This window comes from Calypte anna, chromosome 21 (assembly GCF_003957555.1).
Source record: "Calypte anna isolate BGI_N300 chromosome 21, bCalAnn1_v1.p, whole genome shotgun sequence".
Taxonomy (NCBI): Eukaryota; Metazoa; Chordata; class Aves; order Apodiformes; family Trochilidae; genus Calypte; species Calypte anna.
This window is the reverse complement of record NC_044266.1, coordinates 6,423,744-6,490,368: the sequence shown is the minus strand read 5'-3', so window position 1 is coordinate 6,490,368 and position 66,625 is coordinate 6,423,744. Positions and strand designations below refer to the sequence as shown.

The window sequence follows — 66,625 nt, the reverse complement described above, 5'->3', positions numbered from 1 at the left end:
ATCTGTCCTGTCCCATGTCATCACCCCAGACAAGAGTTCAGTGCAAGGCCTGGAGTCTCCATGCCAGGGTACAACTCTCTGTGAGCTCAGGACACAAGTCCTTGCCCAGTGGGTCCTCACTCCTGCACACAACATGAGCAGGGTTGCAAATCCCACCATGTGGGCACTGCAGAGCTCTGTGTGCCAAAACATTTCTTGTGAAATCACACAGCTCCATGACCTCCCTTCTGCTTGCTGACCCCACAGCAGGTCTGGCTGAGCCCTGGGTTGTTGTCCAGGCTGAGCTAAAGGGGCCAGAGACCCAGAGAAGCCCTGGATCTGCACTGCCAAGGGGGAAATTCAGTCCTGCCACTGCAGGTCAGCTTCTCAAAAACAGGTAAGACGGAAAACTCAGCTGTGAACTTAAAAAGTGCCCCCAGGCCATGGCATCTTACCTGGATGTTCAGCCAAAATGGAGTCATACTGGTCACAGGTCCTGACCCCATCTTGCATGTTGGTCACACACTCCCTCCAAAGCCCCCGGCACTTGTGACTTACCTGGAAAATGAGGAAGAAAGAAGCAAAAAGCTCCACGAAGCTCCCCAGGGATATCCCAGCAGGGCAGAGCTCCAGGCTCTCACCAGGACAGCTGGACACATCCTGCTGGCTCTCTACCCAAGCCTTCCTCTCTGTTCCCTCCCATATTTCCATCTCTCTCTAACCCTGCTCCAGCTCAGGCAGAAAGCCATGGATTTGTCCCCCCATGTCCCCTTTCCCGGCCATGGGAGCCTCAGTGCAGCCCCCACCTTCAACCCTGCCCGTGGTGACTCTGCTCACCTCCAGGCTGTCATCAACATTCACCATCCAGCAGTCAGTGCTCGTGGCAAGGAGCAAGAAGAGGGTTGCAAGGAGGGCAAGACCAAATGCTGTCATCTGCAAGGCTGCACCCATGGGGTCACCTGTGAGGGCACAGAGACATCTGACACCTCTGTCTGCTGCTTGAACCACCAAGGACAAAGTGCCACCCATGCCTCTGTGTCCCCATGAGAGATCTAGGTTGGACATTTAGGTTGGAGATGAGAAAGAATTTCTTTCTGGAGAGGGTGATCAGGCATTGGAATGGGCTGCCCAGGGAAGTAGTGGATTCTCCGTGTCTGGAGAGATTTCCAAAGAGCCTGGATGTGGCACTGAGTGCCATGGGCTGGGAACCACGGGGGGAGTGGAGCAAGGGTTGGACTTGATGAGCTCTGAGCTCCCTTCCAACCCAGCCCATTCTGTGATTCTATGATCTGGGCCCCATCTCGTGCTTCTCAGTGCTGCCCAAATGCTCTGATGTTTCAGCAGAGGTTGGGGACCCAGGTTTGCACGTTGATGGGGCTCTCAGGGATACACCACGTTTGCAGAGCAAACTGTCATGGTGAACAACAGCCATGGAGGATGCCACAGAGGAATGAACCTCACCAACCAGTGCTGTGCAGCCAACTTCTACCCCCTGGGACCAGGCCTGGGGATGTCTGGTGAGGCACCACCTGCCCCACATCCCTGGTCACCCCACAGCCAGATTTCCCCTGGTAGGACTTGCAGAGCAGTCCTACCCAGGTCAGGTTCCTCTCCAGGTGTCCTTCCTTCCAAACAGACATCTCTGGAGCTGATAACCACCAGGGCTTGCCCATTGCTAACCAAGAACTGTGGCAGTGCTGCCAAACCTCTGCTGCTGGCGCTGCTTGGGAGCTGGACCTGTGTCCCCTCATGAGCTGAAGGGTTCCAGGTGCCTCTGGAGCCGTGTGATGTGGTGGGAATATAAACTGACTTCTCTTGCCTTTTCTCTCCCTCAAGGAAAGCAATGAATTGCTGAGAGATCCAGGCTGGAGCACAAGGAAATGTTCCATGAAGGTTTCCTCATTTCAAACAGCGAGCCCAAAGAAAGCAGCTCCCAGCCTGGAGGTGGATGGAGGATGCTCTGGGCTTGGGGTGAGTGCTCCTGAGTCCTGCCAAGGCTTTCCAAGGACCAGAGAGGATGAGAGCATTATTTTTTCAGAGATGTGGGGTTTTTGCAGAGGGAGGAGCTGTGGCCAAGCTGTCACACAGAGGACAAGGCATCTCCACAGCCTGGCTACAAATTCTGCTTTGCTCTTTTGCAACCCAAGCACCTGGGGCTGCAACCATCAGGACAGCCCTGAGAGCAAAAAGGTGTCCATGAGGAGGCCAATTAATGAGTCCTGAGCTAAGTGGGTTAATTATGGTGGGGTGATGCCTGCAGAAGTGCCCTTCATGCCCACACTGGCATGCCAGAGGTTTCCCTGTGTCACAGAAGTGGGAAGGACTCTCCCAGTGTTCCAGAGCTACCACCACAGCCCCTGGGATGTTACTGGGAGCAGTGGGACCAACTTACCCCCCCTCTTCCAGCATTCCCATCTGAGAATGCCCATTGTTAGCAGGCAGCCTCTCAGCCCCCACTTTAAAGTGGTTTATAAGTTTCCAGACTCCCTTCTGACCTCATTCTTATAGAACCTTGGGTTTTGGTTTTTTCCATGGGACCCTGGCTGGTGTGGAGCCTTTGAAGAAAATCTGCTCAGCCATTGGAGTTGTATGAGAAAAAGAAAAGAAAAGAAAAGAAAAGAAAAGAAAAGAAGTTAGGAAGGGAGGAAAGAGAAGGGAGGAAAGAGAAGGGAGGAAAGAGAAGGGAGGAAAGAGAAGGGAGGAAAGAGAAGGGAGGAAAGAGAAGGGAGGAAAGAGAAGGGAGGAAAGAGAAGGGAGGAAAGAGAAGGGAGGAAAGAGAAGGGAGGAAAGAGAAGGGAGGAAAGAGAAGGGAGGAAAGAGAAGGGAGGAAAGAGAAGGGAGGAAAGAGAAGGGAGGAAAGAGAAGGGAGGAAAGAAGGGAGAAGGGAGGAAAGAGAAGGAAGGAAGGAAGGAAGGAAGGAAGGAAGGAAGGAAGGAAGGAAGGAAGGAAGGAAGGAGGAAGGAAGGAAGGAAGGAAGGAAGGAAGGAAGGAAGGAAGGAAGGAAGGAAGGAAGGAAGGAAGGAAGGAAGGAAGGAAGGAAGGAAGGAAGGAAGGAAGGAAGGAAGGAAGGAAAGGAGAAAGGGAGAAAGGGAGAAAGGGAGAAAGAGAGAAAGAGAGAAAGAGAGAAAAGGGAAAGGAGAGGAAAAAGGAAAGGAGAGGAAAAAGGAAAGGAGAGGGAAGGGAAGGAAGGGAAGGGAAGGAAGGAAAGGGAAGGGAAGGGAAGGGAAGGGAAGGGAAAGGAAAGGGAAGGGAAGGGAAGGGAAGGGAAGGGAAGGGAAGGGAAGGAGGAATCCTTAACTCTGGCAAACCCCAAATATGAACCCTGCTCCAAAATAAAAAGGGTTTTGGGGGTGGGATTTTACCTTCAGTGCAGGCTCATCCTGGCTTGGGTGGGAAGATGCCAGAAGTTCTGTGTCAGGAAGGGCTGTGGGGTCTTGAGGTTTTCCAGGTGCTGCTGGGCTGTGGTTCTGACCCAGCTGGTGAAACAGGGACAATGTGGTGCCTCTGCTGGGCTATTTAAGGGTTTTTTCAAGGCTTGTCAGCTGGGCTTTGTGCTCCACAGTGTGCTGGGCATCCCTGCAGTTCCAGCTGTAATAGGTTGGAAACTGAGCCTCCCAAAAAGAAATATCACGTGGGGAAACCTGTGGGAACCCACTGTGAACATTCCTCAGGTGGCAGACTCTGTGTCCCGGGTGAGTATTCCACATTTTTTTTAATTAAACCTTTTAATTACTGCCAAAGGGTGAGTGGCCTAAGATATGTTGGGTCCCCAGGACTGGTACGAGAGAACCAGAGGTGTGGAGGGGGCTGGAGAAATGTGAGGAGGAGAATGAAAACCCTTTGGCCAGGCAGGAGATGTTTAAACCCTTTTGATTTTTCCCAATAAGTGGAAAATAAATCATAGAATCATAGAATCATAGAATTAGCCGGGTTGGAAGGGACCTCAGAGATCATCTAGTCCAACCCTTGACCCACCGGAGCAGTTGCTAGACCATGGCACTGAGTGCCACATCCAGTCTGTTTTTTAAATGTCTCCAGGGACGGAGAATCTCCCACCTCACCGGGCAGTCCATTCCATAGCCTGATCACCCTCTCCGTGAAGAAATTCTTTCTAATATCTAACCTAAACCTCCCCTGGCACAACTTAAGACTGTGTCCTCTTGTCTTGTTGAAGGTCGTCTGTGAAAAGAGTCCAGTTCCCACCTCGCTACAGCCTCCTTTCAGGGAGTTGTAGACAGCAATGAGGTCTCCCCTGAGCCTCCTCTTCTTCAGGCTGAACACCCCCAGCTCTCTCAGCCTCTCCTCATAGGGTCTGTGCTCGAGTCCCTTCACCAGCCTGGTTGCCCTCCTTTGGACCTGTTCCAGGACCTCTACATCCTTCTTAAACTGAGGGGCCCAGAACTGGACACAGGACTCAAGCTGTGGCCTCCCCAGAGCTGAGCACAGGGGCAGAATCCCTTCCCTGGACCTGCTGGCCACGCTGTTCCTGAGCCAGCCCAGGATGCCATTGGCCTTCTTGGCCACCTGGGCACACTGCTGGCTCATGGTCACCTTCCTGGCAATCCAGACTCCCAGCTCCCTTTCTCCAACCACTCTGTGCCCAGCCTGGAGCTCCCCATGGGGTTGTTGTGGCCAAAGTGCAGGACCCGGCACTTGGAATGTTGAACCTCATCCCCTTGGGATCATCCCAACTCTCCAGTCTCTCCAGGTCCCTCTGCAGAGCCCTCCTGCCTTCGAGTTGGTCCACACTTCCTCCCAGCTTGGTGTCATCTGTGAATTTGCTGATGATGGACTCAATCCCTTCGTCTAAGTCGTTGATAAAGATATTAAACAGAACTGGGCCCAACACTGATCTGCAGTGGTGATGGGGCCAGCCTGTAAGGAAGTTTCTGTGACCTTGGGAAGTTGTACCCCAGCTGCCTGTAGCTTTGTTCCCTGATTTCTTACTATTTGGGAAAAAAAAAATAGATTGTTTTTGCTGTTGCTTTCTGGCTCAGCATCCTTGGAGCATCCCTGGGCCCTCTCTGCACCCTCCTCCCCTGCACCCCCAGCAAACCCCTCTCTATTTCCATCTCAGGTTGTGTTGACAAGATGGATTTGGGGCTTTTTAGGCTTGGTTTGGGTTTGTTTTTTTTTTTTCTTTCCCTGAGGATAATCCTCTGCAGCTCAGGGCACTGAGGGTTTGGCAGAGCCCCAGGGGCTTGGCAGCTCCTCCAGCTTCACCCCCACAGAGCAGAGGCCTCGAGTGCTCTGGGATTTCAGGGGCTTTGTTTTGGGTTCTCCTCTTTTCCCAGAATTTCAGCACATTAGGACTGAAAATCTCCAGGAGGATTATTCTGTTATTTCCCATCATTTAAATCTCAATAATTCGTGGTACCTGGGCATCCAGGACATGAAATTCTGGTGGTGTGGCCCCAAGAAATACAAACCTGCAGCCCTGATAATGCCCATTAAATGGTTTTTAAATTATTATTATTATTATTTATTTCTTCTCTAAACAGTCAGTTTACATCCAACTAATCTTTCTTGTCAGTTTTCAGTTGAAACCTCTGAAAGGGATTTGAAAAATGCAGGCAGAGGGGCAGATCTACCTCTTGTTCAATAATTAAGATAATTTCCATGGTTAATGAAGGTGCAAATCCAATCTTGTGTCCCTCTGGAATTAGGCTGACAAGAGACCAAAATCTTTCTGTTTGAAGGAAAAAAAAAGAAAAAGAAATTAAGATGTTTCCATTGATGGGACAGAGCTGGAGAGGGCTCTGGAGGTGCTGGTGGGGCATGCCAACAGATCAAAATGAATCAAAATGAATAAAAAATCAAATAAATAAAAGAATGGAAGCACCACAGAGTAAAACCACAGCTCAGAGGCATGAGAAAAGCCTCTCCCTGTGGGTTGCTCTGCTTCAGAAACATCTTCAAGCTAAATATAACAATGGGTGTTGAAATGGATTCTTAAATTATTTTTATTTATGATATTTTTACAGAAAAAAAAAATAGCCACTTTATTCCTCTACTCTGTTATTCACCTGGAATTGCTGTGGCAGTTTGGGGAGATTTGCTTTAATTGTGGCATCTCTGGGGTTATTTTCCTTTTTCCCTCATTTCTGCCCATTCAATAATGAGCATTATTTCACAGGGGTTTCTATCCAAGCAAGAGGTATGACCAGAAAACGAAATACTCTTCCTGGCACTGATGTTATTAAATAAAAGAAGTGTTCTGGGGGTCAGGGCAAGCCATGCTTTAGGCTGGATGGGAGGCAGATCCCATATTTCCCAGGGAGCTCAGCATCCCGGGTCCAGACTGGGAGTCTGGATTGCCAGGAAGGTGACCATGAGCCAGCAGTGTGCCCAGGTGGCCAAGAAGGCCAATGGCATCCTGGGCTGGCTCAGGAACAGCGTGGCCAGCAGGTCCAGGGAAGGGATTCTGCCCCTGTGCTCAGCTCTGGGGAGGCCACAGCTTGAGTCCTGTGTCCAGTTCTGGGCCCCTCAGCCCCTCAGGAAGGAGCTTGAGGTGCTGGAGCAGGTCCAGAGAAGAGCAAGGAGGCTGTGAAGGGATCCAGCAGAATTGCTGTGAGGAAGGGCTGAGGGAGCTGGGGGTGTTGAGGCTGGAGAAGAGGAGGCTCAGGGGAGACCTCATCACTCTCTGCAACTCCCTGAAAGGAGGTTGGAGCCAGGGGGGGGTTGGGCTCTTTTCCCAGGCAACTCTCAGCAAGACAAGAGGGCAGGGTCTCAAGTTGTGCCAGGGGAGGTTTAGGTTGGAGATGAGAAAGAATTTCTTTCTGGAGAGGGTGATCAGGCATTGGAATGGGCTGCCCAGGGAAGTAGTGGATTCTCCGTGTCTGGAGAGATTTCCAAAGAGCCTGGATGTGGCACTGAGTGCCATGGGCTGGGAACCACGGGGGGAGTGGAGCAAGGGTTGGACTTGATGAGCTCTGAGCTCCCTTCCAACCCAGCCCATTCTAGGATTCTATATTCCATCCCAGTTTGCCCAGTTTGTGCAAAACACACCAGGGATTGTCCAGAGGACACTGGGGACCTTTATGAACATTTTATTGCCACTCAGCTACTTTTCCCACCCCCCCTTTTCTTTGTTGTGCTTCCAGCCCATGTGTCCATCCACAGATGCCCTTGGGTCACCCATAGAGATCCCATGGGCATCCCAGAGGCCCCCAAATCCCTGTTTCTGGGGGTGGGATGGGGATGGGGTGTATCTGTGGGCCAGGTGCCATGGGCAGGATGAGGATGTGAAGGTATCAGAACCTCCAGGAAAACCCAAGCACAGCACGGGGTGGTTGTGGGGTGGGTCCTGCCACTCTGCAGAGCAAGCAAAAAGGATTTTATGCAAGCAAAGTGCCTAATTAGGCACAAACCAGGTCTGGATTAATAGAAAATGGGAGATAAAAAGGTCTTTTTTTATCCATAAGATCAGCAATAAGAGGAGGATGCTGCTGGGAAGAGCCTGGCTGATGATCCTGCTGCAAGCACCAGCTGCTGGGTGCTGCCCTGCTGCATTGCACAGCTGGGCTTTGCCTTAAACCAAGCAATTTTTAAGGCCACATCCCCTCTTTTCAGAACAAACACATAGCAGAAGACTCAAGATATCCAGGAGGGCAAAACCCAGGCAGCATGGGGGAGAATCTCCTGCCTGGAGCACGATGCAGAAGTTGCTTTGGCCACTTGCAAGAGACTGGCCCAGAATTGGGAGGGGGGAGGAAAAAAAAGAGAATTTCATAAAGATTCCCATGGTCAGAAATATTTTAATACCACCAAGTCACAGTTTTTAGTACAAACAATCAGCAAGAAAATGCATTTAAAAATCCCAACCAGCCCCTGCAGAGAAGTTAAGGCAAACTTGATATTAAAACCATAAAAACTTTCTTCTACACAACACTGTGCTCTTGGCAGAAAAAATACCTTTTGGATGGATTGATTGATTCTTTTTTTTTTTTTTAAAGCATGAGTTTTCCTTTTCAATCCTCACTGCAGTAGCTTTTGGTGTGTGTTTTTTGGGAGGGGAAGCCCAGCCGTTGGGTTCAGCCACCCAAGCACCAGTTGGGGGAAGCCAGACTAAAAGCACTGCTCTCCCCTGATGGGTGAAGAGATTTTTACAGGGGGTCTGCAATTTAAAAGAGAGAGAGAGGGTTGTTAGTCCCACATCAGAGAGAGAGAAATCACACCCTCTGGCCCAAAATAGCATTGCTTCTCCTGCAGCGTGGAGCAGGACCCAAAACATGGGAATAAAATAAAATATAAAATAATAAAGTTAAGCTAAAGTTTAAAATCAGCTACTGCAGCTAGTTGGGATTATAATATAATATAATACAATAATACAGTTTTGGTAATCAAACTCGCTGGATCATTTCCAGTTGGTTCTTTGGTTTTTTTCTGCATGTTATCTGACACAGCACATGGATAGACAGATACGGGGAGGTTTAGGGGGGGATAGAGATGAAATAGGTTTGCTGGTGTTGGAGGAGCAGTTAGTAGTGGTCAAAATGAGTTACAAAAGGAGACAATTAGCAGGTTGGTGTTTGAAGCTTTCCCTGCCTGCTCTAAGGGATCCCATGGGGGGAAGGAGGGGAGCAGGCAGGGAAGAGGAATTTGCACACAGCAGGAGGCACCAAAATTCAGAAGTCTGTCCATCTGCTACCTGAAACAGCAGAAATGAAAACAAACCACTGCTTTGAGTTCCAAGACCCCTTTTTGCCTGCTTTCATTTACCCAATGTTCTCTCATGCCCAATGTGTTCCCCTGCTTGACAAGGCTGCATTCTTTCTGACTGTACCTGGTGAGAAATAAGCCCAGGGCAGACTGGAGCTGGCAGAGCTCAGCTGGAGCTCAAGCAACCAGGTGGTTTCTAATTCCTCATCTGCTCTAATCAAGACTTTAATAATAATAATAATAAAAATTCTTTTGGGTAGCAGTGAGGTGGTGGTGGTGGTGGGGGACATTTGCACATCAAAAGCAGGGCACAGGCTGGGTCTGGTGGCCATCAGGGGAACACCAAGTGTAGGCTTCACCTCCCTCTTCCTCCCAAAAATAAGGCTGCAGGATGCAAAGGTGAGGGGGTGCAGCACCCCCCAGGAACTGGCACCTCCCTGCTGCTGCCTGCACTCTCCAGCACCTGGGGGACAGGCAGAGGTGGCACTGCCACCCCCAGCCCAGCCACCCCAGGGGGACAATCCCTCTGGCTAGAAGGAGCCTGGCAATGATGGATATGGGAGCTGTGACCCCCTCCAACCCCCCTGCTTTTAGAGGATGGTGCTGCAAATGGCACTGGAGCTTGGAAGATGATGAGGAGAGGGAAGATCTCCTGGGGCATCCAGGGACCACGCAGTGTGGGGGTGCCAGGGTGTTGCCTGGTTTTAGGAGAAGAGAGAGGTGTTGGGATGCAGGAGGGGTGGGATCAAACGTACTCCCGAGCCGTGGGGGGCTGTGACTGCTGGTAGTACTGGTGGCCTTGTCGGTCCTTGGTGGGGCAGGAGCAGCACAGGAGGGCCCCCCCCAGCATGGTGAGGCTGGCAGCCCCCCAGCCAATAAAGAGAGCTGAGCCAAATTCATACCTGCAGAGAGAGAGAGGAGGCAGCATCAGGGAGGGCAGGAAAGGCAGAGGTGCAAAGTGAGATGGGCACAGGGATGCTCCAAGCCCTGATGGGTGACATCAAGGTGGGTGTTGGGTGTCTTCTCTCTTGCCATACCCATCTTTCATGCTGTCCAGATCTTCCCTAAGCTTTCACCATCCCTTGGGCTGAAAACCCATGCAAGTGCTCTTACTGTCTCCCAGAACAAGGCTGTGGTACCAGCTCAAGCTTTTACATTGGGAAGACCTCCTGCAATGTGGCAGCTGGCAGGAGGTGTAGGTACATCTGCCCACAACCCCATGAGCTGCCAAAATGGGCAAGAGAAGGTCCTGCAGGAGGCACAGGGAGAAGCTGGGATTCAGATAAAGAGCATCCCCTGAGCTGGGCTCTTACCTGGCGTTGATGGGGACAGTGCTCTCTCTGAAGAACTCGTAAGTCACCTGTGTTGCATACAAGGACACGGCAGCCAATGTGCACAGACCTGGACATCAAACATTAAACATCAACAATACCCAGTCCACCACTAAATCAGCTCCTCACCTATTTTTTTTTTTTTTTTAGGAGGTGTTTGAGGTGCAAGGGCTGGAGCTGCCTTACCACAGAGGACGAAGAGGATCCCACCAGCAACAGCGATGCGGCTCTTGGTAACAGGATCCTCCTCACCAACTTTGGTGCATTTCATGCCCACCACGCTGACAATGATACCAAAGAAGCCCAGGAGCAGAGAAATCACCATGAGAGCCCGGGAGGTCTGGATGTGAACTGTAAGGGGTGGGAAGAAAAGCTGCTAGCCAGCAGAGCCAGCCTCTCCCAAAGCAAGGTCACCTTGTCCTGCCCTGGGGATGAACTTGTCCTTAACCCTGTCCTGGCTGCCTGGCTCCTGTGTCACTGGTGGGATCCCCACACTGCTGGGGAGACCTCAGCTCAGGGAACAGGTCCCCAAACCTCAGCTCATCCTCAAACCACACTCATCCTCACCAGGGATACAGGATGGTAACTGCCTTGCCTGCAGCCACACCACAGACCCCAAATGCCACCTGGGTGATGCACAGCCCGGGGTTTTAAGATGTCCCCGTGGGGCACTGCAGATCCACAAAGGTGGTGGCCACCCTGGAGATAAAAACTGTGGGGGCCAGCGTGGGTCTCAGGCACACAAAGGGACTCAAAGCAACGGAGACAAGAGGGATCCAGACCCGGCAGGGGTTGGTCAGGGAGGGCTCAGACACAGGAGAAGAGGGGAGAGGCTTGGATTCCTATTGCATCTCAGATCAGTGGGGTGAGAAAGGGGAGAGGGGGGGGATCCAGACCCTTTCGAGGGGGCTCAGGTGCATTAGGGGCTCTCAGACCCCTGGCTCGGGGAGTGCAAGAAGGGCTCAGACCCTCAGAGGGTTCTGGACCAGCGGAGGGACGAGGGGAGCTAAGACCCCAAGGGGACACCGGGACCTGGAGGAGCTGTTGGGGGGTGTCAGATCGCTGGAGGGGCTCAGCCCCACAAGAGGCTGGCTCAGACCCACGGAGGACTCAGCCCCAAGGGGCTAGGGCGGTGGAATCAACCTCATCGCGGGCTCAGACCCATCCGGAGGGGCTCAGACCCAGAGGGGCTCAGACCCGCAGGGGGCAAGGGGCGGTTCGGAACCTCCGGGGAGCTGAGACGGGATCTCTGCCCTAAGGAAAGATGCGGGGCTCGTCCCCACTGATCCCTTTCCCCCCCCCCCATTCCCCTCCCCGTACCCACCGTCGAGGGAGAGGAGCGAGTCGTGCAGGCGACACTGGACCTGCCCGGTACTCTGTGCAGCGCAGCTCATCCACAGTCCCTCGTGGAGTCCCACGGCCGTGATGATGGCATCCCCCGCGTACGAGCTTTGCCTCCACTGCGGCAGCACGGCCGCGGCCAGCGCCGACACCCACCCGCCCAGCCCCGCCACGTACCCCGCCAGCTCCCGCACCCCGCCGCCCATCGCCGCCTCACGCCGGCAACCGCTGCCCCGCACCCGGCCCGGTTCGGCCCGGCCCCGCCCCAGGGGAGGTGCAGGGGGGTCCCGGGAGGGGGAATTGGCCCCCAAAGGGGGGGTGGGTGGGAGCACGGAGGGGTGGAAAGAGCGTGCGGGAGTTGGGTGCTGTGACCGTCGTGGGGTGCGTGTAGATTTGGGTCCCGCGTGGGAGATGTGGGGGGGTGGAATTTAGGGCTTGGGGGTGGGGGGTGGAATTTGTGTTGTGAGGGGGGAGTTTGGGTTCTGAGGGAGGGATTTGTGTTGTGAGGGGGGGAATTCATGTTCTGAGGGAGGAATCTGTGTTCCGAGGGGGGAACTTGGGATCCAGGCGTGGGTGGGTTTGTGTGGCCTGGGGAGGAGATGTGGGGCCTGGGTGGGGTGTTTGGGGGCTGAGGGATTGGGTTGTGTGTGTGTGTGTAATTGGATTACACAAGGAGGGGGGATTTGGGTCCTGGGTATGGAGATTTGGGTCCAAGGTGGGAGATTTGGGGCCTGAGAGGGGGAAGATCTAGGGTGGTGTTGGGGGAAAAGGAGCAGGGTGCTGGGGGGAAGGGTGTGGGATTTGGGGCCTGAAGAGGCAAAGATTTGGGTTTATGGGGAAATATTTGGGGATGGGAGGGGGGTGGTAAGAGAGTTTTGGATCTGGGGCAGAGTGATTTGGGGCCAGGATGGGAGATTTGAATCCTAGAGGAAGAATTGGGTCTTGAAGGGACTATTGGAAGCGTGGGGGGTGTTTGGGTCTTGAGGGAGATGGGGACACCCTAAGTGACAGTGGAGGAAAATGGGGATGCCCAGGGGAGGCAGGGAGGAGGTGAGCCCCTACCCCACCTCTAACCCATTGCACTGCTGATGGGGGGCACAAGGACAGCTCTTCCAGCTGCAGAGACTCTGGGATTAGCTCCAGGAATTCAGCCCAGGAGCAGGGAAGAGGATTTTGCCCCCCTTCCCAGCCTGACCTTTTTTCCCTGCAGGGGAGGGGGATCCTGGCACACCCCAATGGCCCCAACAAGAGCTGGCATTGAAGGCAGCATCACCCCACAAGTGGGGGGCGTGGGGGGTGACACGTGCCACTGCTTGGGTGACAAAATGCAGGTGGCAGCCCCAGGACCTGGCAATGGTTAACTGCCCCAGCTCATCAGCAGTCTGCTCACGTTTGGGGCCAGCCAGCAGGATGGGGGGTGACCACCAGAATGGGACCATCCACACATCCATCCTGGAGAAACCACCTCCCAGGACCCCCCTCTCCCACCCCCATGCTGGGCAGGACCTGCCCTCTGCCCTCTCCAAACATTATGGGGGTGCCTGGCCCCCCAGCACGGGGCAGGATTTATGTCCTCACATTCCCTGGATGGTTATGGTAATGGCTGGGGCTGGACAAGCACAGGAACAATTCAGTGCCCTGTTCCAGGGGTGCCACTCTGCTCAATGTGCTTCTTGTTCAAGGACAGTTTTCCCCTCCTCCCCACAACAGTGGGTCCCTTCCCACGCTGCAAAAGTGGGGTCCAAGGGATGCTGTGGGTCTTAGCAGGGATTGCATTGTCCCTGCCAGAAATCCCCTGGCTCCCATGGGACCTGTTGGCACCTTTGAAAAGTTCCCCTCATCCCCAGCAAACACCTTCCTGAGGTTGCAGGGCTCCAACATGTTGGGGTAAATGTTTAGAAGGCAGGAAGGATGCATCTCAGCGCTGGATGACAGCCAAGGTTTGGCAGGGACAGAAGGCTCCAGGCCATGAGTGAGCAAGGGAGAGCTCAGGAGGGAAAAAAAAAGAGGGGAAAAAAAAAAAAAAAAAGCCTTTATTCACCCATTTTCTGCAGAAGGCACTTAAATAGCAGCAGTTTCAGCCGAGTGGAAAGGCACGTGTCTGCTACCATAGCACTGGGTCCTCACCCCTGAAAAAGCATCCAAAAGTCCCCCCTGGCAGCCCCCCTGAGCCACTGTGACAGCCCCAAGTCAGGTCCACAGCAGGATGCTGGGTGGTGTGGGACATCCCCCACCTCCCCATCCTACTCAGGGGTGGAGGGGGGGGGTTCAGTCCAACAGCCAAAGGGCTGAGCAGCCTGACACCACCACACTGGTGTCACTGGTCCTGGCAGGGACATCACAACCCCTGTGGGAAGTCACAGCTCATCCTTCCCCACCGCAGTGGCAGCTGGTGGCTCTTGCTCTGGCTCTTGCAGCAAATCCCTCTCCTCCGGGCCAAAAAGCATCTTCACCAGGTCATCTGCCTGCACACGCTCCTGGGGGGCAGACCCGGGGGGATAAGTGTGGGGATTGTCCCCCAAAAAACCACCCCCCAGCACCCAGGGAGGAGGGAGCTTACCCGCTCCCTGTGCCGGGGATCCAGGGTGAACCAGAGGGCGATGGCACAGCGCTGGCCTTTGGTCACAGCTTTCACCCCGTGGGGGTTCTCTGAGCCCGAGGAGAAGCCCACAGCACGGCCACACTGGGGATGAACCTCAGCCTGTGATGGAGGGGAGACCCTGCTCAGGGTAAATGGGTTCCCCTCCACCCAATTTGTCCCCTGCAGTGGCACCAAGGGCTTTCACACAGTCACACAGAATTATCCTGGTTGGAAAAGACCTTTATGATGGTCAAGTCCAACCATTAACCCAATTCTGCTGAGTCTGCTACTAAACAATGTCCCCCAGCACATCTACATGGCTTTGAAACAGCTCCAGGAATGGTGAGTTAATCACCTCCCTGGGCACTTACTGCAGTGCTTAATAACCCTTTCAGTGAAGAAGTTTCTTCTAATATGCAATCTAAACTCCCCTGGCACAACCTGAGGCTAGCTGCTCCTGTCACCAGGGAAAAGAGACCAACTTGTGCTCCCTCCAACCTCCTCTCAAGCACTTGCAGACAGCCAGGTGTCCCCTCAGCCTCCTTTGCCCCAGGTCCCTCAACCTTTCCTTGTAGGATTTCTGCTCCAGCCCCTTCCCCAGCTCCATTCCCTTCTCTGGACACTCTCCATACCCTCAATCTCCTTCTGCTCCTGAGAAGCCCAGAACTGACCCCCCCAGTGACAAGGGGACCATCCCTGCCCTGGCTCCTGCTGGCCACCCCAGTGCTGACACAAGCCAGGATGCTGGTGGCCTTTTTGGCCACCTGGGCACACGCTGGCTCATCTTCAGACACTCAATACTCCCAGGTCCTTTTCTGCTGGGTACCTTCTAGCCACTCCTCCCCAAGCCTGGGGTTGTTGTGGCCCAAGTCCAGGACCCAACACTTGTTGGATGAGCTTCATACAACGTTGCCTTAGCCCATGGCTCACAAGAACAGGGCCAGCAGGCAGGAGCTGGGCTCTGTGCTGAAGATAAATCCTAAATCCTCAAGGAGCTGAGCTACTTACAGTCTCAGTCTTGGCATCCAGCTCGGTGAAGTAGAAAGCTCCTCCTTCAAAGTCCCCGTTGAGGTAGAGGATGGCACTAAAGGAAGCCATGAACAAGCAGAGGTGACAACCACCCCCCCTAGGGCAGAGCTCCAGAGAGCTGGGAGCTCCATGGGAAGAGCCAGATGCAGGAGGTCCAGTTTTGGTTGTCCTCCCACCCTGCTCCTCCCAAGCCAGGTGCCACCAAACCCTCTGACAGACACCACCAGTACCTGTAATCCCGGAAAGTGTAGGCTGGAGGTTCCTTCACACACACCAGGGCCTCTGCATTGAGGATGCAGTTGTCCACATGCACCTCATGACTGTTGTCACTCCGTCCTTCTTGCTTCTCTAGGGTGCAACAAGACCTGGCACATCAGAACCCTTTTGCCCCAGCAGGACCAGGGACTGTCCCCAAGCACCATGGGTTTGGTGGTGACAAGAAAGTCCCTGTAACATAAAGCCTTTCCACTCCCATGGACCATGAGAGGCCATTTTGGGGGGCACAAGCCTGTTGTCCTGTGCCATGGCATCTCCATGGCTCTCCAGTTACAGACTCCCACAGCACCCAATTCCAACTGCTTCTGGGTGCTGGAACCTGGTACAGCACCAAGCCACCCTACTCCATTGGAGGCAACCAACAAACTGGGCTTTGGAACGAGCTCCCCAACACCTTCCCTCTGGGAAAAGGAGCAGGTCAGGGAGCAGCAAGGAGGTCGCCAGCTGCAGGAGAGGACCCAGAGAGGACAAGAGGCTGCAGGAGCTTTGGTCCTCCTGGGGTTGTGTTCCTCTGAGCCATGCTCACCATCAATAGCTGTGCGGCACACCAGGTGGGAGTAGGAGAAGTGGAGTGGGACCTCCAGACGGAAGTAGGACTCCATCATGTGCCTCACTTTCTCTGTCACGTTGTAGTAGAGGTAGGCACTTTGCAGGGGCACCTTGCCCTCCTGGCCCAGCTGTGGCAGACAGATGTGGAGCAGGCTCAGCCCTGGGCTTGGCCAAGCAGCTGCCTGCCTTCAAACCACCCCACCTTCTCCTCCACAGCTTCTTGTATCCCCCCTTCCTACAGCCCCCCTAACCTTGAGGGCCTTGAGGACAGTCACACCATGAAAGGTTTCGCTGGGGGTGTGAGGAGATGTCTTCCCACGATAGCCATCCCCAGCTGAGGCAGCTGCCTGCAAAACCCAGACAGCATCACTGCTCTGACTTCTGAGCCTCAGCATGGGACCCTCCAGCATCCCCCACCCCATCTCTGCCCCCATGCTCACATTGGAGAGTTTCTGCAGCTCTTGGCACTCCTCACTGGAAAGGACCCCGTCCACCACGACGCGCTGGGAGCCGTTCAGGGCCTTGGAATTCATGGTGACACTTGCTCCTTCGTACACCAAGGGGCCACCTGTGGCACAAAGAGGAGCAGAAGGACAGAGGGATGGGTGCTGCCAGCCTTGGGGCACAGGGCTGGAGGAAGCTGTGTGCTCCTGCCACCACCCGTGTCCGCGAGTCGGCAGCAGGGACTTGGAGGTCCCCATCCCACTTTCCCCACTGGCCCTCTCTACCTTCTCGGATGAGTTTGCTGAGATCAGCAGACTCCTTGGCTTTCTCCTCCACCAGTGTCTCAATCTCCTTCATCAGGTTGCCAATCTCCTCCGAGATGCGCGCCGCCGTCTCCCGCTCCGCCCTGGGCACGTGTCAGCCATCAGCTCCACCACCCCCCTGCCTCCACATTGGGAATGAGAGACACCAGCACGAGGGCAGGACGAGCTGTCCCCAGAGGCTGGTGACAAAGCCCAAGGCTGGAGAGTCACCTCAATGCAGCCCTCATCCTGCCCTGCTCAGGATGACCTACCCGTTCCCGTTACCCCAAGGGCTGATGGGGAGCACGTTTCTGCTCTCCAGCAACATCTCCCAGCCCCAACACCAAAAACTCTCCCTGGCAGCGTGGAGGAGGAGTATCCCCCATCAATCCCCCCCCCCCACGGGGTAGGCTTGGGAGAGGACTCACTTCTGTTTCTCTTGCAGTCTCTTTGGTATCACCTCTTTGGGTGTCCAGGTGTCCTGCAGCCAGAAGAACAACATCATCAGGAGCTGGATCAGGGTCTGGCTGGGACACAGACCCCCTCATATCCTTTCTACATGGCCACTGTGTTCAGCTGTTCCAGCACCACTCACTGGGTCCACAAAGGGGATGCCAAAGACGTCGTAGCTGAAGAAGAGCAGCTCCTTCTCCATCAGGCTTCGTTGGAGGTACACCTGGATCTCCTGGGGTGGGGGGCAGAGGGACAGGGTGAAGGCTTGGCACAGGGGCTCTAGAAAGACCCTGAGCAAGAACAGGAGGCAGCAGGGTTTACATCACTCCTGCAGTCCTTGCTCCAGACCCACAGCCCTGGATTTCTGGCCCCTCTGGCAGCTGGGAAGCAAATGGCTTTCCCCATCCTGCACAAAGTTCCCTGTCCCGTGTGGATGAGCCCTGGTGAGAGGATGGGGGGAGACAGAGGCACAGGTACATCCCTCCTGCATGAAGGACCCTTCCCTGGTCCACCTGACATGGGTCAGAGATCTCTATGCCCGCCTCCCAGCACCCAGGCAGAACTCAAGCATCATCACTGTGTGATTTTGAAACCAAATCTTCTCTTTTTTAAGCAATTTCACTTTCGTTGGGGCAGTCTGGAACAGAGGTCTGCTCAGGTTCTTCTAACAAGTCTGACCTCTCCCACAGGACTGGTCCATTTGTGCTGGTCCATCAGGACTTCACTTGGCCAAAGATACTTAGCCCATGATATTTTTCAGTCTCTCAGCTATTTTCCAGCTTGTTGGTCTCAGATGCATCCATTCCTCTCCACCCTGCTATCAGGGGGTGGCTGGACTCAAGTAGACCCCAAAACCTCTGCAAAGGTGACGAGACCCAGGAGGGGAGAAGATGTCCCTGAAACAGCTCATCCCAGTGGGCTGCTCACCTCTCGGGGCTGGATAGGTCCTGCCAGGTTTTCCCCTAAGACAGCAGTGTAATAGGCCAAATTCTGGTTCATCACCTCATCGTTTGGGAAGAAGAGCAAATAGGTTTTGGTGCACTCAATGGCTTTTTCGTAATTTCCACCTGCAAAGAGAAACAGGACTTTTATGGCCTGTCCATAGGACATGGAGAAAACATGGACATGGAGGAGAAACAAGAAAGCACTCATTTTCCAAAGAGTCACCCAAGTAGGGCAGATACCCCAGAACAACTATTGCCACAAAGGCAAAACTAATTCTCCACCTCTGTTCTGCACTTGTGAGACCCCCACCTCAAATACTGCATCCAGTTCTGGTGTCTTCACCATAAGAAAGTCACAGATCTGCTGGAACGAGTCCAGAGGAGGGCCACAAAGAAATTTTTAAGGTGAGGGTGGTGAGACATTGGTGCAGGTTGCCCAGAGAAGTTGTGGAAGTGTTCAAGGCCAGGTTGGATGGGGCTTGGACAACCTGGACTGGTGGGAGGTGTCCCTGCATCTTGGGCTGGACTACGTGGGGTCTGAAGGTCCCTTTAAACTCAAGGATTTCTGCTTGTGAAGAACAGCCCATGCAGATCATAGAATCCTAGAATGGGCTGGGTTGGAAGGGAGCTCAGAGCTCATCAAGTCCAACCCTTGCTCCACTCCCCCCGTGGTTCCCAGCCCATGGCACTCAGTGCCACATCCAGGCTCTTTGGAAATCTCTCCAGACACGGAGAATCCACTACTTCCCTGGGCAGCCCATTCCAATGCCTGATCACCCTCTCCAGAAAGAAATTCTTTCTCATCTCCAACCTAAACCTCCCCTGGCACAACTTGAGACCCTGCCCTCTTGTCTTGTTGAAAGTCGTCTGGCAAAAGAGCCCAACCCTCCCCTGGCTACAGATCATGCTGTCCAGCACCAGTGGAGGACAGGGCAATGAGCTACTTACTGTTGTAGTAGGCAAACTGGAGGTAGTTGAAGTGTGAGGGCAAAAAATCCTCCAAGGGTTTCTCCCGTCCAGGCTGGGAGGCCAGCTCTGTAACACATCCCTGCTTGCAGCTGAGTACCTGCATGTAGTGATCTGGTGGAGAAAAACCCCATATCATTGCTCGTGGTAATCCAAAGGGTGGTGAACAGACCCCTGTGGGGTCTCTGACTCCAACCCTCCTTGCTGCAGGCCTGCTGTTAGCTTTTTGGTGGTGGAAACCCTCCAGGATGGTGGTTGCCTATCTCTGTGTGATTGGTGGTGGGGCTGTGTGGCTCCCTGGGGACAGATTGGCCATCCTAGCCTCCCCCCTTGTGTCCTAGTGATCCACGTGTCCTGTTCCTCCACATCCCTCTGGAATTTGGGGGGATTCCTGGGCATCACCCCAAGTGCTGAGAGTGGACAAACACCTACTGCCACTCACTGGTCACTCTCCTCCTCGTGAAACCCAGGATGGTGTTTGCTGTCCTGGGAAATCCACCACTCTCCAGGACTTTGGGGACAACCACCTCCCAGGGTTGTCTCCAGCTCTTGGGAAAGGCCACAGCATGCACAACACCCACCTGTGATGGCCTGGAAAAGGTCAGCGTTGTACTCCAGGTAGTTGTAGCCCTCGTAGTCATAGGGTCCCTCACAAAGTGCACGACACTCAGCATCTGCCACAAAATACTCCTCCAGTGCCTTCTCCAGGTGCAGGATGGCAGCAGCTGGCTGCTCCTCCGTGTAAAACCTGACACCCAGCCGAAACTCACTCTGTGGAGAGATGAGGAATGAGGAGGGGGCTCCTCAACGTCCCACTCCATGTGGTGGGGCACCCAGGGTACTCTGTCCTCACAGGTTGGGGATGGATCTCCAGCACCACCATGGCACCCTCACGAGTTCACCAAGCTGTGGTGTGACCCCCCCCCCTAGGTCCAGCAGCGGAGGAGAAGTTTGGGGGTCTCACCAGGTGGGGTTTGGCTTCCAGGTCGGTGAAATCCTCCTCGAGGACCCCGGCCATGGCTTGGTAATACTCCAGGTTCTGCCTCATCTCCTGGTGCCCGGGGTTGGCCACATAGAACGTGTGCGCGGCCGCGGCTGCCTGCGCTGCCCGGTTCATCTGCAGGGGGGACAGAGGGCTGAGCCCGGAGGTTGGACCGGGGACCCGCAGCCGGGACGGGGGCGGCGACGGGGGCGGCTCCGGCGAGCTCCTACGTGGCACTGCGGGAGGGGGGGACGGGCAGGGCCCGGGGGCCGCCGGCCGGCACCCCCCACCCCGCCGGACAGGGCAGCCGGACCTCCCGGGACACCCCCGGTATCGCCCCAGCCCGGTTCTCCCAGTTGTCCCCCTCCTCCCCGGGGATCCCTGCGGGCATCGCACCCATCTCGGATGCCGGTCCCGTTCTATTCCCGCGGCAGCTGCCGATCCCGCAACCCCCGGTCCCGCACCTTGAAATAGGCGACCTGGAGGTAGTTGTAAGGGCTGCGCTTGCTGAACTCGAGGTCCAGCTCGTCTGCCAGCCGGTACCGGGAGGGCGCGGGGGGCCCGCAGTCCCGCAGGCAGGCGGCACGGCGCAGGAGCCCGCGGAAGAAGAGCAGATCGCGGAGCACCGGTTCGAGATGCGGAACCTCTCCCTCCGCTGGCCCAGCCGTGGCGTTAGCGCAGAGCAGGCGGCACCGCACCAACCGGGACCGCACGGCCGCCCGCGCCCGGAGCGCCCGCTCCATCTGCAGCACCACTGCGGGCCAGTCGCCCCGCGTGTAGGCCTCGGCACCGGCGGCGAACAGAGCGTCCGGCGGCTGGGCCGGCAGCGGCGGATCATCCGGTACCGGCCCCGGTGGCGTCGCCGCCCGCGCCAGCAGCGCCAGGAGCAGCAGCAGCAGCACCGGGATCCCCGCAGTCCCGGCGGTCCCCGCCATCTCCAGCCCGGGGGCCGCTCCCGCACCCGCCCCTCCCGCAACCGGCACCGAGCGCCCCGCCCACCCTGCGGGTCCGACAGCCAATCAGCACCCAGAGCGGCCCCGCCCCGCGGCGGAAGCTCCGCCCCCACCGGACGGAAAGGGCGGGACCGGCGGGGCGGGTGATGGCGGCGGAGGGGGAAGCGGGGCCCGGTGCGGCAGCGGGACTGGCCCTGGTGGAGGGCAGCTCAGGCCGGGCTGCCCGCGTCGGGGACCCCGGGGATCTGGTGGCCCTGGCCCGGCAGGTGCAGCAGGTGAGGGTCGGGATCCGGCGGCGGGACCGTGGAGATAAGGCCGGCACACGTTGGCCCGCTCCCGTGCCCGGTGTCCCGCTCCCGTGCCCGGTGTCCCGCTCCCGTGCCCGGTGTCCCGCTCCCGTGCCCGGTGTCCCGCTGCCGTACCCGGTCTACCGCTCCCGTACCCGGTCTACCGCTCCCGTACCCGGTCTACCGCTCCCGTGCCCGGTATCCCGCTCCCGTACCCGCTGTCCCGCTGCCGTACTCGGTATCCCGGTGTCCCGCTGCCGTGCCCGGTCTACCGCTCCCTCCCGGTAGTTGCCGGGACCTTCGTAGCCGGAGGCGGCCGCGGTGCCTCTCGACACGTTCTGGCGTCCCTTGGTGTCTGTCCCGGTGTCCCGGTTTCCCAGCCCGTCCCCCTGTTCCCTGTCTCCTCCCGTCGCACCTCAGTGCCTCCCTCCAGTGATTCCTACAACACCCCACTAAGCTCCCAGTCATCCCAGTACACCTCCCAGCACGTCCCACTGCTTTTACTCCAGCGCACTGTGCCCTGCCACTCGCTCTCCCAGTCCATCCCAGCATCTTGTTCCTTCTTCAGTGATTCCCAGTCCAATCCAGTGCATCCCACCTCCAGTGTGTCCCCCGGAGCTTCTCAGCCCACCTAAATGCTTCCCTTAAAACCTCCTGCCTCCTCCCAGTGCCTCCCAGTGCCTCCTGCTGGCCTTTTCCACTGCTCTCCAGTTTCTTTCAATTCCAGCTCCCTGTTCTATGGCTGCCCCCCTCGCTGCTGGGGGTACCAGGGCAGCTCCCACCCCACCAAGGGCCCCCTTAAAGCCTGGATTGAGGCCATGGGTGCCTCTCCCCCAGCCCAGGAGGGTCCCAAGGCTCACGTCCCTTCCCCTCCTGGCCCAGCCTCCTTGTTCCTTGCAGGCAGACGACTTCATCCGTGCCAATGCCTGCAACAAGCTGGCTGTCATTGCCCAGCAGATCCAGTACCTCCAGGAGCAGGCACGGAAGGTGAGGATGGGTGGGAGAGCTGGGAGCTTCTTGCCTTGAGCTTGCATTGTGGGGGGAGATGGGTGTCTGTGCCTGCACTGCCTGGCATTTGGGTGCAGATGTGGCCTGGGTGCAGCCATAGCCAGGAGCCACGTGGAGAAGATTCAGTGGGGAAATAATGAGGGTTTATTTTCTGGTGTTATAGAATCCTAGAATGGGCTGGGTTGGAAGGGACCTCAGAGCTCATCAAGTCCAACCCTTGCTCCACTCCCCCCGTGGTTCCCAGCCCATGGCACTCAGTGCCACATCCAGGCTCTTTGGAAATCTCTCCAGACACGGAGAATCCACTACTTCCCTGGGCAGCCCATTCCAATGCCTGATCACCCTCTCCAGAAAGAAATTCTTTCTCATCTCCAACCTAAACCTCCCCTGGCACAACTTGAGACCCTGCCCTCTTGTCTTGCTGAGAGTTGCCTGGGAAAAGAGCCCAACCCCCCCCTGGCTCCAACCTCCTTTCAGGGAGTTGCAGAGAGTGAAGGTGGAGGAGGGAAGGCAGGCAGTGGAAATCAGCTTCAGTGTTGGGAATGACAGAGGGATGATGGATTTGGGGACAGGTCAGTATCGGGTGTGCGTGGTGCTCCTGGGAGCACTCAGCACAGGGCTCCTGGGGGAAGAGGAGCTGTTATCTTCAAAGCTGTTATCTTTTCAGCTTGTCCCAGCTCGTTTGCTGGAGCAGGTGGCTCTGGCAATGGGGCTCAGCTCTCCTCTCCAAGACTTCACCCTTTGGGGATGAAATCTCAGAGGCTAAATGGGAAAGGATCTGCCAGTCACTGCAACTGGTCTGCCACCAGCAAGGCCACTACGTCATGTAATTGTTAACTGGTGGAGCCAGAGCTGTGGAGCAATCAGCTGCTGGAGCTGGGAAGATGAATTCCCCTTTGTTTGCTGTCCTTTCCCTTGGGGAGCACAGCAGGGAAGTCCCCAGGGGCTGGTAGCTGTGTGTGGGGACAAGAAACAAACCCAGCATGTGGTGGGCTAAGGCACAGAGGTGAACCTGGGGCTGTGGAGAAGAAGTCCTTGGTGGTTGGTGGTATCTCCACCTCTGTGGAGGGGTGTAGGAGCTCTGATGTCCAGCTCACAGGGGAAAGTTGGTGAAAATCTCTGGAAAACAGCTGCTTCCTGGGGTAGTTGGGATGTGCCATGGGAAGCCAGACGTGCACTGAGGAGGATGGTGCCTCGTGAGTGGCTCGTGAGTGGTTTGTCAAGGGATGTGTCTTGGACCCTAGTGTGCTCTGATCTTATTAATCACGTGTGGAAATTTAAAATTTGATTTTCAGATCTTGGATGAAGCCAGCAGAGATGCTGATCTGAACCACGTGGCCTGCAACCTCGTGAAGAAGCCAGGGAACATTTACTACATGTACAGGAGGGAGAGTGGCCAGCGGTACTTCTCCATCCTGTCTCCCAAGGTGGGTGGTAACAGAAAAAACCCAAGTTTGTGGTGGTTTGGACACTTCTGGACCTCAGCTAAAGGTACCAACTCGATGTTAGCTCCTGCTGAGTTGGTGTTTGTCCTTAGTCTGAGTTCTTTGCTGGTGGCAGAGCCATATTATAATGTTCTCTCAACTCTTGGTAGGTGGTGGTCAGGAATCCCTTTGGCACATGGAGCTCAGTTCTGCCTTTCAGACCCTGCAGGACTTCTCTGGAAGTAATGAACTGCAAATAGCCCTGGGCTGCCTGGCAGTGTGGTTTTCTCAGGCACTTCAGGCCAGAGAGTGAATGAGTTTGCAGCTTGGTTCTTGGAGGTGCCCTCCTTCCAGGCCACCCATTTCCTTATCTGCAGGGTGAAGGCTTCAGAGCAAAGCACTGAGCACGTGGAGAGTTCTGTGCAGCTCAGGGGGATGCTGTAGCCTCCTGCCTCTCTGCATCAGCAGCACTGTGTCTTGTCCTGGTCTTAGACTCAGTCTTGTTAAGCCTATTTTTAGGGTAGAAAATAGGATGGTCATGTAGTTAGGACTGCTCCAAAGGTGGGATGGGCTGTCCTGCATGGGAAGAGCTTGAGGTGAAGGACAACTTCAAGGGAAAATGAGCAATGATATGAATTCTGTTCTCTTCCAGGAGTGGGGGACCAGTCCTCATGAATTTGTTGGTGCCTATAAGCTCCAGCATGACATGTCATGGACTCCGTTTGAGGAGATTGAGAGAAGAGATGCTGAGATGAAGGTTCTGGACAAGCTGCTGAGCCAGCAGGCAGCACTGCCCCCGTGTACAGAGCCCAACTTCCAGGGCTTGACCAAGTGACATCAGTGACCATCCAGGTCCCCCCTGTGCAGAGTGTTCTGCCTAAGGCAGAGCAAGGAAAGAGACCAAGAAACAAAAATGCTGATGTTGCCAGTACTTGCTCTGTGTTTGAACAAGGTTCATTCTGCATTCAGTCTTACTGGGTTTTCTAGGAATTGAATAATTTATTTCTTTGATTTATGCCAGGCTGTAGTCAGAGGCAGATATCATCAGGTGGAGTCAGTTCCAAGAGGGCTTGGGGTAAAAAGCAAACATGCTTGGGGCAGATGTGGTAACACTATAAAATATCCCCTGCCTGTCTGGCTCTGGTGTTCTGGTTGTGTCTATGTGTGGCAGGTAATGATTTCAGGGCTGGATGGTTTTCCCTCATTAAAATGTAAATATTTAGGAAGCTCTGTGGCCTGGGAAGAGCAGTCAAAACCCCACACAGGACAGTCTGTTGTGACCTTTATCTGTTGGTCTTTGCCCCAGGTGGTCCAAACCCCTGAATCTGGCACACGTTATGACCTGGAGCTCTTTCCTCTGGGAAGAACACCCTCAAATTGCCATGCAGGGCTCAGGCACTCTTCAAAAGGTGTGTGTTTCTCTGTCCTAGTGCCTTCCCCTGGGCTCTGAGTGCTTGAGCTGCCAAGATGAGACAGGAGTGTGCAGGGACACTGAATAATAATGAAAATAAATGAGAATAAGTAAATAAAAGAGAATTTTAATGAGAAAATAAATCAGTATTGAGCTCAAGTGTACCTCTGAGACAGGCCCTGTGTGGAAAGCATCCCTTTGGCTTTACCAGGTGGCATAAGGGGTTAGTAGGACAACTCCAGCCTCCTTTTCCACCAAGATAATTGGGAAGAGGCAAAGGCCAGAGGTGCTGAGATGTTCTCCCTCTGCCCAGCTTCACAGGGCTCCTCTGCACAAAGCCTGGTTTGGACTATACTGATGGAGAAGATATCCAGGTTGGGTGCTGGCATCTCAAGTCAGATCTGCTCTCATCTTCTCCTGACTTACTGACCTCCCTGGGATTATGAGGTAGTGACCTTCTGTGCTGCTCAAGGCATTTCACAGTCACATATTCACATTTCACACTCACTTAGCTGCCTCTCCACTGGTGATGTGATGGAAGGAAAATTTGTGGAAGGAAAACTGTGACCCCAAGGTCTGGGCCCACCAAGGGTGGAGGTGATGCTTCTTGGGGGAGTCCAACCAGAAGCACACTTGGGTTGGGCTTTTCTGCCTTCCAGGATGGTGGTGGTGGATGGAGTGGTGTCCTCTTCACAGCCTTTCATAGAATCCTAGAATGGGCTGGGTTGGAAGGGAGCTCAGAGCTCATCAGCTCCAACCCTTGCTCCACTCCCCCCGTGGTTCCCAGCCCATGGCACTCAGTGCCACATCCAGGCTCTTTGGAAATCTCTCCAGACACGGAGAATCCACTACTTCCCTGGGCAGCCCATTCCAATGCCTGATCACCCTCTCCAGAAAGAAATTCTTTCTCATCTCCAACCTAAACCTCCCCTGGCACAACTTGAGACCCTGCCCTCTTGTCTTGCTGAGAGTTGCCTGGGAAAAGAGCCCAACCCCCCCCCCTGGCTCCAACCTCCTTTCAGGGAGTTGCAGAGAGTGATGAGGTCTCATCTGGGGTAGTTATCCCTCACCTTCCTGGGGTTTGGTGATTCCAGGCAGTCACTCAGCCTTCAAGTGCCCTTCCCAGGCATGATCCCATCTCACCCACTGCCCAGGAAGCTGCTGCTGCCTCCAGCTCCACCGGGCAAAGCCTGAGATGATTCAGGGATGACTCTTTTCCAGGCTGGGGTTGGTTCACACATGCACTCTCAACATAATCTCTGAAATTGCCAGTTTTTTGAACATTGATTTGCCTTACACCAAATCCCCAGTGTGTCCTGCCTTGCCATCCTCACCTGCAGCTGGGGAGTGTTTGGGTGCCCCACTGGGTGTCCTGGAAAGGGTGTCCTGGAAAGAAGGGTGCAGGCAACTCTCAGAATTTCTTTCTGGAGAGGGTGATCAGGCATTGGAATGGGCTGCCCAGGGAAGTAGTGGATTCTCCGTGTCTGGAGAGATTTCCAAAGAGCCTGGATGTGGCACTGAGTGCCATGGGCTGGGAACCACGGGGGGAGTGGATCAAGGGTTGGACTTGATGAGCTCTGAGCTCCCTTCCAACCCAGCCCATTCTGTGATTCTATGATTCCTCTGGGTGCTGGCAAGTCTTTTTTTTTCTTGGATTTGCCCCAAAAGAGCCAAACCACTGTTGCTGTAGCTCCAGAAGGTACCAAGAGGCCAGACACGGTGGTGATGGGCTCCTGCTTGGTGCTCTCTGCAGAAGCAGGGATGCAGCTGCCCAGGGAGGTGATGCTGGAAAAGGGGGAACTGTTCCTCAGAGCAGCTCACTCGTGGTTTCCATCTCAGCTGCTTTTTTGATTTATCAAACACAAAAAGCTGAGGCAATGTCTCACCGGGAGGTGCTGCCGGTGGCAGAGCTCAGCTGGGAGCTCCGTTTCTGGAGAACCCAGTGGTTGATGCCGGGTGGAGGATTCCCGAGGCTCAGCCCGGACAGCCCCACTGCCTTCAGGGGTCTTTTTGCCTCGATGCGGAACGGATTTCATAAAAAAATCACCTGGGAGGAGCCGGCTCCCACCCAGGAGTCTCCCCACAAGAGCAGTCGCGGCTCTTTGGCCTTTTTTTTGTTTTAGCTGCAGCTCCAGGCCGGAAAAATATAAAGGGGGGAAAAAATTGAGAGAATTTACATCCTCCCGGGGCGGGCTGGGCTATGGCGGGAGGGGGTCCCCGCAGTGCCGGTGCGGGCAGGGCAATGGTGGGTGGGGGTCTCCCAGCCCCGGTATGGGCGGGGCAGTGGCAGGAGGAGGTCCCGCAGTTCCCATTTCGGGCAGGGTAATAGCGGGAGGGGGTCCCGCAGAACCGGTGCGGGCAGGGCGATGGCGGGTGGGGGTCCCGCAGCCCCGGTGCGGGCAGGGCAATGGAGAGAGCGGGTCCCGCAGTCCCCATTTCGGGCAGGGCAATAGCGGGAGGGGGTCCCGCAGAACCGGTGCGGGCAGGGTAATGGCGGGTGGGGGTCTCCCAGCCCCGGTGTGGGCGGGGCAGTGGCGGGAGGGGGTCCCGCAGTTCCCATTTCGGGCAGGGCAATAGCGGGAGGGGGTCCCGCAGAACCGGTGCGGGCAGGGTAATGGCGGGTGGGGGTCTCCCAGCCCCGGTGTGGGCGGGGCAGTGGCGGGAGGGGGTCCCGCAGTTCTCATTTCGGGCAGGGTAATAGCGGGAGGGGGTCCCGCAGCCCTGGTGCGGGCAGGGCGATGGCGGGTGGGGGTCCCACAGTCCCCATTTCGGGCAGGGCGATGGCAGGAGGGAGTCTCCCAGCCCCGGTGCGGGGTCCCCGCACTCCCCGTTCCCGCACCCCCGGTCCCTCCCTCCACCCCCCGCCATCTCCACGCAGCCGCGGGGGGGCGGGGCCTGTACCCGAGCAGCGCCCCCTGGCGGCCGTGCCCGTCCTCACTGCCCCGCCCCGCGTGCTCTGCGTGGTGACGTCACGGCGTGCCCCTGTACCGGAGCGCAGGAGACCCCGCAGCGAGCTGCCAACGCCCGGCGGAGCCTCTCAGGTGAGCGGCGGGCGCGGGGGTCGGTGCGGGGGTCCCCGTTGTCACCGCACGGCCCCTTGTTCTCCGTCACCCCACCGCCCATCTCTGCCCGGTGCCACCGCCGCGCGGGCACCGCCCTCCTGGGGTGCGGGGCCTCCGCGGGCGATGGGCGGTGGGGTGTAAGGGGGGGCCCTTCCCCAGGCCTCCGGTAAGGGGGGGTGCGGTGCGGGTTAACGCGGAGCCTTCCCCGCTAACGCTGCGGGGGTTTCGCGGCCTTGGTGAAGTCGGGTCCGTCGGGGGGCGGTGGTGGTGGTGGTGGTGGTGCCGGGCCTTCCCCTCCCATCCCCCGCTTCCTGGCGCGGCGGGCGGGGGCCGGACCCTCGGCGCTGGGGAGCGGCGGCAGGAAGCGCTCCCGCTGCCGGGCTGGGTGCATCAGCCATCGGCGTGGCCCTGCCCTCGCTCCCCGCGGGGACTGCCGGGTTCGGCTGCGGCTTTCAGCTCTTCCGTGCAGCTCCTGTGCGCCTCGGGAATGCGGGGAGAAACCCCGAGATTCAGGTTGGGCTCGTCGGGCCCCAGGGGGGGGTTCTCGGGCTTCTTACAGGAGATGGGAGCCGGGCAGCAGAGCAGCTCGGAGATGCGGGGGGGAGGGGGGGACAGGCGTGGTGGAAAGCTTCGTTTGAGCTGTGAGCGGTACAAAAAGTGGGTTTGGGTATGAAAAGGAGTTGGGAGGCGCTTCTCGTCTTTTGCTTCCCGAGATGCCAGGTCTTCAGCTTACTGGAATAGCTTCCCGTGGCTGTCCTTGTGCTGTGGTGGTGCTGGTTTGGGCTGGGGTAGGAGCCAGTGTTGTTGGAAGGCTTGGTGTTGATGTGCGTTTGTTTTTGAAATCCCATCCAAGTGTAGAGACTGCTGCAGCACATCACCGAGCTGTGTGTGTGTTAAAGGTTTGAGGGCTCTGGACTTCATTAGTGGGTTTTTTCCTATTAAGGGGTAGACCTTACAGTTTATAGCAAGAGGGGGAGAGCCCAGGTATAGCCAGGTGTCTGTGAACACAACAACTGGCGTTGTGAAACTTGTGCTTCGTGAAGAATTGCAAAAGGGGCAGAATTCCTGGTGCCCTGTCTGTGCAACCGGTGGAGCCACAGCGACTTGCTCTTCTGACAAAAGCCTTGGGGAAGACAAGGCCTTAAGGAGGCCATGATAGATGACAACTGTACATTCAGAAGTAATTCTTTCTGGCCATCTGTGCTTGGCTTTGTCTCGTGTTTATCTGTGTTGCTTCTCTTCTGGGAAAGGAGGTGCTGGCTGTCTATTCAGAATGAAGTGTTAAATTGCAGTGTCCTAAATGCCCTTTCTTTTTGGAAGGGTGTTTAAAACCTGAATCAAGCTTCTCATATTGCTAATTGGGGTAGCTCAGTAAAGCACTTGAGGCTTTCCCTTTCAGTTATCAAAAGGGTCTTATGCCAAACCAGCTTTAGATAGAGAGTCCCTGTGTTCAAGACAAGGAGAATCTGTTGTTTTGTTTTGTAAGCTGTTCCTTCTTACTGTAGTGTTGTGGGGAAGGCAATATAAGCAAAATGTATATTTGAAATGGGTCTTAGGTGTGCATGCAAGGCCTGAGTCAGTGTGGTGGTGAGTGTAGAAATGGTTCTGTGTTTAAACTGCTCACTTCTACACCAGCAACAACGAGGAAAAGGATTTTTAAGTCTTGGCAAAGAATAAAAACTACTGCGATGCAAGATAAAACATGCTTACAGTTTGGTAACATGTTCTAGGCAGAAATTATAATAATTGCATTTGCATACTTTGAACTTGGTTATTCATGACCTGCAACCCATGGCCTTGGTTCCTTACATGCCCTGCTACAGGGTTATTTGTTTGCCTGAAACTTGATGGCCAGCTTTGGAAGTTTGCTCTGTTTTAAGTGTTCACTAAAAGTGTGGAAGTCCTGGAATAGAAGCCATAGATCTGCTAAAAAGAACAATAGTAAACAGAACAGAAGCCCACATGGAACTCCTAGGGATTTCCCTCATGGGTCCATCTGCTTTTCCTACTTTCTTGTAAAGTGTAGGAAAGGCTGATGTTAGTGCAGCATGGTGGCTGCTAATCCAGGTGTGAAAATTCATTCTGTGTAAAATTCAGCTGTAGTACTAAAATAGATATCTGTGTCTTAGGAGCAGCCTGACATCTTAACCAAAATCATCTCAGCAGCTCTCTGTTACCCTGCAAGCTTCAAACTTAATCCAGCCTGGTGATGTAGCTGGGTTCCAACCCTCTTGAGAACTTCTACAGCAAATAAATATGTTTCATTGCAGTCTGGGGGGGTGTAAGCTGTTTGATGCTAATGTGAGTGCTCACAGCTTTTAGAAGTAATTTGTGGGCTTGTGTTTTTTAGCCCTCTCTTTACTCTGCCTGCCTTCTGTGGGCAGCTGAGCTTCCAGGCTGTCATTAGGCTTGATCATGCAAATGGCAATGATCCTGGCTTCTAGACTAGGAGAAATTATAGGGGAGTGTGGTTATCTTTGAGGCTCTGTTTCTGAGGAAAGGTTGATTGATCGATTTTCCTCCCCCTCTCCCCCTCTCCCCCCCCCTCTCCCCCTCTCCCCCTCTCCCCCTCTCCCCTCTCCCCCTCCCCCTCTCCCCCTCTCCCCCCTCCCTCTCCCCTCTCCCCCTCTCCCCCTCTCCCCCTCTCCCCTCTCCCCCTCTCCCCCTCTCCCCCTCTCCCCCTCTCCCCCTCTCCCCCTCTCCCCTCTCCCCCTCTCCCCCTCTCCCCCTCTCCCCCTCCCCCTCTCCCCCTCTCCCCTCTCCCCCTCTCCCCCTCCCCCTCTCCCCCTCTCCCCTCTCCCCCTCTCCCCTCTCCCCCTCTCCCCTCTCCCCCTCTCCCCCTCTCCCCCTCTCCCCCTCTCCCCCTCTCCCCTCTCCCCTCTCCCCCTCTCCCCCTCTCCCCTCTCCCCTCTCCCCCTCTCCCCCTCTCCGTGAAGTTGCTGTCAGATTGGTTTCTGGTAGTCCAGGTAGCCAGAAACTCTGTTTATATCATTTAATGTATTGTAGACTTTTGTCTTGGCTCCTCTGGCCCCATTATGCTAATGTAGGTAAGAGAAAAAACCCCACCCTATTTTTATTAATATGTGACTCCATATTATAGTGACTCCATAAACTTTTATGTTGAAGTTTTAAAGAAATCTAAGGTATTTTACACTTCTGCAGCATATAATCATTACATTACATGGCTTCCTTCAAGTGCTGTTCCAACTAGATCACATCATACCAACTAAGGATATCCATCTGCAAGGATTACCCCTGGAAGTGGCAAGAGTATCCCAGGGCTAAAGCCTGGCCCAAAGTTATCCCTCCCTGAGCATCCATGGCCCTTCATTTACAGTGGTTCCCTGCCTCCTGCAGCCCCTGTGGTGGTGTGCAGATAATGCCTGAAATAAGTGACAAAAATAACATTAAGGCAAAGGATCCCCAGCTTCTGGTGGTGCATTGTTGTTGGGTGGAAGGCCTGGGTTTGTTTATCCAGTCCTGGGTGGGCAGTAAACTACAAGCAGTGTGAGAAGCAGAGTTCCAGTGCTGCTGTCATGTCACTGAGCTTTTTAATTTCCCTTTGAGTTTCAAGAAGTGACTTAGGCTTTAAAATTTTTAAAACTTCAGAGTACTGTTTGGTCTGTTTTCTAATCAGTAAATCAACTGTTTCTTTTCTTGAGATGTATTGATTTTTTTATTCTAAACAAGTGACATTTTATACAAAGAGAGCAGTTAGTTTTGCAGAAACTTTTACAAACCATTGTTCTATTTTAAGCTCAATTTTAAGCCCAGCCTTGCAGCAATCGTTAGGGCTGCCAGAATTGCTTTGGTTTGTAACAAGCTGTTTTGAATTGCTCAGCTCTTCTCAACTTGAAAGATGCTGCACTGGTTTTTTTGTTTTTTTTTTTGGCCAATGATGAGCGTTCTTTTTTGGGGAAAAAAATGACAAAAATGCTTCTGGAGCTTTGGCTGTAATGACAGGAGGCATCTGCCACTTCATCTACTGCTGGAGCTGTTTGTCTTGGGCCAGCTGTGGCTGGTAAACAGCTGAATGCCAAAGGCCTTGTTGTGGGAGGCTCTTGTGCTGGGTTTGACAGGACTTTTCTCTCTGGTCCACCTTTGAGCAGTTAGCTTGGGTTTAGTGATTTTTTTTAATTTTATTTTTTTTTTAGTGCTTGCAGGGCAACCTCTCCTGCTTCAGTCCTATGTTAGGGAGCTTTCCAGCAGCTCCCTTGGCACTGGTTTTAATAGAAATACCAAGGTAGCTTAGTGGCTGGGAAGTGTCTCTTTGGGATTATTTTTTTTTTAAACAAAGCTTCAAGGCTTTTAGTCCTCTTATGTTGCTCCTTGGACTGAGTTGTTCCCTCTGAAGGCAGTACATCCCTGAGGACTCCAGGCTGTGTAAGTGGAGCTATCCCAGTCTCTGAGCTTCACAGGGATGAGGAGGGATCTGTTGCAACAGAGGTGCATTCAGGGTGCTTCCCATTGAGCAAAAACATGCCTCAAAATAGAGGAACTTCTTCCAGTGTCTGTTTTACCACTGGTAACTGGAGTTGGCTGTGGGTGTAGGGAGACCACGATTTGGTAGTCTGCATGACTATAGGTACAGCTTTTATTTGAAGTCTTAACAGTATGAAACTAAGCTAATAAAGGTACATTTAAAAAATATTTCTAATGTCATATTAAAATACTGAACAGGATTTTGTAGCACAGAGTAAACCAGCTTCCTGGAGAGTATGAAAGTGAAGAGGAACAATGTAGTAAGTGAGTGCCTTTGGCAGAAGACTGATTTACTGTCAACCCACATACTTCCCAGTGTTTAATCTAGGGCAGGTTTTTGCAGTGTTGATGGCTGGTTTTGACACTGTAACTGTAACCAGAGTGATAACAGAGAAGCTTCTGCTTTTTTTTTTTTTTCTGTTGAGTTGATGATGAAATTAAGGCAGTTACTTGAGCAGTAAGGTGGAATACTCAGGCAGGTGAGTAGATATAGGTGTACCTGCACCATGGTGTAACTGGTGTGGAAGGAAAGAGCCCACTGAGTCATGCTCTGTCTGATGAGGCTGCATGGGCAGCTTTCTTGGTTGGAATTTCAGATGAAAGTGGGATGACACAACCTTAGCCTTTTTTTTTTTAAGTTGTAGAATCACAGAATTATCAGAGCTGGAAGGGACCTCTAGAGATGATCCAGTCCAGCTCTCTCATTAGAGCACATTACACAGGACTCTATTCTGGTGGGTCTTGAATATCTCCAGAGAAGGGGACTCCAAAGCCTCCCTGGGCAGCCTGTTCAGTGCTCCCTCACCCTCATAGAACTTGAAACATGTTACAATACTGTGGGTAGCTTAGGTTCAGGCTTTTAAAATTCCCCACCCAGCTGTCCTCACTTCTGTCTTGCATAGATCTGCTTCACCAGTTAGTTGTGAGGAGCCTTTATAAAGAGGTGCAAAGTAACTGTCAGTTCTTTCACGAGTAGAAAAAGAAAGGTGCATTAAGGCCAAAAAATAGTGGTTGATTTTAGCTGCATTTTGGTATGAGATCTTGTGTGTCTCCCTGGGTAATTCATTGTCCAGAAATAGGTGCTTCAAAATGACAGGAATGTTGGAATACACAGTCAGTGTTGAGTGTCCAACAAGATTCCAGGACTCCAGAAGCATCCTGCATCTCAAGACAGGGATTCCCATAATCACAGAAAGCTTTTCAAGAACAGCAGCCTGAGAGCTAAATCAGGGCTGGTCACGGTGCCAGACCAGCTCCATTGGTGCTGGTGATCCTGGGGTGCTTTGTACCTCTCAATGCCTCAACACTTCCTTTCTTGGATCCGTCTTCAAGTTGGGACAGTGGTTGTGGGCAGATGGTGAGATGGAGCCCTCTCATCTTTCCAGCTTCAGATGGTGACCTGCTGGCTGCAGACCTGTGTCTTTAACTGAAGTTTGGGGTTTGGCTTGACATCACCTTAGCACAATGAAGCTTTTTTTGACCATCTCATACTTAAAACACCTTCATAGAAAGCAAATGGCAGCAGGTTTTGGAGGTGTTTCTTCACTGTGCAGTGTGACAGGATTTAAAGGACTGTTGGGTTTGTTATTGCCACTTCAAACCAAACCAAACAGAAAAACCAGTGCTGAAAAAGGAAGATGTCTTTTTCAAGATCCTGATCATGTATAGATTGTTTCTTGAGTCCATCTCTCTGCTTTTTGCAGGTTTTGCCATAGAATCATTTGCCTGCCTCTAGGGGAATGCAACTGCTGTGCTGGTTTGTAGTTGAGTAAAGCTCTTTTTAAGAAATTAAATACCCGGGATCTGAGCTCGACTTGGAATCTTTGGGACAGTGTGTGTGCAGTAGTCTGAGCTCTGATCAAGAAAGGTGGGTGATGTTGAGCATCAGGTGGTTAAAAGGATAAAATGAAATGTAAAAGAGTTGCTGGCATAGAAGAGGCAGATGTATTTAGTTCTGGGTTGAGGTCTCCATGAAGATTCCTGTCAGGCTTTGGGCTGGAAGGTGGAGGTGATGTCTGGCAGTGGCTGCTGTGCACACACAGAGCTGACTGCTGGTTCTGGTAGTGCTGCTCTAGGAACTGGTTTTGCCTTCTGTGCCTGCTGGTCTTTCTGGAGTTCATCTCTTAATCAGAGAGCAGCTACTGCTGGTGTTTTGCATCATAGATTTGTGAGAGTATCAGTGTAGCAAGAGGTATATGTAAGGTTTTTTAACCCTGTGGCTGACAGCTGAACTTGAGCTGTCTCTTCACTGGTGGTTTGTGCTGTGTACCCAGCACTGGTGCATGGTGTGAGCCCTCTGCCATGAAGCATTTGCTGTGGTTTGTACCACCAGATGCAGTTAGTGGCCTCTCCATACAATACCTGGGAGGTATCTGGGGTAGGGAAAACCTGTTTGCTTGGATTGGAGTATTTGATTATCTGTCTGTCGTTGGTGTCCCTGATTTGGGAGATTTGGTGCTCTGAAAAGCAAAAGTGTTAGTTTGTAGTAGGGACAGGGAGGTGGCAGAGGGCAAGGACCTTGAAACGGGAGGGCAAAGGTGCTTTGGAATGGATGTGACTTAATCTGGGAACAAATTGTCAAATTTGATCAAATACTTTATTTAAGGACATGTGTTTTTCATAGATTAATCACTTCTGCCTTTCCACAGGTTTTTAACAGATCAGCACCAGTTAAATCCAGTGAGTGTTGTTTCTTTCATTGTGAATTCCTGGGTGTTACAAACCATCAAATATGATCAAATACTTTATTTAAGGATGTGTGTTTTTTATACATTAATCACTTCTACGTTTCCACAGGTTTTTAACAGATCAGCACCAGTTACATCCAATGAGTGTTGTTTCTTTCCTTGTGAATTCCTGAGTGTTTTGCCCCTGCAGGAGTGAGATGACTTAACTCCCACCTTCACAAGTGGCTGTGCTGGTTTTCTTGCTGGCTCCTGGAGCTGTGATATGCTGGTTAAGCTTAGAGCAGTGAGTTAATGGTTTATGCTACAGAGCATCATGAAATAATTCTTGGTCCTTGTCTGGCAGTTGCCTGCAGGCAGTGCCTGTGATGAAATGGCAGCAGGTTCCTGAGAGAGGAAGTCCTGCTGGCCAGGCTCTGCAGGAAGCTGGTGCATGATGTGCAGCCAGATTGGACAGCTTGGTTCCTTTTGGCTAGCATAATGTACACATTTGAACCTGGAAACAGACTTCAGTAGCTTAAAAATAAAAGGAATCACAACAAGCTTGGAGGATTGTGGTTTCTACACGAGATTGCTGATACAACAAGTGTGAAGGCAAGGTTGTGCAGATTTTTACCTCTTTTAGGACACTGATTTCCTGCAAAAACCACACAACATTTCACCTAATTCTTCAAAGCAGTAGTTTATATTGCTGCTAGAACATATTGCCTGCATTGCAGTCAGTTTTTAAAGCTAAGGGGCTCCCACAGAGACATTTGGTGTGCTTGCCATTAAAATGGGAAAATTAGGCTGTCAGGGTGCATTCAGAACAGCATTTCTTGCAGTGTAAGCTCACCTCAGTGGGAACTTGCCACAGGTACCATGAATTTCTTCAGCATTTTGTGGTCTCTCAGTATCTTCTGGTGTATGCACAGTGTGTATGTTGTACACTGGGCACTTCACTTGACTGTTGTGTGAACAAATGGGCCATTGTGACATTTGCATCTCTCAGTGTTAATCCTCTTTTGGGATTGATCCTAAATGCAGTTCATCTGTGTCTTATAAAAATGTAACTGAGCTTTTAAACAAAATTCTGGAAAATGAGCCTGTTGAGCCTGGAGAAGGACCATCTTGATGGATGTGGTGAAGCTTACAAGGCTTTTGTAATCCACAGTTTCCAGGAGGCTAGATCCTGGTCCTCCAAATACTCAGTATATACAAAGAGGCCTGAAAAAATTAATTCAGTCTTCTTTTAAAGAAGTCTTTAGATATTGTTGAACAGAACTAAGTCATACTGACTTGCATTACATTACCAGTCTTCATCAGCTCTCTCACCTCTCTGGCTTTGGCCAGATGGTTCACAATGACATGGCTCAAAATCCACTCACTGCACCCAAACCGGGCTGACTTCAGTGCTTTCCAGTCTGCTTCAGTTCCCTCAAATATAAAACTATTTGGAATGTTTTCTGGTCCTGCTGTGTGTTGTGGATGTAGACTTCCTTTTATTGGGCTGCTTTGTAGTGGGAACACACCCACCTCCTCCTGACTTTGTTTCTCTGTCCTTTGGTGTTGCACTCTGGGGGTGAGTTGGTCTCTAGTCATATCTCTTATTGGACTAAATTGCTTTTAAACCACCAGACAATATCTGTCCTTAAAACTTTTCCTATGAAGAATAGGTCCCAGGGTGGAGCTTTGAAGCTCCCTAACACTGAGCTTGTTTTCAGCTGTTTACTGTGGAGCTCTTAGAAGTGGAGAACAAAGTAGCTCATCCTGCTAATCTGGAAAGCCTACTAGTCCAAGTAAAATAACTTCTAAAACAACTTCACTTTCCCACTGGTGAAACTTTAGAGACCTGGGCTCAAGGCTTCAGTCTGTTTAAAGTTATCTTAATATTTAAAGATCAAGTTATATCAATTAAAAAAGGGGTGAGGCTGCTAACCTGTGCTGCACAGTGATGCTGCTGAGTGGCCGTGTTTGGCTTGGTAAATCAGAACCCAAAAGGCAGATGATGATGATGATGCCTTGCTGCATGGATAAGGCTGGCAAACTAGTGAGGCTTGCTGGTAATTTAGGCTGCTTTTAGTTGGAGTACACTTGAGTTGGCCTGATAGCAGTTTGGATGGGTTTTCCCTGCAAAATCTACTTAAAGAGTTGCTCATCCCTTTCCACCTTTAAGTAAAAGTACTTCCACTAATAGAGAAATGTTGAATGTCCGTGGGAGCTTTGCTGGGGGTCAGGATTTCCCATTTATTCTCTGTGTAAATGAATGGCCACAGGCTAGTACTTCTCTAATTGGGGTAGCACACTAATGAAGGTAAGCTGTGTCTGACACTGGAGGTGGCTAAGTGATGTTTGGAGGAGGTGTTGCAGGTATTGACTTAGTTCAGGTACTAAAGCTGTGCTGGGACAGTGTCAGAAGTAGCTGGGAGCATCATGAATGGCTGGAGAGGAACAGGATTCCTTGAGGACCTCATGCTCTGCTGCCCAGTGCTGTTGGCAACCTCAGGTGGGGCTGAAGAGACTGTTAAGTGGCAGCTTTAACCAGAAGGTTGTAAAAGTGTGTTTGGGCATAAAAAAAAGTGAGGAGGAATTAAGTTCTGTCTGCCTGCTTATTTTTATCCTATAAACTAGCTTCAAAGCTCACCCTGTGGTCTTCCCTGCTGAGCTTTCTTTACTTGAACTGCTCTCCAGAGGGAAGATCTCTTGTGAAGCCTGGGTGCTTCTTAGCAGCCATCAAGACTGAAGCTTGCTTACACTTTCAGTGCTCCCAAAGCTCTGGATGCTTCTGTGCATTAAAACTGAATCTGGAAAAGCTTTCTTTGTCCACCTCTGGGTAATCACACTGTATATGAGGGAATATACTGAATAGAACTGGTCCTTCTTCCCAGGGTGGAAAAGTGATGATGTTATTATGCATAGTCTGAGGTGGTGTTTGGCAAGTGTCTGCAGTGGGAGGAGCCTGGCTGTGGGGAGGATGTATTTGCATTTATGGAAATGAGCAGCTTCCTGTTAACTGTGTGATGCAGGGAACATATCTGCCAACTCATTTAGGAATGGTTTCTTTTCAGATCCTAAACATGGTGTTAGTGGTTTGGGCTCCAGTCAAAGCTCATCAGTGAGGATGAGAAACATCTTCATATATGTGTCTCTCTTTTTTTTTCTTCTAGGTCCTTGTTGGCACTGATACTCTGGTAGACTTCAGCTATGCAGACGATCAAGTGTGTGGTCGTGGGTGATGGTGCTGTTGGTAAAACCTGTCTCCTAATTTCTTACACAACAAATAAATTCCCCTCGGAATATGTACCCACGGTAAGTGTGGGAATGGCTCCTGTTGTTCAGGATGGGGTAGGGCAGCATGAGTTCCCTTCCTAACAAACCTGCATGGTGTGCATGCCTTAATACTTGTTCTTATGGCCTGCTTGCTTCCTGGAGACTGACTACAGTGGCAGAGTAGTGATCAGTCTGCTGCTACCTCTCTCCCACAGTACCTGGTAGTGCTGGGGTGTCTTTCCTGGATCTGCTTAGTCTTTGCCTCTTGAGTGCTCTGCAGAATCTGGGCTTCAGTTAGTAGATGGCCACCTGCTGGATTCTCTAAACAAAATAAGTTGTTGGGACTGGTAAGTGGAGAGGAAGCAGCAGGAACACCAGCTTGCTCTTTTACTTCTTGCTGCATCTTCATTTTTAGGGAGAGTAGTAGGTTGTTGCTGTAACAGTGACTGCAGTTCACATTTTCTAATGCTTGTTTTTTGCCTTGCAAGTCTGAAAGATCCCGAGGTGACAGAGGGAGCTATGGAATGTGGCCAGTTAACCTCAGCTAACCATGAGAAATGTGTTGATTTAGACTGCACAGACTCTTTCATTTGTACTTCCAAGTGTGGTGACTTTGTGTAGTTCTTCATGTTTTCTGAGTAACCTTTCTGAGGTTTACTGGCTCAGTTTTCTGAGATACTGAATCATTGACTTACCTAAAGGTCATGTTGGGAACAGTGTGCCCACTGCTTTATCTTTCCACTAGGAAAGGGCTTTTCTTCTTGATACTGTGCTGACACTGACATGGTTCAGTCTTTTAGTGTGGTTGCTGTAGGAGACATCTGGGTTCTCTTTTTACTAGTTTCACTGTTCTGGACCCAAAAAGGACATCTTGTGCACATAAACAAGAGTTTGCTTAGGTTCCTCAAACAAAATTGTATCTAGAAATGAATCACAAAGAGGTTGAACACCTGCCAGTGAAAGGGTCAGTAATATTTTCTAACACTACAAAGCAACTTAAAAGAACAGATAGCTCCCCTAAGGTGCCAGATAGCTCTGCCTTTAGCTCTTCCAAAATAATTACTTCTTAATAAAACCTCCTCTTTGTGGAAAAGAAGTTGCAGTGAACACCACCGCCTCTTTTGGAGATGTTGACTTGGTGTGCTATCCAGAGATTGTCAGCTTACCAACTTTGAGGTTTTTTTAAGGATAGGATAGACTTCTATGAAATGAAGGTGTTTGTTTCAGTTTTAGATCAGAATTGAAGATGAAAGGACTCCCAAACCCGAGAGTATTCAGGTTGGATGCAGTGGCCACTGTTGGAAACCTGAGGCTTGTGCTGCATAGAAAGCCCAGTTCTGCCTCTCATGGAGATGTTTGGGACTGGTAGAAAAGTTGTGTTTGTTGTGTTGGCATTCTCAAGTTTTACAGAGTGGTTTCAAGTATCCTGCTGGGATGCTTTTAGGACAACAGTATCCTGTTCTTTACCTCTGGAAGTCTGCTTGTCCTCTTGGAGTTAGTCTTCATGGCCAAAACAAAACAAAGGAGGGCAGTGAGCTCAGGCAGTGTGTTCCTATACTTACCCTCATTGAAGTGACTGTTAATTAAGCTGAAAAATGTTATGATCTTAAAATGTCTGTTTTGAAAGCTTGTCAGTTTGTGTGCTGTCCTGTAGGTGGTAGTACTGCCTATAAATCCCTGCAAACAGGCAGTGTGGAAAAGCTCCTCAAACCAGTTACTTGTCAGTAAATTGTGTGGAAGGTGTGCTGAGACCTTTACAGTGCCTTTTAAAACTTCCCTATATTTCTGGAATAGTTTTCTGAACCTCATGGCTTTAGGAACTTGCTGTTCTGGGGATGTCATAGGCCTCTTTGTAATTCTGTGGATGGCCTGGAGACATTTTTCATACTCTAGACACTGGTAAGTAACTTGGGATATTCTGGTTGTAAGAAAGAAAGAAAAGGAATGTAACAGAACTGTTCCCAAAAGGAAAGCAAGTTGTTTCAAGCCTTAATGTCCCTAGAATGTTTGTGGCTGAGTAAGGACCCTGGGATAAGAGGGGTAGGACTTTCCTGCTTAAGAAGTTTTGTCAAGCAGTTTGAGAACTTGGTGATAAAATCCTGATTTTGAGAACCTGGTAAATCCTGGTAGCAGCAGTGAAGTCTCAAGAGGAAGGTAGCCCCTTTTTTCATGTTTTTGATGTCATTTTTATTCCTAAAAAAACCTTCCAGGGTGAGGCAGCTGTCCATGACAAGACACTGACAGCACTCATGGAGTGGCAGATCTGGTGTGATTCCTGTAACCTGGAAGCTTGTGCCACCTGCTGTAATGGGCTTTCTGGCACTGGCAGGAATTGAAACTTCTTGGTGGGCTGATTGGGCTCTGCTTTTTAGCCTGTTTTGGCAAAATTGAGGGTGAGATTGTCTGCTTTATGCTATGAGGCTGTGGTTGCCAGGTTTGAAGGCTAAGCCTTGTAACCCTGGCCACCTGAACCTTAAAAAAGAAAATTTTAAAATGCCAGATTTTGCAGATATGCTTAAAAAAAATCCTTAGAGGGAGAATGCATGCAGCTACAAGTACTTTTATTGACTTCTTGGGCAAAAATGAGGGGGGTCTCTTTGGGAGATTGAGTTGCTGACCAGCTTGACATCTGAAAGAGCAAATGCTCTGCTCTTCAGTGTAGAGCATTCCAGTTTCTTGATCTGTACCTAGAAACAGATGAGTTGTCAGCTTGACCTGTCCTTTGGGGTGCCTTCCACCCTCCTCCATCCTGAAGGTCTGGTTTGTGTGTGGGTACAAATGTGGGTGGGGTGGTCAGGGTGATCTGTAAAGGAACAGGTTTAAAGTAGTGGAGAAATTTCTTGCAGTGTTTTAAATCTGTAATGCTAATCCAAAACAGCATGAGAGGTGGGCTGATGTTTGTGGCTGATGTTTGTGGGGATAAGCAGTGTGCTGAGCCCACAGCTGCTTTCTCAGTCACTGAGTTTTGTAAAGTTAAACCAGTTATGTGTGGAGTTAAGTGTTGCTTTAACCTGGACAGTCAGGTGGAAAGAAGGCAGCTGAACCTTTGGATTTTCAGCTTTGATGTGCTCTGTTGCTGCTCTGTTCTCAGTTTTACTGTTTTTTCCCCAAGGACTTAAGCTCTCACTAAAGCTGTTAATAAATGCATGTGACTGCTTACTTCTCCATGTCCTTCCCTCCACACTTCCATGAAAAGCTTTTGTGATGACCTCCATGTTGGGGTTTCCTTCAGCTGTGGGAGCTGCTCGTGTCACTGTTTGATGTTGAAGCAGGGCTGCCTTATCCTTACCCAGACATCTCCCCTGCCTCTGGATAGGTTGTTTGTTTTTTGGTTTTTTTTGCCAATAGTGCTTTCTGAGATAATGTCTCTTGCAGTTCTGAAGGTAAAGTAGTTATTGAAATGAAGGATTCTGATCCTTCTGGATCCTGATTCTGATCCTTCTGATCCTTCAGGATTCTGATCTCAGGCAGTGTTATCTGTAGTGCTGAGTGTGCAGGTGTTGAAGGAAAAAGCTTTGGATAGGTCCTCGTGCTTTGTTGCTTTGTGTACAAGTTACTGTGAGGAACATTTTTGGTACTGTTAGTTTTTAATCTGTGTAGCAGCCATTAAGGATAGGATTGCTGTGCCAGATGGTGTACAGAGACAATACAACTTGGTCTTCTGGAGCTGGATTCTCCATTTAGATTTAGAATGTTCTCTTTATCTGAATATAACAGACTGGTTTTGACCAACTCTGCTGCACCCTTTAAAGTGGATAAATTCCTGTTGAAACATTGGATACTATTGAATTCCCTAGTAGTTCAGGAAGATGAACCTCAGAGGACTGTGAGAAGAAGTCCCATAGCTCTGCTCCCTGAAGGACAGGGCTGAAGTTGATCAGTTTTGTGGGGATGTGTTTACTGTGCCAGAACAAGCACCAAGGCTGAAATTTCTGTGGCAGTGTGGGGAAACCTGTGTGACACAGTCACAGGTGAGTGAGAGCTGTGGTGGGAGTTTGGCTTAGTGGCTTTTACCTGTTACATGCAGTGGTTTTTGCTTTAGATCCCTAATGGATTTTGCATCCCTCTTCCAGGGGAACTGACCTGTTAGCAGCATGGTAATTAGTAGCAGCATGGTAAGCCCTTAATTGCTTGTTGCCCTGTGCTGATCACTCTTCTACAACTTGGAGGTGGCCTGGCAAAGTGAACAGATGGTTTGAAAGGTGGCTTATTCACATTCCCTTAATTGTGTTTCTCTTCTTCCCAGGTTTTTGATAACTATGCTGTAACAGTGATGATTGGAGGAGAGCCTTACACCCTAGGCCTCTTTGATACTGCAGGTGAGAACCAAGTGCTAGTGTGATTGTAACTGCTCAAGATTTAGTTGAGGTGATGTTGAATGTTGGTTTTTGGTTTGTTTTAAAATGAAAGGGGAAAATCTTTCTTGGTGCTTCGTTCCTGATGTTAGAGGAGTTGCTAAATTGAGTTTATTTAAAAAAAAACAACACAAAAAAACCAAAACCAGCCAGAAACCAACCCAAGAAAGGCTTCCACTTCTTTTATTTTGTGACAGCAGATTACAACTTTCAAGCTTCCACCTCTGATCTAGGTAATACCTGAAAGAGAAGGGGTTTGTCACAGCTTAGTTTGGGTAGAACACAAACTGAAGAACATAATTACCCTCTGTTTCCCCCTCCTCCACAAAGGGAAGATAAAAGGGGAATATAGACTGGTGATCTTCTTCCATTGAACAAGCTGCCTTTTTTGTCTCAGAACTGCAAGGTTTTTGCAGGGTAATGAAATTTGATGGTGTAAAGCATTTAATGAATGGACTAGAGGGAGAGGACTTCATCTGTAATTAGATCTGGTGTTCTGCAGCTTCTTATAACTGAGGAAATTGTTATGCCATCTGAGGGTGCTTGATCTCCAACTTTATTAGTGGGTATTCCTTGGGCTTCCCAGCTCTCCTGGGACTTTAAGCAGCTCACAGTTGAATGAACTCTGGATTTGAAAACTAGGATCTTTGATTCAGTTTGTGTTCAGGGCATAAGTATTTGCTTAAGAGTTAGGATTAATCATAATAATGCTATTGTGCTGGAACATGCACCCTAACAGCTTGGAAAGGGCAATATTTAATTGTCTGGGTCTAATACTGAGTTAATTTTCTCCTCTTCCAGGTCAGGAAGACTATGATAGATTACGACCCCTCAGCTATCCACAGACAGATGTATTTCTGGTCTGTTTTTCAGTGGTGTCTCCTTCTTCATTTGAAAATGTGAAAGAAAAGGTTGGTTGAGCTGCTAGTGGGACTTCAGAAACGTGTGAGGAGTTACCTTGAGTGGTTGCTAACAAATATTTTGTCTTCTCTGTCTTTAGTGGGTACCTGAAATTACTCACCATTGTCCAAAGACTCCTTTCCTGCTTGTTGGGACCCAAATTGATCTAAGAGATGACCCCTCAACAATTGAGAAACTTGCCAAGAACAAGCAGAAGCCCATAACTCCAGAGACTGCTGAAAAACTGGCCCGGGACCTGAAGGCTGTCAAATATGTGGAATGCTCTGCACTTACACAGGTGAGAGTTGGTCTTTGACCACTTTGCTTGCTTATATTCCATACTTTTTTCCCATTCAGGAGGGAAAACAACTCAGTAGGGATGTGAAAAGATACAAGCTCTGTTTCTAGTGTTGACACTGCAGCTTCCTCTTTGTCCTGCTCTTCTAAGGCCCAAGGAGTTGGCAGTGGTACACAGAAGATGAGCCTGTGAAGATTAGGCATAGTGTGGAGGGCTGATGGAGAAGGGTGTGCTCACTGGGTTTGCTTCAGTGTGGGGGGAAAATTGCTGCTGAAATCTTAGAAGGCATATTACAGACAGGAAGGGTGTTAGGACCCACTTCAGTAGCTCACTGTTGTAGTTAAATACTACTTACTTACTTAAGTGAGCTACTCACAGTGCCAGTAAGAGATGGTATGAATAAAAACTTGAGTAGCTCACTACTGAAGAGTGTAAGCAGAGGAAAAAACCAAACCCTCTTATAAAAAGTCAGTTCTGGTACTTCTAAGACTGTAAATCTTCACACCTGAGAGCTTCTTTTCTTCTTCTGCAGTCAGTGGTGAGCAGTGTTTCCTGTGTCAGCCTAAGATGGAAACAGAAGATAGCAATCAAGTAGTTCTTTAAGTCATAAACATGATATATCAACAAACTTAGTCTAAAGCCAACTAAAATAGCTGATTTGAGGCCAGGAAAACTCACTAACCTTTCTCTTCAAGTTAGGAATACTAGGGTAGGGTGGAGAGGAGTTAGGGGCTGGGTAGCTGCCCTGGTGTGTTGATTTGGATGCCCTGGGATCCTAATCTGCAGCTGGTCTTGCAGAACTGATTGCAACTCTTTAACAGTTTTCTTAATGCTACTCCTAGATATTTTCTCCCTACCTGAGCTGCATAGAACTAGAGGTGCAGAGTGTCAAGTCCCACAGTCTTAATTTTTGTTGTGCATTCATGTCTGGTATCTTGTGCAGGAAGCTTTATTGCTGAAGCCTGAAGTCTTGCTTATCTTGCACCTTTTTTCCCAGATTGCATGTTGACTCTTCCATTTGGGATCCTAAGGCTCTTTTTTTGGTAACAAAGCTTTGTTTGCTGAGAAGGAAGAAGGCTTTTGATGGAATTGTGCAGGACACTGGCACTGGAGGTGTTGTGGCAAGGTGTGCTGCAGTTTGTCCTGGAAATCCACGATCAAAAGGTGTTCTTGTCTGGGCTTCCTTACAGGCCACACACAAGCTGAGGGTTATTTGTGCTAAAGCTGCAATTCTCTTAGATCTGTTGAGTCTTGAAATAGCATTTTAGATTGTCTGGCAGTCCTTGAATACTGCTGCCAGTTAGGCTGTAGAACCTGCTGGTTGGCTAAATACATACCAGGATTTTGGTCCTGTATTGCTCATTGAGACCCTTTCCTCTGTAGCTTTTAAACTCCCTTGTTTAGCTTGCTCAAATTGTGTGGAAGCACTTAGAATTACCAGAGGAAGAGATGACATAAATAAACATTTCAGTGTTTATCCATTCTTGTTTATTTCCAGATAGACTAAAATGTGTCTGTTGCAGACAACAGATTTATGCCCTTGGATCTCAACCTGAATTTCTTCCAAGTTCCAGTGCTTGTAAACTCAGTCATGATTTTAGAAATCCAGTGACCTGGGAAGGAGGGTTCAGAAGCCCTCTCACCTGGAAGAGCAGTCAGTTTGCATCTGCTCTATTCCTCTTCCTTCATTTGTTGTTGACTTACCCCAGAAAACACCTTTTTCTTCAGTCTGCCAGTAGTAGTGGCTAACCATAAATGTGGATTATCTCTGAAGGGTTATTTAATGTTCCCAGCAGTGATTTAGCTGACATCTTGCTAAGCACAGCTGGATTTCCCAACCAGGAGGGGTTTTTTTCCTAACTGCAGGGCAGTGTTGTAGTACGTGGTTTCATCTTAGGCTGGACTCAGCTGGGTTGTTCAGTCACTCTTTGCTTTGGCTTCTGTCTGCTTAGTTCACCTCAACCTTGGGTTGTTTTTTTTCCTTTCAAACCAATTTCCAAATGACTTCAATGCCACAGCAGTAATCATAAAGTCATGGAGCCAAAGTGTGGCTTTTTTTCCTGGGAGTAAAGCTTTGCTTGTCTTCGTGTAGGAGCTGATGTTGTGAAACCTGTTCTAATCTGAAACCTGTTCTAATCTGAAACCTGTTCTAATCTGAAACCTGTTCTAATCTGAAACCTGTTCTAATCTGAAACCTGTTCTAATCTGAAACCTGTTCTAATCTGAAACCTGTTCTAATCTATTCTAAATCTATTCTAATAGGAAAAAAAATCTAATCTATTCTAATTCTGAAATCTAATCTAAATCACTAGATGAGCTGTGAGAGGCTGTGTTTGAGTTTTTTCTGTAAAGACAGAGCTCCTTCTCTTCCTTGAGCATGGCTGACACTACAGTACTGAGTTCTGTCCTCCCTTTCTTCAGATTGAGGAATTTTTGTGATGAAGGCTGTTTCAGGGTACATCTTCAACTTCTCTCTTCACCCATACCCTGTGAAATGTGACTGGCATCAGGAAAGGGTGCCAGACAGACAGGTTACAGCTACAGTGCTGAATCCTGCTACAAGATAAATGCCTGAGTGGGCTTCCTGAGGCTCAGAGCTAGTACCTGACACAAGGGAGACCTTTGAATTCTGTTCCTTTTTCCCCTGGATGCTGGGTTGACTGTTTTGACAAAGATTTATGAAGTGTATGATGCTGCATGTGAATAGGACTATAAAGTAAGGCAGAGCCCAGGCTGTTCCCCAGTGCAGCACAGGAGCTGTGTTAAAAACCATGGAGGTCTGGGTGCCAGGAGCAGCAAACACAGTTCCTTTCCTCTGGTTACTCCTCTGTCATTCAGGCTCTTAACTGGAGTTCCATTTTCACAACAAGGTTCTCTCACTGTCTTTTTTTTTCTTTTTCTTCTTCCTTTTCCTTCCCCTTACCCCATTTTTTTGCTAGATACTTAGAGAAAATTTAGAATTTGTTTCAAAGTATTTTCCCATGTGCAATTGGATAACAAGAGGAGAATTAGAAGCATGTTTTCTTGACTCTTGCTCTGCCTGGGTTCTAATCTAACAGTACATAACTGAGCCTTTATTCTACAGCCTTATTCTTGGAGAGAAAACAAATCTAATTAATGCTCATGCTTGACATAGGCATTATTTATTTGAAATCTCCAGCTCTTTTGTCAGCCTGGGTTGCTGCTCACTTAAAAAATTAAGAAAAACTTGCTGGGGAGGATGTACAGAGTGGTTGTACATGGTAATTTCCTTAACTTCTTTCAAGTATAATCTTGCATGTAACATGGTTGACTTAAATACTTCTAGATGGAATTGCCTTAGAGACCTCACATGTATGTGCTTCAGTAAAACAAGATTAAAGACTTTTTAAAAAAAGGGATAGATCCAGTCTATAACCTGTGAGGGAGAAACCAGTTACATTTAAATGATTAAAAAAAATCTTAATTTTGCAAAGACTGCAGTTTTTTTACAGGAAGTAAGTCAAGCTTTTCTGTTTGCCTTTGGCTGGGATAAAGCAGTTCTTGTGAATTTATGGAATTTCACTCAGGACAGTGGATTTAGGCGAGTCCAGTTAGAATAAACCCTGCCAGGTTTCACTCTGGTGTGTAACTTGGCAAAGCCACGTGGGAGTGCTGCCATGCCCTGCAGTCCTGACAGCAAATGCAATGCATGCTTTGTGTCCTGCTGTAATCCCTAAAGAGTCCTGCAGCTCCTTGGCTACTTACCTGCTGTTGGATCCCAGTTATTCCAGTCCTAACACTGTTTCTGTCTTGCTGTGACTGGAGTGGTTCTCCTTGCTTTGGTAACTGACCTGAATTGCCATGCTGTGTCTGTCAGCTCAGCAGCACTGGTAAGATACTGCATCTCTTCTGAAAAGACTAACAGCTGATGTCTGAAGGTGATGATGGCTTACCAGAGAGGTACAGCTCTGATCCCAGATCCTGTTTTCCCAGCCATCTGGAGATCTTCAGTTATTCAGAGGCTGAATTCACAAAGCAGAGGAGTTGTTAGGAGTCCTTGCTCTGGACTCAGCTGCCACTGGGGCACTTGGGAGCAGTAATACATTTACTGTACATACAATACAATACATCTGAGGCATTTGCTTACCCACAGTGGGTGAGTGTACAAGGTTTACCTGACCTTTAGGATCCCTGTGGAGTGGGAATCTGCTCTCCAGTGTGTTTATTCCCCTGTAAACTCCTTACGTGTAAATTCAGCAGTTAAGTGGAAACCACCCATCTTCTGAGTGGCCCCTCCCAGCTCTGTGTCCTTGCCAGATGCTGCTGTTTGTTTGTGCCTTTGCCCTTCTGGGTGTTCATTTTGTCCACCTTGCTCTGTCACCTGTTCTGTCTCTCTGACAATTGACTGCTCTGTGATCTAAACAAGATTTTTTTTATTTTTTCTCCCAGGATCTACTTTGTTTTTTGCAAAGTAAATCTGTTGACTGCCTCTGTGAATTCAGCCTGGTCTATCCTGAATGCTCTTTTGTATCTGCTTGTGTTCCTCTGATCCTCTAACCTGGCTGCTGTTTTTTCTCCTCCCCTCTGTCTTGTAGAGAGGTCTGAAGAATGTGTTTGATGAGGCTATCCTAGCTGCGCTCGAGCCTCCGGAAACTCAGCCCAAAAGGAAGTGCTGTATATTCTAAACTTTCTCCTTCCCCTCTTGCTGCTGCTTCCTCTGTCCCACTACTGTAGAAACCTGGTTAAAACAAACAAACAAACAAAAAAACCCCAATTAAACCCACCTTAACTGGAAGCTGTTTTGTCTGCTTACCATCTTAGAGCAACCTCTGTATTAGCTCTTGGACTGAAAACAATATTTAAGGTCTTTAGTAAAACGTTGTGACTGTGGAACACAAACTGGACTCGCTTAACTCTCTGCTGCTTGGGTTGCCAGATGTGGGTAGCTTTATTATTTGGGCTGTTGAGGGAAAGGATCTGGTTACATGGTTATTTAAAGAAAGATCAAAAGAACAAGAAGTGATCTTTGATCTTCTTGAATCCAGCTGGAAGAAACGATGTGTGTTTTCTCAGTTTCTATTGTGACTCTTGTTAATTGTATTTGCATGACAAAAATACACCTAACGGTGACCTGCCAGTTATGCTGTAATGTGAAGGGTTTTCTGGTTTGCCTTTGTGCAGTGAGATGTTTTTCTGTTGCTATTGCTTTGGCTGTCTGTGCTGTAGTGGAATATTTGTCAGTCCTTGGAGGAAGGAAATATCAATGTACTTGCTACTGCTTTATGAACTGTTAAAATCCTTGCTTTCACTAACATGGTAGACTGCTTCATTTCAATAATAGATCCTTAAAGCCTGTTACTGTAAGATGTAAAGCTGCTTCTTACTATCATGCTTCTGATTTTTATTGTCTTGAGGAGAAAGCATAAATTGTAGCTTGTCTTTAAATTTTGAAATTAAAAACTGCAGTTTGTATAACTGACTGATGAAGCTTTATTCCGATTTGTACTTCCTGGCTTCAGCGAAACACCTCTCACAGTGTACAGTACCTGCTTTGTAGTCCTCCCATCTTGACTTCTCTGATACCATGTACAGCTTCTGGGCTCTACCTGTCTGCTTCTAACCATCAGGTGTTTGGGGCTGGAAGTTTTGGACTGATTTATCATTGCATGCCTGCCTTGTCTCTTCTCTCCCCTGTCACACGGGTGTCTCGGTGTGCTCCAGATCAAACTCTTCCATCGGAATGCAACACTCTCTGCTTTGTCATTAGCATGTGAAACGTGTTAGTAACTAACTGATGATAAAAACTGCCTTAAGAAAACGGTATGTGTGGTTTTGCTGCTTGGGAAGTTCACTGGTCTGGTCTCAAAAGGATTCATATCCCTGATCAGAAAATCAGGAGCAGCCGAGCGCAGCACCGCACCGCGACGAGGAGACTCTGGGATTCGGTGATGACAAAACCTTGATTTGTCTTTGCAGGGATTTGCCTGCCACTTGGCTTGCTCTGGTTTTGTGTGCGTGTGTGAAAACTAAAAAATGAGACTGCCCCTTTCTTTCTTTGCCCCTTTTCAGAAAGGCCTAAAGAATGTATTTGACGAAGCGATATTGGCTGCCCTGGAGCCTCCGGAGCCGAAGAAGACTCGCAGGTGTGTGCTGCTATGAACGTCCCTCCAGAGCCCCTTCTGCAGAGCTGGTGTTTGATGTCATACTAAAAGCAATGTTTAAATCAAACTAAAGATACAAATTCTAAAATTTGTTTTCGCAATAATGACAAATGCCCTGCACTCCCATCTCCCCCACACGACCCCCTGTGTGAGATGAGAATGTTAGTGTTTATTCCCCCAGTGCCCCCTCAATTCAGTTAAACTAGTTAATTTTGAGTAATTGCCTATTATCAGAAAACACTGATCAATACTAGTTTTTTTTTTTTATTTTGTTTACTGTTTCTAATTTTTTTTGTTGTTGTTGAAAATCCAGGCATGCTTGTGATGACTCTTTCTGTAACAGACTAATTCTAGGCTGTTTTACTGAAGCCTTGTCCCTTACTCCGGTCTGGCAAGACCTGGTTCTGATTTAAAGAACATTCAAGGGCTGTTTTGCAGCCAGCCAGCAGCCTGAGTGTGAGCAGACTTCAGTACTAAATACAAACCCAAGAAAGTAAGATGTCCCAAGCTGGTGCTCCTCTGAGGAGGGGTGTAGAAAAAGTATCCGCATTTCTTCTGAAGTTGCCTTGTATCTCTTTCCCTGGCTTTCCACTGTGCAGGTCATAGATTTCTACCCCATCCTCTAAGTTATAAAGCCTTAGGAATAGGAGAATATTTTTCTCTGGATGCACCATATGACTTGAAACTAGCTTGCCAGTCTCTTCCTTAATCTTGACATCATAAGCTTTTGTCATGTGATGAAGAAATAACTGCACCTTTTATTAAAGCATTCCCAGCTGATTCAGATGGCTTGTAACAAATCCATCCTCTGCCAACCCTTAATTATTGGAGAAATGCTTACAATGACCAGTATGTGTGCTGCTGTTTGGACACTCTAAAAGCACCTGGTGTATGTTGAGACAAGTTTTGGAGCTGGCCCTGGTGGTGCATCTCTTGCTGGATGGATTGGCATCCTTCAGGGAGGGGTGGAAGGTAGGCCTGTGTCAGTAGGAAGGAGCTGCAGGGAGGGGTGTCCAGTGTTCAGTTTGGCACCATGTAGGAAGGAGTTAAGGGAATCCCCTTTTTCTGCATTTTGCTTCTAAGTAACCTGGAACCTGTAAGATGGGCTCCAGCCCTCTGAGGATGTGTGTGGGGTCTTTTGACTGCAGTCTTGTAGGGATTTTACCAAAACTATATTTTGGCTTGGAAATTCAAAGTTTTTTAAGACCTAGGGAATCTTACCCCTTTTCCAAAACTCTGATTTCCTGTAGACTCATTAGTGTTGAACCAATGCTTTTTCATGTCTAAGTTCTTTGTATATGCATTATTTTCAGATGTATTAAACATAAAATACCTTCACAAGCCTGCCTGATGGTAGTTATTTCCCATGCCTTTCTCTTGAGTGTCAGGGACTTGTGCATACAGCTTTTATCCCTTGCAAGTTAGTTCTGAGTTTTTTCTTAATGCTTAATCCTGTCAGTTCATGTCTTCCCTCATCTCTGCTGCTTCTGTCAAGACTGCTCTGATCTTTGGTGCAGTCTTTGCTGTCATATCCAACTCTGAAGAGAGGGCTTGGTGGCCCTTAAAGGGAATATTTATCATTGTGCATGTTCCCAAATATCACGTTAGCTTTTTGGAGCTTGTGGGCATCTCTTCTGTCAGAAAGCAAGTTTGTGTGGAAGTTTCCTCTTGTTCCCTGCTCACAGGCACATAGCAAAAACCCTGAAGGACATCCATCATACCCAGGACTTACCACACCTTTATGTTACTTCTCCAAAGAAACAGTGAAGTCTTACCCTGTTTGTGCATGATTTGTATTAATTATTAAAACACATTCCAAAGAGCCTCATTAAAGGTCAGTTATTTTAAGATTTTTAACTTGCAGGTACTGTAATACAACAGGTTAGTGTGAAATATCTGCTTGGGACTTTTTGTAGCAATTAGTGCTGCTGTTCAGCTTTGCAGTTCAGGTGTCTTCTCTGGGAGCTCTTGGCTGTAGGTCCCTGGCTCCTTCTGGTCCTTGTAATGCTTGGTGAGCTGGTCCATGTGTTTACTGCAGACTGAAGTGGGCTCCTGCACCTTCAATAACTAACCCTAATTCATATGTCTAAAGACTGGTGACAAAGGGATTGGCTGCACAGAACAGGACTGCTGGCTGTATAGGCAACTGCTTTAATGTGAAGAAAAGTCTTGCCTCCTTTGTAAGGAACCTATGTGAGTCAGAAATCCAAACCATGATGTTGGGCTCCAGGGCAGAAGTTTCTTTACCAAGTTTCTTTACTTCAAGCACACTTTTAAGCAGAGTTCTTCCCTTGCTGGATTAGTTAATATGTGAACATCTCCTCCTGTGTGTGAGCTGGAAATGCTGTTCCTGTAGCTGCTGGTGCAAGCATGGTCAGTACAACCTGGCTGCTGTTACTCAGACTGGTGCTAAGGTTGTGCTAAACTGGTGTCTTTATTTTCCTCTCCAAGCTTCCCTGTGCTGTGCCAACAGGAATGTGTTGGAGGTGAGAGCTTTTTCTTCCTCTCCCTGGCCTGTTTTCCTGTGGGGCAGTGGGAAACTATATTGTGCCCTGAAACAAATGGTACTGCTGAACAACAACTTCTTTTCTGAAGTGTTTGGGAGCTCAGTGATCCAGGCTGAGCTCTCTGCAGACTTCCTATGAGGGAGTTCATTTGCTAAGCCAGATTTCTTGCTTTTTGGATCTGCTGCATCCTTACCAGCACCACAGTCACTGAAGCTCCTTGGCAGTTTGTTCCATGCCTTTGCCCAAACTGTGATACAGCACTGGGCAATGCTGCCCCTTGCTGAGAGGCTCTCCAAGCAGTGTGCAATCTCATCTGCCTTGGGATGCTCCTCTTCATTGTTTACTCAGTCTGCTTGGGTTGTTTCCATCTGCTTTTCAGAAGTCTCTCCCAGAAGTGAGGCTCTGCAAGGTGCAGCTACTTTAATGTTAGGTCAGATAAATGTGCAAATCTCCCAAGTACTTGACATGCTCTGTTTCACGTTTCAGAGCACTGTGGAGTGTGCTAGTTGGATTTGTACTAGGTAAAACTTAAATGGGAAGTATCCCAAGTCTTCCAGGCACAGCTAGTGGAGTTTGGGTCTTTGGGACCCATCTAGAGTTAGTTTGAAGAGCTCCCTGAAGAGCATTCAGTATGGTTTCACTTAACACATTTGCTCCTTCTGTCTCTGCCATTTGCTGTTGGAGACCTAGCTAAAACCAGACTGATTTTGGTGTCTTCTCAAGAGGCAGGAGTGCAGGAGTGTCCTCTGTTACTTGGCTACCATCTAGGTCTCATTCTTCAGCTGGTAGCAGCTGCCTCCTTTTAAATTAAAACAGACTTGGAGTGGGATTTGCAAGAGCTGCTGTCAGCACTGCCCCTGACCCAGCCTTCCTGTTGCCTTAACTTACATGAACCATTCTCACACTCAGCTGTTGTATCAGGAGAGTTTGTCAGGGTCCTGTGCTGGGGAGGTGCAGGGCTTTGCTTTCTCTGGCTGCCCATGCTCTGCTGCTTCTGGAAAGAATTCCTCACTGTTCCTTGTCTTCCCAGTCTCCTCTCTGAGAACTGCAAGTCACTGTTGTGTCCCTGGAGGCCTTCCAGCTATTGACTAGTAAAACAAATAGAGAAGATCAAGCATGAAAGAGGAAAGTACTGCTTCAAAAACCTTAAAAAATAATCCTAAGGTGATTAAACCAAGAGTAAATGAGTTGTAGCTGATGAAAGGAAGAGGCCTCTGCCCCTGGCAATGCATTTCAGCTGGTTTTATTACCTTCAGTTCCCGTGCTGTTCCATCCCTTTCATGAACTGACTCAGTTCCTGAAAACCAGCCTGGGAAAAAAGAAGCTGTGAGCAGGGAGCTGTTGGTTGGCTGGAGCTCTCCTGTCAACTCCAGCCCTGAGTGTCTTGTCCCAGAGTTTCTTATATGGAAGAAAGGACTAGCAGGGCACAGGCTTGAGCTCCGTGGGGAGGTGGCTTCACTGGAGATCTTGCTGTGCCCCATAAATGCACTGGTAGGGCCAGGACCTCCTCTCTCTTTCCCTGTGAGTGAGGATGAACAGACCAACTGCAGTGAGGTGAGATAAAAATATCATTTATCATGGGTTTAGACCAGGATAAAAAAAAAAACTGCTTTGTCTCAGGCAGAGGAGCCTGGATGAGGGTCAGAAGAATGAAACTCCTGATGCTGCAGCAGCTACTGTCTGATTTTAAGAACTCTCTTGGTTATAAATACTGTGTTTTTGAGACCTAGGCAGATGCTGCTTCCCTCTGCCTGCTGCTTCACTTTGGTGGTGGTTGGGGGTGAGTAACAGAGGTGGTGTATTTATCACCATGAATCCTACTGGTCCCTGAAAATCAGCCAAGTCTTTTCCTTACCCCTAGGAGCTCTTAGGCCTGAATTGTCTGTGTAAGTGTGACTGCTAAGAACCAAACTGACCCAGATCCTCATGGCAAGGCCCCAAGGAAGAGGCTCTCCGGAGACATTATCCCTCAGCTCCTCACATCTCAGCCCCCCCTGAGGGACAGAGGGCGTGCTGGGGCATCTTCTGAGTAGCAGCCAGGCAAGGAGGATCCAGCACTCAGAAATGGGAGGGTTTGCTGTAGCCAAGCCCATCAGTGGTTGGGTTTCCAGCTGCCCTCTGGTGGTTTCGGGCAGAAGGACCGAGGTGATGGCTCCACAGAACCTCCCAAGCCCCCTGCCCGGAGCAGAGGGGCTGCAGCTGGGGTTGGCAGGGACACAGGGTGAGGACACAGGGGGCTGAGGACACTGAATGGCCTGCGGGGGTGACTGGGACATGGGTGTTGCTAATAAAGCCCAATGAGGGACTAAACGTGGGTCAGCAATGTGCCCTGGTGGCAAAGAGGGACAGTGGTACCTCGGGTGCATGAAGAGAAGTGTGTCCAGCAGGTCTAGAGGTGCTTCTCCCCCTCTGCTCTGCCCTGGTGAGACCACACCTGGAATACTGGATCCAGTTTGGGGCTCCCCAGTTCAAGAGACAGGGAGTTGCTGGAGAGATACCCAGGGAGAGCTACGAGGATGATGAAGGGACTTCAGCATCTCTCTTATGAAGAAAGACTGAGAGCCCTGGGGCTGTTCAGCCTTGAGAGAAGAAGGCTGAGAGGGGATCTGCTGAATGTCCATCAGTATCTGAGGGGTGGGTATGGGGAGGAGAGGGACAGATAGGATGTGTGCATGTGTGTCTGCTCACTCCTGTGCAACTGTGAAAATTATTGGTGAAAGATGCAGCTTTAAGTGTGTGAGCAACCTCACAAGTACAATGAGGGGGCTGATCCTGTCTGAACCCCCACTGAAGATTCTGCTCAGAGCCAGCTGAATGCTGTGCAGGTTTGTGTGGTGTCTGGGGGGCTGGTATTTCACTGGTATTTCACTGGTAGCAGCTGCACTGTGTGAGCCATATAAAAATGTCAAGACATCTGCAGCTACTGGACTGATATCCCAGCAGTGACAGAGCTGCAAACTTTGCTGCTGGAAAAGTCCATCTTCCTCTCAGAAACCTTGAAAACCCGTGGTTTCTGTACAAGTCCAGGAACTGATAATCTGCCAACACTCAGTGTGTAGGAGGACACTGGCAGCTTTGGTGTGATGGTGGTCACCAAAGCATAGCTATGGATTTGTATCCCAAACATGCTGAGGGAAGTGGTTACTTTATCTGTAATACAGCCCTGGAAAGATGGCTGGGTAATAAACAGAGTGCTGGTTACTTCTTTCAATTTAGAATGGGATCTAGAGTCTTGGGGTGCTTTCCCTCGTGTAAATGTCACCTCCTTGTGCTCCCAGTGACACGGTGGTTCAGCCAGAGGGAGCTCATCCATTGCCTGGCATCCTATAAACCATGGTGCTGTCTGCCCCTTCTCTTCACATCTGGGATGGAGCTTCTCTGCTTTCCTGCTCACATCCTTGTCTGTGGCACCATCACCAGAGCTGGGGTGAAGCTGGACAGGACTCAGGCAGCAGTGTCCAAGGGGGGTGGTGCAGCCCTGGTGCAGGGGGATCCTGTGGGGATCAACTCCGGGGGGGATTTATCTGCCAGGGGTGAGGTTGAAGGGATGGACAAGGTCTCCCCTTCTCCTCTCTGGCCTGCTCCTTGCTGGGCTTGTTGGCACATCTTTGGTGACCTGAAAGGAGCAGTTTAGGACCAGATTCTGTTTCCAAAGGGGTTGGGATTGCTTCCCAAGTGAGTCCTGCCCAGCAATGAGCTGTTACTGGGATGCTGGAGGAGAGGAGGAGAAAGCTGCTGATTTTCCTCTGTTTTTCCTTGTCACACTGGCAGACTTCTCCCATATCTTTGTTCCCCACATCTTCTGCCAGCATCCTCTGACCCTATTCCTCACTCTTCTGGTATCTTCTCTGATTGCTCCCTTTCCCAGGGGTACAGAGCAGTGCTCATGGGGAGATGCTGGCAAGTAACACAAGGAGATGAGGCAGGCAGCATATCCCATGTGTTCAGCCTTCTTGCAGACATCCTGGCATGCTGTAGGATCTGCCAACAGCTGTGCACCTGATTCCTGTGGGGTCATCTATTGCTGAAGCTTTTTGGATGGTGCCCAGGTGCTGCTGAAGCTGAACTGGCCTTGCTGCAGCCTCTTGGGCAGGTGTGGGGAGAGCTGGCTGCTTGCTACAGGTTACAGGGAGACCCCTAAACCCCTGTCTTGGTTGGGGTCTTCACCCCAACAACAGCTCTTCAGATCTTTCTCAGGGTCTGAGGGTTGGTACTGGTTTTAGTTTTGGTTGGGGTCTTCACCCCTGTCTTGGTTGGGGTCTTCACCCCAACAACAGCTCTTCAGATCTTTCTCAGGGTTTGGGAGTTGGTTCTGGGTTTAGTTTTTATTTATTTTTATTTTGTTTTATAAACGTGACACTCTCGTAGAGCCTTTTCCAAGAGGTGAGGCAAAAGTGATTATAGCCTTCTGTTGACTTAACCCTAACTACAGCTGAACAAACCTTGTTTTCCCCCAATTAGGAATTATTATTTGGGTGAAAATTAAACCAGTTTACTTGTTAGTGTCACGACATAGCATCACGTGGTTTTCTTTCTTTGCTCTTTATGTTTTTTTACTCTTTATGGTCCTCAAACCTCTCCTGTGGGCTATGGGGCAGTGAGTCCCTGCAGCCCGGATTCTTTTAGTGCAGCCTGGCAGAAACTTGGCTGGGAGCACGGTGAAAACCTTCAGCCCCTTTCCCTTGAAACCCGCTGATTTTCAAAGGAAAATATTATTCTTAAACTGGTATTTACCCCTCCTGCACACAGGCAGTGCAGGTGGCACGCTCACTTCCAGGGGATGAACTAGATTTTTGGGGTTTTTTTTGGGCATTTTGGGTACAGATCCCCCACCCATGAGGGATGGGATGGGGGGTGACCGAGCAGGACCCCTCCTGCCCGGGGGTTTTGTGTCCCTGCTGCTGCTGCTGCTCGGTGCCTGGGTTCAGCCCCGCTCCGCAGCTCCCCCCGGCCCCGCCAGGTGGCGAACACGGAGCAGCTGCGGGGCTGAGCGGGTGCGGGGACGGGGCTGGGGTGGGGTGGGGGCTGTGGGGTTTGGTTTGGTGTGGGGGGGTTTTTGGGTTTTGGGTTTTTCTTTTGTTTGTTTGTGGTTTTGGGTTTTTTCCTTTGTTTTTTTTGGATTTTTTTAGGGTTTTTTTTGTTTGTGTTTTTTTAAGGTTTTTTTGGTTTTTAGGGGTTTTGTTTCCTTGTTTTTTGTTTTTGGTTTTGTTTTTGTTTTTTGTTATTTAATTGTTTTTGTTTTTTTGTTTTTGTTTTGTTTTTTGGGTTTTTTGTTTGTTTTTAGATTTTTGGTTTTTTGTTTCTTTGTTTCTTTGGTTTTGTTTTTTTGTTTTTTGTTTTAGGGTTTTTATTGTTTTATTGTTTTTGTTTTTTGTTTTTGTTTGTTTCGTTTTTTGTTTGTTTTTTTGTTTTTGTTTTTTTCCTTTGTTTTTTGTTCTTGTGTTTTTTGTTTTGTTTTTTTGTTTTTCTGTTTTTGTTTTTTGTTTTTCTTTTTTGTTTGTTTTTGTTTTGTTTGGTTTTGATTATTGTTTGGTTCTTGGTTGTTTTGGTTTTGTTTTGTTGTTTTGTTGTGTCGTTGTTTTGTTTTGTTTTTTGTTTTGTTGTTTCTGTGTTTTTTATTTTTTGTGTTTTGTTTTCATTTTTGTTTTTTTCTGTGAGTTTTTTTTGTATCATTTTTTGTTTTTTTTTTATTTTTTTTTTGCTTTTTGGGGTGGTTTTTTTTTGTTTGTTTGTTTGTTTTTACCAGTGACCCTCTGTACCAGCACCCCCAGCTGTAGTTCTGGTACAACCCATTTACACTCCCAGCCCCAGTGTACAACCCCAGGACCGCACCGGGTCCCAACTCCTGACCTGGTACCACCACCCCTGCTGAGCCCTCAGCGTCCAGCTGGGCCATGGCCTCTCTTGGGTTTGGCTTCTTCTGGATGAACCTGGATGGTTTGGAGAGGATCAGGAGGAAGAGGAGAGAGAGACGTGAGGAGGGTTTTGTGGGGGGGACTTTGTCCCACTGGGAGCAGCCTGGGATTCCCTGCGTGGCCAGCAGGTCCAGGGAAGGGATTCTGCCCCTGTGCTCAGCTCTGGGGAGGCCACAGCTTGAGTCCTGTGTCCAGTTCTGGGCCCCTCAGCCCCTCAGGAAGGAGCTTGAGGTGCTGGAGCAGGTCCAGAGAAGAGCAAGGAGGCTGTGAAGGGATCCAGCAGAATTGCTGTGAGGAAGGGCTGAGGGAGCTGGGGGTGTTGAGGCTGGAGAAGAGGAGGCTCAGGGGAGACCTCATCACTCTCTGCAACTCCCTGAAAGGAGGTTGGAGCCAGGGGGGGGTTGGGCTCTTTTCCCAGGCAACTCTCAGCAAGACAAGAGGGCAGGGTCTCAAGTTGTGCCAGGGGAGGTTTAGGTTGGAGATGAGAAAGAATTTCTTTCTGGAGAGGGTGATCAGGCATTGGAATGGGCTGCCCAGGGAAGTAGTGGATTCTCCGTGTCTGGAGAGATTTCCAAAGAGCCTGGATGTGGCACTGAGTGCCATGGGCTGGGAACCACGGGGGGAGTGGAGCAAGGGTTGGACTTGGTGATCTCTGAGCTCCCTTCCAACCCAGCCCATTCTAGGAATCTATGATCTGTGGGCTCATCCTTGGGGGCCATTGTCCCCAAAGGTGTCCCCAGATGGTGGTTTCTGTGTGGGGACAGCTGAGCAGGCAGGAGGGCTCAGCACCCCTCTTCTCTGGGGTTTGTAGCAGCTCTGCTATTGCCCAGACCCCCCCTTGTTGTCCCTTCAGGACTGCTCTCTGCTTCCTGGTGTGCTGACCCCAGGGAACCTGTGTGGTTTGTTCTCAGTGAAAGAATTGGCAACAAAAAGATGGCACAAATCTCTTCCAGGCAGGACAGTGCCTCTCCCCAGCTTTGGCTTCTGAACCTTTTCATGTTCTTGTGTGGAGGGAAGATGCCACCAGGATTTGTGGGCTGGGACTTCTCTTTCGAGGGCTCAGGAAAACACTGGGAGCATCTTCTGTCTCCTGGCTTGAACCTGCAAGGCTGAAATGTCTCAGGTGGTGCAGAAGAGCTGCTGCCACCTCCAAATGTTGCCCTGGGGGTGTGGATACCTCTGCAGCAGAGCTGGAGACATTTTCAAGATGCCTGAGGAACTCAGGAGCTTGATGGATGCAGGTACTGAGGTGCCAGAGGAGCTGCCTCTAACAACCCTTCCAGACTGCAGTCTGTACCGTGGGGGACTGAAATATCTCTGAAAACACAGCCCAGAGCTCAGCTGCTCTGCCTAGAACACAGAATTGCTTTTGAAGAGGGGACTGTATTGCTCCAGGGGGCTTTTGGAAATGTGAGCTTTGACCTTGTGCCCTGACCAAACCTGTCCTGTTCCCCAGCTCTGTCTGGAGACCTGATGGGGGTGATTGATCCTGGGCTGCCTGCCTTGCCCGAGATGGATGCTCAGATGCACTCCTAGCCCTGGGAGGAATCAGGAAGGGTCTGAGCCTTGTGAGGTGTCTGCAGTGCCTGTGTTCAGGGATGAACTTTGCTGTGAATGCAGGAAAGCTTCAGCATGGTCCTCTGGGCATCTTCTTTTTGCCCAGGTCCTTCCTCAGACCCCTGCAGTGGGGTCTCTGCCCTGCTGCCTGCTGCAGGCTTTGCCTCTGCCTGGAGTTTGATTCCTGCCTCGGCCTCCCTCATCTTAAACGTGTCTGCCCTGTACTCTGCTGCCTCCTGATTGCATTCTGGCTTCAGAAGGATTTAATCTGTCAAACTGTAACAAACCCACCCAGACAATGAATGATCTGGGATCTCTGCCTCCTCTCCCCTCCTGTGACCAATGGCAATTTGGGTTTGAAAACAATAGTCCTGCTCCAACAGACCTGATTTCATTCTCTGGGAAGATTGAAGGTTTGGTTGCTAAAGATAACTTGAGTTTTACGTGGTGGGTTCCAGCTCTGCTGGAAGAAGAAGGTTCAGTTTGCTATTGTGGTGTTTAAAAATTAGCACAGCACAGCATAAATAAGTGTGTTGATCACCCAGCCTGCTGCTCGTGTCCTGTGTGGGGACAGCCTGGAAAAGGGAGCCAGGGAGCTGGTGATGGACATCCCTGCTGGGTGGCAGGTGCTGAGGGGGTTAGCCTGGGCTTTCACCACCCTTCCTGAAGCACAGAGCCTCGGGGCACTGTGTGGAAAGCAGAGTGGTGGGATGGGAAGGGGGATGGAGTGCTGTACAGCTCTGCCCTGGGGAGCTCCAAACTGATTGTGGTTTCTGAGGTGACTTGGAGTGACCCAGAGGTGCCATTGCTGTGGCCAAAGGGGGTGTTCATCACCCTTTCCCAGCACTCTGTCTGGAAAAGCACTTGAAGGCATGCCTGTGGAGCTGTGTTTCCAGTGCAGCAGTGCTCAGAGTGCCTGAAATCCTGTGGCACCCAGGCTCATGGAGGTGCAGGTCAGCCTGGCAAGGTGGGAACCTTGCCTTGCCCAGCAGGAATCCAAGCCCAACCCCAGAACCCAGGACTCGCAGTAGAATTACTCTGCACAGCCCTACTGAGGTGAACCAGGTTTCCAGTCCCTTCTTTGCCTGCCCCCTGCCTTGGGGGGAGATCTGATCATGTGCAGATAAGGAAGCCTGGGAGCTCCAGCCACCTTATTCCCCATCTGTGCCAGATGTGTTTTTATTGCTGTCTTGGGTGGAGTTAACAAATGTCTGGAGGCTGGAGGGAGCACAGGGCACCCTGTGGATCCTGCCAGGGCCAGAGCTCTAGGGAAGGCTCCGTGTGCTCATCACCAGACACCCTTCTCTTACCCCCAAGGCTCCCCAAGAAAGCTGGGAGGGGACCAAGGCTCCTTCTTGTGTACCCAAGCTTTCCGTGGGTGATGATCCAAAGACCAGCATCGTGACCTGGAGTCTTGGAAAATGAGGATGGGTAGAGGGGGAACATGGAAACAAACTACCCTGGAGGAGCACCTGCTGGCTCTGCTGACCCACGGAAATGTCTCAGGTCTGGGGCTCTGCTTTAGGGAGGTCTGTGTCACTGGATTTGCATTTCTGGGAGCAGCTCAGAGAACCAGGGCTCTGGTATGCAGCTGGGTCTGTCAGTCTTTTGACACCGTCCTGTCCAAAAAGCCCCTGAACCTGCTAGCTTAGCTTGCCAGCTCTGGCTCCTTGCCTGCTTCCCTCCTGAAGGCTGGGTGGAAGGCAAAGACATGGGCAGAGCAAACACTTAGATCTGCCTTAGTGCTGTTGGGGTGACAAAAAGGATCATTTTGGTGACTCTGGGACCAGAAACCCACACCACAGCCAGCCCTGGAGGCTGAGAGCTGCATGTTGGCTGGGTTGCTGTCTGTTGGCATCTCAGAGGTGCCAGCTGGGAAGGTCTTCACTGTTCTGGGGAGGTGCTGGCAGCTGGGGAGCCAGGACAAAACTTTAGCATTGGTTTATCCGAACTTTCCTGAGCCTGGGCACTGGTTGCAGCAAGTTCCTGGTTTCATGGGATGTAAGTGAGTGGCTTTGGGTGTCCTTTCTGCAGCTGGGATGATGCTGGGGTGGGCGGATGTCTGCTGGGTGGCAGAGAGCCTTGGGTCAGACCAGCTGGGCTTGTGACCTTTAGAGGTTTGTTCCTCTGAATCCCTGGCTCTTTTCTCCTTGAAGACCTTGTGTGGGTAGGGTGGAGATCTATCTGGTGGGTAGATGCCTAGGAGTTCTCTTGCCTCCACAACCTTCCAAAAATAAGCTGGCACTGGTGTGGCATTTATACAACACACCTCAGGGCATGTTTTATGCCTTCTTTCCTCCTGCACAGACTGCTGAGGAGGAGACCCTGAGAGATGTGGCAGCAGCCAAATCCCTGCCATTGGATGCATCAGGTTGGTGGAATACACTGAGGGATGGGGAAAGATGCCCAGGAACAGCCCAGGCCAGCCAGGCTGCTCCCCAACTGAGGCCAAAATGTGCATCCACCCTCTGCTGCCACCTCTCCTCCTGTCTTCAGCCATCAGTGGGTTTATCTCCTGGCGAGCAGCCTGCATCACTTTGTTGTCATAAGATGTGTCTTGCCTTCTTTCCCTGAAGGGACAGAGCCTGATTTGAACTCTGCAAACCTGGTGCACCCAAACCCACAACACGCCTCAGAAAAAAAACCTGGCAGCCCAGCATCATGAGGTTTAAACAGGAGCCCTTGGGTGAGTCCCAAAACCCTGCCAAGATCTGTCCCCAAGCCCAGGAGCATCCTCTGGCTCTAGAATGTATCAGGCAATCCCCATGGTGACCCAGTGAGCCAAGCAGCAGGGACCAGCACTGGGGCAAGGGGGCCAGGCAGCATTTTTCACTCTGTTCCCCAGGTTGTTATTTCAGCTGCTGGAGCCTCTGTGGGGCTGACAAACACCCCACAGGTGCTGTTTGAAAGTACCTTCTCCTCTCCACCCCAACAGCCCCTGAAACCTCCTGGTCCCCAGCTTGGGACTCCCTCCTCATCTCTACCCAGACCTTGCAGCTCTCCCCCCAGGGATGAGCCCTGAATACCTGAGTCCTTGTTTTGTGCCTCTATCCCCACCAGATGCTGCTTTTCTGCCTGCTGCAGGGCTGGTGGCAGCGTTGCAGAGCCCTGGCCACCAAGTTTCAGCCCTCCAAGGCTGCCTCTTAACCTGGAGCAGCAGTGGGTTATTTGTGTTGATCTTGGCAGAGAAGCCCTGGTCCTCTGAAAGAGAGGTGAATGTGCATGGAGGTGTGGGGCCCGGGCCAGTGCTCCCTGTTTGTCTTGGACCCATCATGCGGGGAATTAGCTCAATGGGGCTGCTAATTGCTTCTGAACCATGGGACTCTCAAAAGGACACAAATGCAGGATGGAGACAGCAAGCACAAGCAGGGAGGGGAGCTGCTCCAGGGCTGTTTTGCTCAGGACTCTTTGAGACTTTGGGATCTCACCTCTCCTGCCTGCATCAGGTCCACTTAACCTGGTGGGAGCAGAGGGGTTGTTTTGGCCTTGACCCAGTTGCTGAGGAGTCCTGTGACTGGGATGCAATGTTCTGCTTTTGGGGGAGAAGGAATAATCCCCTTCCCTGCCCCACTTCATCTCTCCTAGGTTAGAAGTGGGGTTATCCCTGTGCTGGGCCCTGCCCTGTCCTAGCCCAGCTTTGCTCTCATGCTTGTTTATAAATCCCCCACTGCTCCAAGTGATGGGACCAGTACAGGGCTGGAAAGGATGAGCAGTGGGAAAGGAGGATTTTGTCCCACAGAAGGTTTCCCTTCTGCATGAGCATGGGCTGAGCCCCTGCTCTCCTGTCCCTTTGCTGTACCTGGTCCTGCAGTAGCTTTGGGGCTGGGGTAGTGTTGCAAAAGGGTCCAGTTCCCTTATGTTGCTGTGAGGAGAGATCTGGAAAGCACCATCCTGCATGTTGTACAGAGTGTTTCTGATGCCTCCAGCCATGGGTGCACCTTGTAGGGTGCTGAGTGTTTCCCTTTGCAGGCTGGACCCAGCACCATTCAGTATTGCTCCTCAGAGAGGAGGCCAAGTTCACCCATCTCTGGTGGGAAGACATGTCCTTTCCCAGAGGTGGATGGGATCCAGGGTGGGATAGGACCTGCCAGATGCTCTCCTGGCCTTGGGAAGAGGCCACCAACCCTACCACCACCTTTCATGCAGCCATGACCATGCTGCTGCCCCCTGGCACCCCCAGGGTGATGTACAGGGCTCTAGGGCAGATCAAGGGCAGAGAGCCCAGAGGTGATGTCCCTGGGGTGGGCATGGTCCTTATCCCTCTCAGATTTATCACTCAGTGTTGCTTTGAGCTTTTTGGGGCTCAGCCAGGCTGGCTGCCCAGTGCCTGGTGGGTGCTGCCCCTTATCCTGCCCCTGCTCTCTCCCAACCCCTCCTGTTCCCCTCCTTCTTTCTGCTTCCCTTTAGCAATCACTGGTTAAAAGCCCGGACACCCATTGTCCAAAGGGGGATTAAGCACCATCTGTGCAAACTTTGAGGCCATTTTCAGTGACTGGGAGGAAATGGATGAGTCAGAGAGAGGTTTCAACACAGATCAGGCTGTGACCCCAGGATGAGAGGGTGGATCTTGGTGGGGCAGCCCTGTTAACCCAGGCACCTCCTGGCAGTGTTTGGAGGGTCACAGCGTGGGAGCCAGCATCAGGTTTTGGGGGCCTGGGGGGTCCCTCCTGAACTGGGAGGTGTTTCCAGCCAGCTGTCCCCCCATGTCAGAGCTTTGGTCTGAGCACTGGTGGGGATGCAGTGTGTTGGTTGACTGTGTAGTGGAGTGCTGAGGTCAGTCTGCATTAGTCTGGGACACTGTAGCCCCCTATATTTTGGCTCTTTGCCCCCAAAATAATGCCCAAAGGGTGATGGTGACCCTGGAGGAAGGCAACTGAGAGTGCTGCACCCAGGAGACACTTTGATGTGGGAGCCAGAGAACTGTGATTCAGGCAGCTATTTATTTTCTGGTACCACATCACCTGCCCTCTGCATGGCACCTTCCCATGGCCCATCTGGACTGGGATGTCACCAAACAGGGGACACAGTGCTGGTGAGGTGCACGGGGGGCTGAGGACCAGTCTGTGAGCCCAGCAGTGAGGAGCACTTGGCCAAGGCAGGATTTTCAGCAGGACTCAGTGTTGGGCACAGAGGGAAGATGGAGAAGTTCCATGCTCATTCCTCTCAGCCCAGCTGAATGGCTGCTCTCCTCTCTGACCCAGAGCTCTATGCAGGGAGACAAACATCCTGCAACCCTGCCTTAGGAAATCACCCCAGAAACCCCTTTGGTCCAGTGTCCTGAATTAAGGGAGTTTGGGGGGAGGACAACAGATTTAAAGGCAGCTTCATTTGGGAAGGCTGAGAGGGTCAGAAGTTTTGGAGGATGGTGATTTAGCTGAACCCATGATTATAGAAGATGGATCTGGGTCCTGGGCAGGGCAGGCACAGCCAAGGCCAAGTTTTTTTTTGCTCAGTTCCTGCTTGTGATGCTGACTGTGAAAATAGGGATGAGGTGTGTTGGCTCCCTGCTTTACTGGGGAGGTGTCTGTGTCTAAATCTTGTGCCCTGGGCATGGCTCAGGGTCCTCAGATCCTGGGAAGTGATGGTTGGAGTAGGAAATAAGTAGCCCTCAATAAGGAGCTGTGATTAAGGCAGCTTTACACCACAGGTCTGGTCTGGACAGATTCAATAACCAGAAGTTGGTGAAATTATTAGGCAGAGCTTAAGTAAAATGATCTGAAGATGGTGCTAAGACAGGTGAGATTTGGCTTGGTTTACTGCATAAAACAGAGAGAAAAAAAAAAAAAAAAAAAGGAAAGAATTTCCTCTGTGAAAGTCTTGGTTGGTTCAATTTCCAGTGAAAGGCAAAGAGTTAAATTGATATGTTGGGAGTTATGAGTGTTTATCCAAAAGAAAAGTGGCAGGTGAAAGGGATAATATAACACAGTTTGTAAAGCAATGCAATATGTTCAAATTATCCAAGGATCAGAGCTGGAATTTGGAAGGTAATATTGGATAGAAGGAAATGGGAGATGGAGACAGAAATAGGATGGGGAAAAAAACAGCTTGAGGTGGCTTCCTCATTGGTTGCTACAAAGGAAAAAAAAAAAGGGGTTGGCATGGTTAAGACCATTGTAAATTTGTTTATTTGAGAGGATTTTTATTGTACTTTCAGAATTAAGCTCAGGGCCTCTGCCACAGTGGGACACGGAACAGATCCTCCTGAGCTGGGTTTGGCTGGAAAACATGAGCAGAATCCATGCCTGGGCCTGAGAACTTCCTTGGAAGTTGCTGATGTGCTCAGATGACCCGTGAAACACCCTGTGCCATCCCTTAGTCCTGGTATCCTTCCCTCCTCAGTCTCCTGGGCTGGGGGTGCTCAGTACTGGGGAAGGATTGGGCTCCCCCCGAGTCACAGAATAGGTCACAGTTGGGAATGACCTTCAACATCAACCCAGAAAAAGCCACCATGAGCAGAGCATGTCCTGAAGTGCCCCATCTGCATGGTTTTGAATCCCTCCAGAGATGGTGACTCTGCCACCTCCCTTTCAATAAAGAAATTCTTCTCCCTGCTGAGTCCAAACCTCTCCTAGT

The 66,625-nt window shown here is 50.5% G+C and overlaps 5 protein-coding genes across 9 annotated transcripts in view; 2 read left to right on the top strand and 3 right to left on the bottom strand.

The window, feature by feature from the left end:
• LOC103526180 (claudin-16) overlaps positions 1-930 on the bottom strand; it is a 1,995-nt gene extending 1,065 nt beyond the window's left edge. The window contains exons 1-2 of the mRNA XM_030463426.1: positions 817-930; positions 435-537 (exon numbers count right to left, since the gene is read on the bottom strand). Coding sequence (XP_030319286.1) covers positions 435-537; positions 817-930 — 217 coding nt within the window. The remainder of the gene's footprint in view (positions 1-434; positions 538-816) is intronic.
• Positions 931-7,884: 6,954 nt separating this feature from the next.
• Positions 7,885-11,518, bottom strand: CLDN19 (claudin 19). Its single transcript, XM_030463689.1, has 5 exons — positions 11,296-11,518; positions 10,158-10,322; positions 9,954-10,041; positions 9,396-9,542; positions 7,885-8,095 (listed from the first exon to the last, which is right to left on the bottom strand). The coding sequence occupies exons 1-5, from the start codon at positions 11,516-11,518 to the stop codon at positions 8,047-8,049; spliced, it is 672 nt and encodes a 223-aa protein (XP_030319549.1). The 3' UTR covers positions 7,885-8,046.
• A 1,810-nt stretch (positions 11,519-13,328) lies between these two features.
• Positions 13,329-20,784, bottom strand: P3H1 (prolyl 3-hydroxylase 1). Its single transcript, XM_030463720.1, has 15 exons — positions 20,303-20,784; positions 19,821-19,973; positions 19,438-19,627; positions 18,839-18,970; positions 17,874-18,013; positions 17,089-17,178; positions 16,922-16,974; positions 16,476-16,597; positions 16,188-16,315; positions 15,999-16,094; positions 15,725-15,875; positions 15,153-15,270; positions 14,902-14,977; positions 13,873-14,013; positions 13,329-13,789 (listed from the first exon to the last, which is right to left on the bottom strand). The coding sequence occupies exons 1-15, from the start codon at positions 20,771-20,773 to the stop codon at positions 13,670-13,672; spliced, it is 2,181 nt and encodes a 726-aa protein (XP_030319580.1). The 5' UTR covers positions 20,774-20,784; the 3' UTR covers positions 13,329-13,669.
• Positions 20,785-20,935: 151 nt separating this feature from the next.
• C21H1orf50 (chromosome 21 C1orf50 homolog) lies at positions 20,936-25,351 on the top strand. Of its 3 annotated transcripts, XR_003988471.1 has the most exons (5): positions 20,936-21,072; positions 21,979-22,065; positions 23,382-23,513; positions 24,163-24,462; positions 24,817-25,351. XR_003988471.1 is itself a non-coding variant. In XM_030463726.1 (4 exons), exons 1-4 carry the CDS (start codon positions 20,938-20,940, stop codon positions 24,343-24,345), a joined length of 531 nt encoding a protein of 176 aa, XP_030319586.1. In that variant the 5' UTR covers positions 20,936-20,937; the 3' UTR covers positions 24,346-24,732. The 3 variants fall into 3 exon arrangements, 2 of the variants coding, with proteins under 2 accessions (XP_030319586.1, XP_030319585.1); XM_030463726.1 differs by lacking the exon at positions 24,817-25,351 and having other exon boundaries at positions 20,936-21,066; positions 24,163-24,732; XM_030463725.1 differs by lacking the exon at positions 24,817-25,351 and having other exon boundaries at positions 24,163-24,732.
• Positions 25,352-27,864: 2,513 nt separating this feature from the next.
• On the top strand, positions 27,865-51,414 carry CDC42 (cell division cycle 42). Of its 3 annotated transcripts, XM_030463722.1 has the most exons (7): positions 27,865-27,962; positions 35,114-35,144; positions 38,296-38,437; positions 42,645-42,717; positions 43,555-43,664; positions 43,754-43,951; positions 49,982-51,414. In XM_030463722.1, exons 3-7 carry the CDS (start codon positions 38,333-38,335, stop codon positions 50,069-50,071), a joined length of 576 nt encoding a protein of 191 aa, XP_030319582.1. In that variant the 5' UTR covers positions 27,865-27,962; positions 35,114-35,144; positions 38,296-38,332; the 3' UTR covers positions 50,072-51,414. The 3 variants fall into 3 exon arrangements, with proteins under 3 accessions (XP_030319582.1, XP_030319581.1, XP_030319583.1); XM_030463721.1 differs by lacking the exon at positions 35,114-35,144; XM_030463723.1 differs by lacking the exons at positions 35,114-35,144; positions 38,296-38,437.
• Positions 51,415-66,625: the final 15,211 nt, after the last annotated feature.

Coding starts and splice junctions, on each gene's coding strand:
- CLDN19 (XM_030463689.1), bottom strand. CDS start 11,518: ATGGGCGGCGGGGTGCGGGAGCTGGCGGGGTACGTGGCGGGGCTGGGC. Junction 10,323..11,295: donor CTCGCTCCTCTCCCTCGACG/GTGGGTACGGGG, acceptor CACCCCTTACAG/TTCACATCCAGACCTCCCGG. Junction 9,543..9,953: donor ACTGTCCCCATCAACGCCAG/GTAAGAGCCCAG, acceptor CTCTCTCTGCAG/GTATGAATTTGGCTCAGCTC.
- P3H1 (XM_030463720.1), bottom strand. CDS start 20,773: ATGGCGGGGACCGCCGGGACTGCGGGGATCCCGGTGCTGCTGCTGCTG. Junction 16,095..16,187: donor AGCTGCAGAAACTCTCCAAT/GTGAGCATGGGG, acceptor TGGGTTTTGCAG/GCAGCTGCCTCAGCTGGGGA. Junction 15,271..15,724: donor GTGCCGCACAGCTATTGATG/GTGAGCATGGCT, acceptor GTTGCACCCTAG/AGAAGCAAGAAGGACGGAGT.
- C21H1orf50 (XM_030463725.1), top strand. CDS start 20,938: ATGGCGGCGGAGGGGGAAGCGGGGCCCGGTGCGGCAGCGGGACTGGCC. Junction 22,066..23,381: donor TCCAGGAGCAGGCACGGAAG/GTGAGGATGGGT, acceptor TTTGATTTTCAG/ATCTTGGATGAAGCCAGCAG. Junction 23,514..24,162: donor TCTCCATCCTGTCTCCCAAG/GTGGGTGGTAAC, acceptor GTTCTCTTCCAG/GAGTGGGGGACCAGTCCTCA.
- CDC42 (XM_030463721.1), top strand. CDS start 38,333: ATGCAGACGATCAAGTGTGTGGTCGTGGGTGATGGTGCTGTTGGTAAA. Junction 38,438..42,644: donor CCTCGGAATATGTACCCACG/GTAAGTGTGGGA, acceptor TCTTCTTCCCAG/GTTTTTGATAACTATGCTGT. Junction 43,665..43,753: donor TTGAAAATGTGAAAGAAAAG/GTTGGTTGAGCT, acceptor CTCTGTCTTTAG/TGGGTACCTGAAATTACTCA.